A 55000-nucleotide genomic window follows, 5' to 3' on the forward strand; every position below is an offset into this window, starting at 1 on the left:
AGTCCATTCATCTGCCCCTCGTGTTCTGTCCCCAGCATGCTGGGAGAACCACAGTTCCATTCCGCTTGGCATTTCCCAGAGCAAGGCCCTGTCAGCGACGTGGCCCCTGGAGAAATGCCAAAGGTGCATGGGTTGTGTGTCACAGACCTTTCAGTTCAGATTTTGTGGAGAAACCTGTATTCACAAAGGCGTGGGTTAGATAGGTTCTTGGCATTTCTCCATGGCCACACCATTACCAAAAAGACAAGAACCTCTGTAATGTCTCAAACATTATGTCTTCATTTACTGTGTGCTTAGTTTTATTGCATTGATCGAAACAAAACGTAAATAGGAAGTTGTAACATTAGGTAGCAATAACATTGAATCAAAGCAATAAACAATAAACCATATTGTCTCTGATAGTGATCACCCCGATACATTTTAAAATCTGACTGCGATACATAATCTTGACTAAGGCCTCTCTGTATTTAGCAGTCACGATTGAGTGTGAAGCAGCAGCCTGAAGCCAGAGAGAGCTGCTAACTGTGAACAGCACGCTACAGCCCCTCCTAAAGCCAAATGGAGATGGAGTGTCTGGACGATTAGCCTTGTCTTTCAAACCCAACTGTGAGTCACAGGATTGAAATGCTGCTTTGAACCTTGTGGACTTTCCTCCCTCCACAGACAGGCCTGTATTTAAACGCTTGCCACACTTCCACGCATCCTTGCTAAATGCCTTGCTTTCCACATTTAGCCACGCTCACCGCTAGCACTGTTCAACTTGAACGTCCTTTGAGTCGCATGGTAGTGTGAGACCACTTTTCCCCCTCTCGTTTTTTCTCTCTGTTGGTGGCTCAGGCCTTTACGTGTGTATATCATGTGAATTTTCCTCAGTACAGTCAGCATTGCGTGACTTTCCGATCATGCGACTGTTGACTTGACAAGGAGATCCGCAGGTTAACAACAAATGTGGAGATCTTAGCAGCGCAGCTTTTAGAAAAGGCCACTATTAACACTTTCTGACGATGTTGAATATGCACTTGATTGGCAGCTAGAGTAGCCTAAGAGTCACCTTCTGAGAATAATTGAAGCCATATGAAGGAGCATTTCTCAAAGATGTTAGCATTTGAAGAAGAGAACTTCAAAGACACGAGTCACCATAAAGCCTCTTATTTACTGCTATGGATGGAATGCTATTTCCACTTTGTTGCAGCTATTCAAAAGAAGGCATAAAACAGTAATTATCTTTGAGCACTCAGTGCATTTCAGTGATCGCTGCATCTGTATAGTTACCTCTATAAATATCTCATAATGACGGGATTGTGAGGGTGATGCTGAATTCATGCGTGCTTTGGTTTCCATAGGACTTTGACCAAGCACTGGCAGCAGAGTCAGAGTCTGCCCCGGCCATGTTTCTGTACCACTATTAATTTATTAACTTTACTATGGATTTTATGATCAATGTGTACTTGCTGTAACACAATTAATTAATACACAGGACAAGATGTTACTATCCCTTGTGCCACAATCCGAGGAAAAACACATTTAGAAGCCCAATCCAGAATAAAACAAGCTAACAGGCTAACAAACTAATAAACAAGACACAAATCACCAGTTACCTACCCTAGCCAACAGCAGTATGAAGCATGTCATTGGGGTTTTCAAGTGGGCACCTTCCTTCACCGATGTTTCGTTAAGTTAGGCCATGACACCTCAAGAAGGCTTAACATCCAGCGTCCTGGAAACACCCCCCTCCGCTACCACCGCACAACTGCATATTACCTCACTATCTAAGCCTAAGCAAAAGAAAGATCTGAACTAAATCCTGGACTGGCTGAGAGGTTAAAAAGGAGGTCACATGTTTGTTTATTTATTTATTTATTTATTTATTTTTATTTATTTATTTATTTATTTATTTATTTATTTATTTATTTATTTATTTATTTATTTATTTATTTATTTATTTATTTATTCAATCTACTCTATTTTGGATAGTCCAGTGTTGATACTCATCTGTCATGTGACAAAAGCTGTTAAGAAAGTGTAATTTGCCTAAGATTCAAGATTCACTTTAATAGCCACAGTAAGTGAGCACTGATCAGATTACAAACAAGGAATTTGATAAAGTCCTTATTTGTGGGGACTTTCGAGTCTCGTTGAAGAGGCGGATGGGAAGAAACTGTCCCTGTGACTAGAGGTTCTGGTACTGCCAGACATCAGTCTTCTGCCAAGGGGGAGAGACTTCAAAAGTTTAGGACTTCGGTGGGAGTGGTCGGCCATGATTTTCTGAGACCGCTTCAGCGTCCTGGCGGTCTCAGAGTGTAGGTCCTGAAGGGATGGCATGAACCACCTTCTCAGCACAGCGGATGATGCACTGCAGACTACTGATGTGCTTGAAGGCAGCAGCAGCATACCAGACGGTGATAGAGGATGTAGAAATTTACCCTAACCTGATCCTAATTCTAACATTACCCCTAAGATTAACCCTAGCATCTGGGCTATCTTGGCTATAGGGACTTCTTTTCACATCATCATGAGTTTCAATCACTTGAAACGTTTTGACACGTCATAGTCACTTGACAGTTGAGTATCAACACTGAACTATCCAAATAGAGTGGAGTACACACCCACACCACGGTGACCCTCAACTACTGTACACACCCACACCAGGGTGACCCTCAACTACTGTACACACCCACACCACGGTGACCCTCAACTACTGTACACACCCACACCACGGTGACCCTCAACTACTGTACACACCCACACCACGGTGACCCTCAACTACTGTACACACCCACACCACGGTGACCCTCAACTACTGTACACACCCACACCACGGTGACCCGTAGCCAGGGTTTGTGAAATACCGAGGTCATTTTAGCGCGGCGTGGGGGGTGCAGGGGGGCTGTGACCCCCGGTTCGAAAATTTTGTCCATTTTAAAGTAAAATGCTTCAATCTGGTGCACTTTGAGCGCAAAATTAAGAGGCTAGATCTATAAAGAACTACAGACATGTTAGATTAATATCCTCTTTACTGTGCTGTTGCTTTAAAATGATACAAACAATAAATGTCTCCCCATATAATTTATATTCTGCATACAGGTCACATGGGAGGAGAATACTGCTCAATTAAATACAATGGCCCATCTACACAAACATCACTTACAGGGGAGTTACTTACCCATTCACTTCAATAGAACTGTCCCCAAAGTCTAGCCCCAATCTAGCCCCAATGCAGAATTTGAACGTTGTGGTGAGTTATGTCTCTTCCTTCTATAGCACACAGAGAAGAAGCAAATTGTTGCATTTCTGATCAACTGTCATATATCATGTTATTTATGAGGGCTTTAAAACATCAATGACAGATGAATAGATCTGGGGGCCGGGGCTATTTTTCTAAGAAAAGAAAAAAGAAATAGAAAAAATGAAAATACCGAGGTGATGACCTCGGTGTCCTCAATGGTAGCTACGGCCTACGGGCCTGCACCAGGGTGACCCTCAACTACTGTACACACCCACACCAGAGAGCTGCGCAATCAGGTTTTTACTGTCATCCACTGGGCAGCTCCATTAGATTGCGGATTAAGTGCCTTGCCCAAGAGCACCTAGCCTGGATTAGAAGTCACAAGCTCACTTAATTTCTTTCTAATTTGCCTATAGTATATGATGGGGTCATTATATAATCAAACTCATAACACCCTGACAAAAGTCCAGTGTTTTGGAGCTTGACCAAAACACTGCACAAAGCACAGCATTTTTTTTTCAGACTCCTCCCCCCCTTTCTTCTTCTCAGCCTTATCTTCTCCATTTGTCAGGAGAAAGCTGCCCACACACACACGACCATGTGATGTTTTCAGTAAAGAAGTCAGCGGGATATTGCTCCATTTCAAGTCACATTCCCTATTGACATCACAGAGGAGGGTTCTGCTGGTTCTTATTAAGGCTGAAAAAGAATCTGTTGCGGCCATGTGTTGCTCACACATAATATTGGCACTGTAATGCTCATCCACAGCAGTGTGACGCAGACATGACGCGTTCATCAGTGTCACTCCAATTCAGCACATTTTCCCCATCCATTAAGTTCATTTTATTTATTCAATAAAATCACTCTAAAATAACTCTTTGAGCTTTAAGCAAATCGCCTACATAACATGTGCATGTAAGCTATATATGCCAGTGTCTTCATTGGACAGAACAAATAATGCAACACAGGCAGCAAATTTGCAACATTTGATTTCTAATAAAAATACAGAGGACGTTTCAAGAGAGAAGTACCACACTGCACATGTAGGTAGTCTAGACAAGTGATCCTCAGAGGGATCCAGGGGATCGCAAAACCATTTTAGGGGCTCACAAGATGATTTATAGGATAGGGGGGGGGGGGGGATTAGATTTTTCCTCACATTTTTGCTCTTTCCTTGTGAACCACTGAATAATCTTCGGCCTCTATGCCTCCTCTGTTCTCATTTGATTATCATTCTTCTTGTTTCGGTTCACCACGCACTCTGCAGCCTGTGATGTGAAGGAGGTATTGCTTCGTATTAAGGTGGTCACGCGAAACGTTTGAGAACCACTGGTCTACACAACTCATGGGGAGTGCATTGGATGAATATGGTCACAAACAAATTATATAAGCCTACAGTATTCTGGATTTTGATATTTCTCTGGCTACAAGGGCTTGGATTCATATTGTCTCTTTTCCCTACTCCTTCCTGCTGAATTGGTAGTCAGCGTTGCTGGACTTATATTCCATGAATAAACCAAAAGCTAGAGCCACGGGAAAGGTTGTATTTTCACAGAGGAAGTGCAGACTGCTTTCAACCTTTTAAGAGACATATTGATTGTAGAAACTTACAGAAATCAGACGAGGGCACGTTAACGTCCCCATTGAGTGGCCCCCGCGTCTCATGTAATGATTTCTCTAAATTAGAGAGGAATACGAAGAAATCAAATGTGCACAGAAGCAAACACACAGGCGCACACGCGCACACACACACACACACACACGCACACACACACACACACACACACACACACACACACACACACACACACACACACACACACACACACACACACACACACACACACACACACTTGCAGTTGGCCACACACACACACACACACACACACACACACACACACACACACACACACACACACACACACACTGACTGGTAACTATTTCATTAAGTTGGTTTGACTGCAGTGCATTGCTCATCCCTCGTGCGGTGGATGATTACATGGTTGGCTCCAGCAGAAAGAGAGAGCGAGCCGGGTGAGACTCATCCCTCTCCATCTGTTTTGCTCCACACAGTAGGAGGCGGCGCTCTGACATTTGGTATGCAAAAGCCTTCTAATCCCCCGAGTGCATCCCAGTGTGTGCAAATATCAAAGAGGACTTTTTTAGTGCTGAATGTGCCTTTTAACGCTGCACTGACTCACTGTTGTGCCTGTGGAGAGAACTTTATGATGGAAGTGGAGGTAGGAAGAGCCACGTTGTGTCACTGTAGGCTCATTCCAGAGCTAAGCTGCCTGCATGCACTCACAAGGCTTTCCCCACCCTCAACGTGATGTGAAATAACACAGAGGCAGCTTTGTGCGGTTGATGGCCTACTGCACGCCAGCTGTGTTAAAGTGATGAAAGAAAAAATCCAATCAGTGACATTAGTGTGTGTGTGTGTGTGTGTGTGTGTGTGTGTGTGTGTGTGTGTGTGTGTGTGTGTGTGTGTGTGTGTGCGTGCGTGTGTGTGTGTGTGTGTGTGTGTGTGTGCGCGTGTGTGTGTGTGTGTGTGTGTGTGTGCGTGCGTGCGTGTGTGCGTGCGTGCGTGCGTGCGTGCGTGCGTGCGTGCGTGTATACATATATATATATATATATATATATATATATATATGAGGTTGAATTGGTTTATGTTATGTTATGTTATGTTATGTTATGTTATGTTATGTTATGTTATGTTATGTTATGTTATGTTAAAGTAGTTAAGTCACACATACACACAGTGACTTGAGACTTGACTTGAAACTCGTCCTCAAAAGATTTGAGACTCGACTTGGAGTCGAGATTTGGGAATGGTGAACAATCTTTATTATTATTATTATTATTATTATTATTATTATTATTATTATTATTATTATTATTATTATTATTATTATTATGCATTTAACATTGAGGAAATGTATACTAATAATGCCAACTAACCAATGCTTATACAAGATACAAGATCATTTTAATAGCCATAGTGAGTAATCATATAACAAATGAGGAATTTGTCTTTGTGCAGTATGCAGCACAGTGATCACAGCAATAGCAAAAGATGGAGCAAACAGAAAAACAATCTCCAAATGATAAATTGCATAGTAAAAGTCTTTGAAAGTGACATATAGTCCATGTAAATGTCCAGTCAGTCCTTAAGTGAGGATCATACTGTACATGCTTTGAATTCCTTAGCTATGCAGTGTTCTAAGCAGACTGGATGGCATCCAGCAGATGATAGAATGCACACATCCATAAGAGACTTTAGACATGACTTTGACTCTAGCTCAAAGACTTGAAACTTGACTTTGACTTGCCTCTCAAAGACTTGAGACTTGACTTTGACTCTAGCTCAAAGACTTTAGACTTGACTTTGACTCTAGCTCAAAGACTTGATACTTGACTTTGACTCTAGCTCAAAGACTTGAGACTTGACTTTGACTCTAGCTCAAAGACTTGAGACTTGAGACTTGACTCTAGCTCAAAGACTTGAAACTTGACTTTGACTTGCCCCTCAAAGACTTGAGACTTGACTTTGACTCTAGCTCAAAGACTTGATACTTGACTTTGACTCTAGCTCAAAGACTTGAGACTTGAGACTTGACTCTAGCTCAAAGACTTGAAACTTGACTTTGACTTGCCCCTCAAAGACTTGATACTTGACTTTGACTCTAGCTCAAAGACTTGAAACTTGACTTTGACTTGCCCCTCAAAGACTTGAGACTTGACTTTGACTCTAGCTCAAAGACTTGAGACTTGACTGGGACTTGAAAAAAATTACTTGTGAGCATCTCTGGCAGAGAACTGTTTTCACTCACTGATTCATATCTAAAGCATTTGTTCCCAAAATCTCTTAATGGAGCTGGGTTTTGCTCCTGCATGCTTGAAGACAGATGGTTTTTATCAGTTTGGTTCAACACAATACCTTCCATCTGATGATGATGTTGCACTGTCCTGTTTAGATGTTAGGAAACAGGTGTAAAATGTCCCATGTAGGCGGGAACATGTCACGTCAAACACTGGATTCTATTTCTGTATGTCTGACAGAAGCATCCACTCTGGAGGCCATTATTGTCAAACTGCACGAATGAGACGTGGAGGTGGTGTCATGAATAAATCATGTGCATTCCTCTTGTAGGCTACTTCCGTTCTGTGTCTTTCTGTGTGGGTATGTTTATGCATGAGCCATTCATTATTGAACTCCAAGAGCACAGATATTCTGAACATCTAAACAGATGACTCAAACACCCATGTTCAACTTCCCTCCTCCTTATATAAGGACAGGTGTTAAGACACACAGCCAAACAGATCAAATGGCCCACTCATCTGGAAAAGAACACCACGTATGTGTATTACAAATGCCAGTGCAACTCGTGAAACGAAGTAGCAAAAAAAAAAAGTTAGATTTCAGTCTAAATATCGCGAAGGTTTGTGTATTTCCTGATGCAGACTCAGAAAGGAGAAATCATGTCAGATCAGACGTGACGTCTTTAACACAGCCTTCATCGATTTCCGATTCTCACTGAATTGGTCAGCAGTTGCTTGTTTCCATGGTGACAGTTCATTCAAGGTAAAACGATCTCTAAGAATTATTCTTCAAAGCTCTGATGCAGTTGCTGCTACATGTCGAGGCATATGCAAGTCTGTTATTTAGTCCGCATGTTTCTATCTGACTCTGCTTGTCTGACTTTCTGACCTTGTTTCAGAACAATCAAGTCAGTCTAACTGTTGTATTGAGTGCTAAACAATATGTATGTGTAAATCAATAGCACCTTTCAAAATCAGGGTTACAAAGTGCTTCACAGAACAAAAGGAGCAGCAACAATAAAGCATAAAAAAGAAAAGAAAAACACCAGCAAGGCAAATAATACAATCTGAAAATAGACGTAAAGGAGAAAGAAAAACTTGAATGATTTATAGGTAATCAAGAGAATCTTAAATCAATTTGGAAATGAATTGGTAGACAATGCAGTGAGGCCAGTAGGCCTATAGGTGTAATGTCACATGAGCTCTGCATGGACTCTCTCACAGCTGCATTTTGGACCACTTTTCTGCGTCTGTTGACTTGACTGAGACGTGAACAAGGAATTAGCTACAATAATCAGGATGAGAGGAGATAAATGCATGAGCTAGTAGCCTAGCCTATGGCGTATTTAGCAATATTACGCGGTTGGAAACAAACGGGACAGCACAAGTTTCTTTAGGCTATGCATTTGTCAAATTTATAATTATGATCATAGATTACCATACCCCACATTTTTTGGAAGCTGACTTGCGATGTGAGGATTCAAAGGACCAAGGCACCATTTAATTGTTTTATTGTCGGAGGCCAATAACAAGAACCTCAGTGTTATCAGAGTTCAGTTGGAGAGAATTCAGTTGCAGCCACCCCGGCCGATAGGAACTTTCGCTTCATGTGTTCATTGTATTTTACAGATATATAAAGTTGCATATCATCTGCATAACAAGGAGGTGTTCCCCTGGTGGCCAAGGTGATGCATATCCAGAGAAAACAGAATAGACTCATCAATTGATCTTTGAGGCACTCCACACTGTTAGTGGAGAACACGTTGAGACATGGCCTTCAATTCAATTTGAATGTACTGTACAATGAGTGAAAGATGGGACTCATCCAGTGCGTTTGTGTGTGTGTGTGTGTGTGTGTGTGTGTGTGTGTGTGTGTGTGTGTGTGTGTGTGTGTGTGTGTGCGCGCACGTGCATAGATGTGTGTGTGTGTGTGTGTGTGTGTGTGTGTGTGTGTGTGTGTGTGTGTGTTCGTTCAACAAGGTCAGTCATAAATCAACTCAGTCAGTCACCTTTAACATCTTCCATTTACCACAGAGGAAGAAGCCTCAGCAGGGGAGGAGCCTCAGTAAGGGAGGAGCCAACAAAATAAACAACTTTAACAGAAACATGAGCTAAGTGGATGTTTCCTGTGACAAACAGAAGGGTTCCTCAAAGATAAAGACCTGCTTTGAATTGGACCAGTCCTCCATAGATTAAATTAGAGTAAATTATGTTTTATCCCAGTCTTAACACATTAGATGCCTTATAGTGTAATGTGTAAATGATGTAGGACTTTTAGAGACGTCTTTCTCATTTCCTCACATTAGTTAGCATCTAATTATCCAATTATTGTGCATGAAATGGATGGAATGACTTTGTAGTAGTGTAATTCTGTCATAGGAGCTGTTGAAATGCATTGTGGTGGTCTGGAAAATGTGAACACCAGAACATCAGTTATTTTTTACTGTACTTTATATGTCAATGTGTACAACCCAGAAAAAGAGTAAAAAGGTAAAATACCAGCAGTAGCTCAACTAACTCTAAATACAGAAGCTATTGTCAAAGCAGTGATGTCTTCGGTGAAACAGGCTCTTCATCGCTTGGAATAATAAAAGGGACAAAGCATTTAATGAGAAGAACAAATATTCAAGCATAGATTATTATAATTTTTTTAGAAAATGCTCTTTATTATTAAATAAATAAATACGGCACTTTGTACACAATAAGTTATTTTGGACATTTTCTACCCAGGTGAAAATGGCTCTGGAGGGATCCTTAGTGGATCTAGTACTATTTTTTATGTCACCCCCCCCCCCCCCCTTGGGATGAGGGAACTTCTCATTCCCTCATCCCATCTTTTCCCAGCTCAGTGGGCCGAATCCATCTGTCAGCAAAGCGAATGAATGAATCACAGTTTTAAAGTTGGTGTGATGTTACCCCCCCCCCCCCCCCCCCCACGGCAGCCCCACCCCGTCCCATCCACACCCGTACAGTAAGCAGCCTCTCTCTCTGCACTGCAGAGCTGGCTATGCACACAGTTTACATCATGTACAATATTCCACAGCCGAGCTCTGATTATATCCTGAGCACCAGCCCTTTATGGAGTAACTCTACAAATGACAATAAGATCAACAATGTTATCAACAAGTCAGCTGGTGCCAGCCCAGTGTTTCTGTTTACGTTCCAAGCATCCTTCTCTGCCCCAAACATAACGGAGTTCACATTCGTACCTACACACTCGCTCCAACACACCCCATCCTTTCTCTCCGCCCATGATCGACATACACATCAGCCCTTTTCCGTCCACCGTCATTGTGCTACACACATTTTCATTCTCCTGTCCATAGAATCTGTCCATATTCTTTTTATTTTTTTTCACCTGCACCCGTGCATGAGTCACGAAGGTGCAAAAAGGTGCAGGGATGATAGTCTGAAGTTGCTTTGCACGGGTCCGTCCTCGAAACCCGTCCCCTCTGCACGGTTCCTTCCAGTTCCTGGTTCCACTGCGGCACTGCAGTAACAAGGTGAATGGGTTTGTCTGTCTGTATGAAGTGTCCACCACACATGACTGTGGGTTTAGCTGCATCTCTGCAGCAGCATGTTGAGGGAGTATTCCATGCGTTGGCGCAGGTCTGTGGGGCAGCCTGATGTCAGCAGGGAGCTGAGCTTGAAGGTTTTGGAGACACGCTCTTCATTGATGTACGTCAGCATGTATTCTTCCCTTTGGCAACACAGGATGATCTTGGTGTGGTCGTGGTAAAAGTTGACCTTTGGGGTTAAAGAAATAGATTTTTTTTTTATTAGATTGGTTTGTATATTCATATTCTGGCATAAAGTAAGCATCAAAGCTAATTTACTAATCTGGAAAAAGATACAACTGAATTTTTCCCTAGAAAAGTATCATGTTTGCTTTACAATGTCCCTGCTTTTATTTAATTGGTCAGGTCTAACCCCCCTTCTCTTGGATAGGCTGAAAGCGCGTCATGTATTTCCCCTAAGCTCTGGGCTCTGCCCAGCAACAGTTGTGTTTTGAGTGATGAACCGGCGTGTTTATTTACCTGAAAGGTGCCGTCGTTAAAGAGCATCATGAGGGCGCGGTCAGACTTGAGCCACTGCAGCAGGTAGAGTCTGGGCATGTGTGTGTCTGTCATACTAACCACATCCCCACCCTGAGGAGGCAAGAGAACAACCACGTCACATTAGGTAAGCAAAGAAAAACAACAGTTCAAGGGATGGTATGTCAAAAGAAAGATAATTGCAAAGGAGGTATGGATTATGGGAATGAAAGAGAGGGGAAACATGGGACGGGGAGAAGAGGTGATTACTCACGTCCATAAGATTCTCCTCCATGTAGTGGGAAAAGTACTTGAGCACAGTCACCTGGCCCACAAAGTGTTCGGGAACCTCGCAGGTCGGGAACACAGAGCACTGGCCCAACTCAGCGTAGTAATGGATGGTCCTGGTGAAGAAAGAGGAAGGGGGGTTATGAAACCACACAGATAAACGCTTGACAACCAACCACAACAAACAAAAACAATACATAAAAAGAAGGGGATTTCTTGACACTTTGAATTTCAGTGCTTACTCGAACTAGCTGTATTTCTATTTGATTGTATATCATCATCACCGTTGGTATTCCCGATTGAAAATCGAAATAACGGCTGCAATAAAACAGTCTAGGCCTCAACAATAAGAGTAATTAAGGGCGCTACTTCTTGGTGAAATGAAGCGCCAATACTGATTTCTTTTCCCCACATTGTGAAGTGCCTAAGAAAGGTGACACACTAAAGCTTGAAATGCCAACGTATCCCCTTGGTTTGAAGCTAGTTTACACCACTAAAAGGTTTCCAGAATAATTACATTTCCCACATCATTCTTAAACATGCCGTCTCCACTACGTGTGGTGATAGTAACATGCAAATTGGAGAGCGAGTGTTGTGTGTGAATAGCACATACTTTCTGTCTGGCAGGAGGCTCATGTGAGTGCCGTTGTTGAAGAGAACGCCCACGGTGTGATCAGACAGCTGGTAGCCGAAGCCATACTTGTTGGAGTAGTCCACCCACTTGGTCACCCATTGAAGGTTACTGCTGCCGGAGCCTTTGGGGATGTCGTCCGCTTCAGGGTGAGAGAGCACAGATCACCAGGATTAGAATACAATCTCAATGAAGACCTGCCACAGCCCACCTCCGAGACAGACACATAGTAGACAAAGATAGTGTCATAGCATGTGTTAGTGAGGACCAATATGTCCTAAGTAATGTGTAAAAAGGGTGAAGTATTCCTTTAAGAAACAACAACCTGTACAGTGCTATGTGGCCTCCTTCCCTTTTAATTATTGTGGTTGTTTGTACATTTAAAGGTTTATGCATGGAACTTGCGTGTCTATTTGCAGTTGATGACCTCAAACTATAACAGTCGCACACCATAGACAGAAATACTTTTAAATCGCCGAAGACATTGCTCATCCAACTATTCTCATCTTACTGTAGATGTTTGTGTTTTAAAATATAGACGGTGAGCTTTGGTTGTATCGTGAAACTCCACTGCGTTGGTGTGCAACTAATAACAACATGCATGGTCGTGGCTCTGCAAGTCATTTCAACCGATCAAAGTGATTCTAGTAGACTCACCTTTAGGCATATTCTCGAGACATCCTCTGAAGACACTAGCGACCGTGTCGGCCACACTTCCTGTTGTGTTGTCTTCCAGGCCTAAGGAAACGGCAACAGAGGGTGATTTAGTCTTCACTAGTACAGTACAGGGAATTATTGTGCCACTCTAGTTGCCATAGCAAATCTCTGTACTATCAAAATGGCCAACATTCAACTCTCCACTTATACCCACTCTCTTTAGCACTGCAGTTTCCCTTCCAGTGGGACTTGCTGAACATCAACAGTTGAAACATGATATCGTGGGCGGGCAACGGATGTACAGTATGTCGGCTGGGTGGACTTACATTCACTGCTGCTGCTGCAGCTTCCCAGACTGCCCCTGACGATCAGACGGATGGTGTCTCGCGTCGCCGGGGTATGGCTCTCTGTTGCCGGGGCAACGGGGCTCTCGGCATTTGGCGGAAGCGGCGTTCCATTCTGAGGTGGGAAGCGATGATGACGGCATTTAGAAATATGGGAACTAACTTGAGACCGGCTCATCCTACTATGACTCAGCATTCACCCACAGACCGTGAGACGCACACAGCAGCTGCTCTAGAGAATGTTGAAAATAATTGCTTTTCACTCCCTCTGAAAATGTGCTTGTTATCAAGTTCGGCGCGGCATGCAGTGTAGCTCGCCGCTTTCGCTCACCATGAGAACTAAACTCTATCCATTAAATTCACTGGCTGCATAAATAATAGCCTATACTGTATGGCTATCCATTAAATTCACTGGCTGCATAAATAATAGCCTATACTGTATGTATGTGCAACATTCATCCACATTATCCTGTGTTATTATGCTGAATGATCCACCTCTTACCTCTGCCAGCTGTTTGCTCTGTTGTTGGCTGATGACAGTTCTCTTCAGGTCATGCTGCAGTTTGTAGATCTCCTCTTCCTCTTTGGTTAGCTTATCTAGTAAAGACAACAACGCCACATACAATCAGAGCATGGCCTCTACAACCTGCAGCCTCTCACTCACACTGACATTAGATCACTACGGGATGAAATCTGATGTGTTTGCAAAAAAAAAAAAAAATCAGTCATGTTTCTTTAGCAAGAGCAATTTTACAAGGTGAACGATAACTGGAAGGCTTTGACTAGAGAGGCATGTGGTCGAGGTATGTGGTAAATGTGCACTCGGTGGTTGGTGCGCTACTCACTGAGAGTCTCGTAGTATTTGACCTTGTCTCTCTTGCCACCAAAGAGTGCAGCGGCAGCCTTCTTGAAGAAGCTCTTGGCAGGACTGGAGACGTGGAAATCTGGTGCAGAATGGCAACAGCTAGCGGGCAGGCGCTCTGGACTGAAGCCCTGCAGAGGGAGAGAGAGAGAGAGAGGAAGTGGGGAGGGGAGGTCAGTGTTAGACTCCTACACAGTGACATTTAGAGAGAGAGAGACAAAGAGACAGACAGACAGACAGACAGAGTGAGAGAGAAGAGGGTCTAACCTGCTGTCTAACCTGTGTGAAGAAGTCGTGCCTCAGAATGTGGTCTAGGTGCGGCCTGTCCTCTGGGCTCTTGGCCAGCAGGGTGGTGATGAGCTGCTTGGCCGGTGGGGACAGGGAGGAGGGCATGGAGTAGCGCGCCTCTCTGATACACCTGTACGTCTCCTTCAGGTTGGTGGTCTCAAACGGCGGCCTGCCCAGCAGCATCGTGTACCTGCAGGGGGATAGAGCGGGTGAGCTGACAGCCATCATAACCAACTAACACACTTTATCACAGAAATGTCTGAGCTGTTGGAGGCGAGACGGATGCATCATATTCCCTGAAATAGCATTTTCAACGCAGCATCTATTATTCAGCATATCCATCCTTGAGATTGTGTTGCCTCAAGACAGAATGTTAAAGCTGACATCCAGTCAAAATAAAAAAAAAAATATTTTTTTTTACAGATTATCGAGTATGATGTCCCCAACGGTGACACAGTAAGCCTACTCACATGACACAGCCGAGGGCCCAGATATCTGATTCACAGCCGTGGCCCTGCTTGTTGAGCACCTCGGGGGACAGGTAGTTGGGAGTCCCGCATATCGTCTTCCTCCTGTTTCCCGCCGGCTCCAGCTTGGCAGCCAGACCAAAGTCCCCGACCTTCAGCTCCATAGACTCGCTCACAAAGAAGTTACCTGAAGGGGAGAAAGCGAATGAGATGATGAGCACTGATATTCAACCCAGGATCAAAGGCTAAATGATGCTGCTTAGATCAGCACATGAATCGATATGCTGGGATGTGACCAGGAAAGGACCAACAAAAAAAAAGGAGGGTGGGGTGGGTTCTTGTTAAAAAAAAAAAAAAATCATAATTTTTTTTCTTTAAGAAAATGACTTCCTGAATCAAAAGCCTTACAGTTGAGTGCTCAGGGCACTGTAGCATGTCGCTGCTGCTGAATGATTGCTTACCCAGCTTCAGGTCTCTGTGCAGGATATCTTGTTCGTGCAGGTACTTCAGCCCAGAGACAATCTGTCTGAGGTAATAACGAACCTCTGGCTCACTGAGCACTTTGCGTGCCTTCAGGATATGGGCTAATGACTGCAAAAAGACAAAAGGTGGTAAAGGGAACCATTAGAGGGCTGTTATCTGAAAGGTGGAACTTTCCTCATTAGCAAACCTTTGCTACCCTGATGAATAATCACTTATTCCCATAGGGATGTGTAGAGTATTGTGTCTATGGTACTCTTGACCTTATCAGACTTTACGGTATTCTTTATCTCATATGGTATCACAATTGGGTACTCTTCCAATAGGGACAAACAGTTTTCTGTGATATTTGTATTGTATCATTCTAAAAATGTATTAAGATGGCTATTCTTTGTCGTGGTGGCAGGCTTTTAATTCTGCCAATGTGATGGTAGATAATTTTGGGTGCAATGCAGGTGTCACCCAAACCACTTGAAAGAGTGCAGTGGTGTGAAAAGCACAGAGGTTAAAACTTCAATATGACAAAATAGCAGCACTCACTTTTCTACTGCAGTATTCCAACAGAATGTAAATGTTTTCCTTGTCCTCGAAATGGTGATAAAAGTGCACAATGTGTCTGTGATGCAGTGCTCTGTGCAGCTCAATTTCTCTGTCAATCTATGGGGAAAGAAATCAAATGGTCAGGATTATCACTGGAAGCAATATTGTGATACATCTTCTGTCCAATAGCCCCAGTGCGCACAAGCACCGGAGCTGCGCGCTTACCTTCTCCCGTTGGTGAGGCTTGGAGACGCGCGTATGTGGGATGATTTTGGCCGCGTAAACTTTGCTGGTGGAGAGGTCGGTCATCTCATAGCATTTAGCAAATCCTCCCTGGAAAGAGGGAAAAACGGTTAGCATGATGTGTCTTCAGGTTGCCTCGTAAATCCCAAAGCCAAATACCAATTTTACGGCTGAGCTACCTTTCCCAAAACTTTTCCACGGCAGTAGCACTTCCCCGTGGCAGGATCGGTGATTATTCTGGCCATCTCCGAAGGTGCGCTGCGGTCATCCGCTCTCTTCCTGCGAGGCTCGCAGGACCTCTGCGTCGACTCACACATGTTGCTGTTGCTCGGCTGTGGACAGATATTCCCTTGCTGTATTTCCATAGAGCGGCGACACTGTAGCTAATCTCGTCCCGTACTCAGAAGAATGCCGCCTAGAGAGCCTGTCTGTATGGCTTTATACTCTGGCGCCCACCCCACCCCTTTGTCTGCCAACCTCCCCCTGACGTAACGCTGTGAAATGGGAGCTTGAGGTTTGGATCGGTATATCAACTCACTTCAGTACAGTGAAGTACATTAGTGTCGATGATGACACGTCATGGTCGAAAAGAGCTATGAAATATATCTACTAATTATACCTACGAAAATAGCTATAATCCTATGGATTCCATTATGCTATATCATCATCATCATAATCACTACCACCACCAATCATCCATCACCATCGACAACTAACAGCAAAAACAACAAAACAATTATTTACAATATATTACTTTCTTCATCGTGACCACACCATCATCATGGCAGGCATATGGACAAATAGCTGCCTATACGTCCTCCTGCATCTTAATTAATCTGTTACTGGTGATTGTGAATGCACCTTTTACATTTTGGGGCACAATATTTGCAATGTATTAAGTCTATCATTCTACCTAGGCTCACACCTTTCACCCTGTGCTTTTGCAGACATCTCAATTTGGAGCACTAGCGCCATCAGGTGGAGATGCTGGATGCCATTATTCATGTTTTACACTCAAAATGCAAAATAAATAAATAAAGCTGAAAGTCAGGAATTAGTCAAAATGTCAAATTTAGGTTGTAAGTGTGGAGTTTTGTAGCATTTAACAAGGCACAGTGGCAAAAACAACCGTGAACTACAAGCAGGAATTATTTATTATTATTTCATCGTTTCAGTTCTAATTTCCAAAATAAATGGACAGAAATTAAACAGCTTCAGTGTTTGTTATCTCTTGCATCCAACATTAACATAAACTGAATTATATTTGACAACATTTGACAGCCATATACAGTACATGTACGAGTTAGGAGTGCATGATGGTATTTACAAAAATGTTATCAGTGAAATGATAAAGGCTCAGTCTATGGCAGTGCAAAATAACTGTGGCCTGAGTAATGTTGAAATCATACCAACATCTTGCTCATTCAAGGAGGCCCCACCCCAACAGCAAAAGACATCAAAGACAGATCAGTGCAATTTACTCACACCACTAATTTCTCACTAATCATCAATGCTAAAATATGCACTGAATATCCGGGTTAGTTTGAATGCCAGATTTACAATTGAGTTCAGATCTAGTAAGATAAATCAGAAAAGTGTCTTGAGGGTGTTAGTGCAGTTGATTGATTGATTGATTGATTGATTGATTGATTGACTTTATTTGGTGAATGTCAACAAAGAAAACAGGGAACACAAATACAGATACAGACAATCACCGAGGATAAAAACACAATAAAGCCGTAGCATAAAGCATAGGCTTGTTTCCATTGCGGTCCTCTTTGAGGATGATGGTGCTGGGAACAAAATAGCCGTTAGAGATGTGCCTTGTTATGCTGCTGTGGTCTTTACATTTGCCAGGCTTGAGCGTACGGTGCTGATGTCGTAGGCCCAGGTCTGGTCCAGACCACAGCCAACAGATGATTGGTGCGGCCAGTGGGGGAAGGGGAAGCGACAGGCGATGACACGCGCATCACCAGGAAGCTCTTTCAGCAGCTTCTCACCCAACACCTCCATCTGTTGACCAATCAGAAAAGGCTGCATCAGTCACTGACCAATCAAATGCTATCTTACCAAATACATTCATATATATAGACACATGGTGAATTTCTTCCTATATAACTAAAACAGCAGCATCCATATCAAGGAAAACAAGCAAATGTGAACTGCTCCATCATTTTGACTCACAATGAACCCTCAAACTATTGAGTTTAGTACACTACCGGAAAGAGGAGAATGTAAACTTTCTGGTGATATCAAAATTATCTTTGTAATCCAAAGATTGAGTGAGATGCACCCCTTTATGTCTTGACTGTTTCTAAACTATGTTTTTGAGAAAAAGGGCCTCAAAGTATGATAAAGTAAGCTCGTTTTGCTTGTCCCCCTACCTTTATGAGCTTCAAAACTATATGTAGCATTCAAAAATTCACAATAATCATTACACAGAGTGAATGTGAAGGCTTTATTTGTATTACAATCTGATGAAACCCCAAAACTGCAAAAACAAAAAACAAAAATCTACAGAAACACACCAGCGCGAGACTCATTTTGATGGAACGCATCACAAATAGTTGTGTGCGTTGTTGTCCTCCACCAGTGATGTAGTTCCACCCTTGGGTAAGTCCCATTCATTGTCAATGTCGCCCCCTATCGGCACAAAGTCAACATCACATGTGACTAACTAACAAACGGACAGATGGGCGGACAGAGGCTGATCCATAATCCCCCCTTTGGTGGGGGACAATAAATATTTCTGCATGTGAGGAAAACTCACCACTCCTGGAGCAAGAATAGCCATCACGTTGCTGTACATTGACAAATCCGTCTATAAGAAAAGAAAGACACAATGTGGTCAAGCAAAAATGTTGATAGCTCTTAAATCAAGCGATTATTTCAAAGTCCTGGCCACACCTTCCAGAAGTCTGTTTTAACAAAGGTTGCCTGGCTGGGAGGAACCCCTGTCCAGCGGGCCTTTCCCCTGGAATAGGCCACCAGTATGGAGTTGATCTCAAAGCCAGTGCACTGGAAACCAGCAGAAGAGGCTGCAAACACCTGAGGATGTGAAATACAACTGTTTGAAGCCTACTTAGAATAACAATACTACACACAACACACTCACAGTTAAACTCACTCTCACATTACAACTGCAACTGGGATTCATTCAAACTAGGCAGTCACCCTCCACTTACTTTACACTTGGACATAATATCCACTGATGGGATGATATATCGACGTTCAATATAACACAATACAAAAATGTGACAATACGTATTGTGGGGCAGGAAAACTAATCACAAATATGATGGCCTGCCCTCAATTCCACAAGCTTGCTAATCGGTGCCATTGCTAGACAGATTTGTGCCTAGGAAATCAACAGAATTGTGCACAGTCATACTTTGTTGACATTGAACTTTTATTTATTACATCGTATTGTGGTTGGATCAAATCGTGAACCTCATATTGCGTATCGAATCGTATTGTGAGAGATTGATATATTGTCCCATCCATAGTATCCACACATTGTTTTTTAAGACAGACACACCAGGTAAAGTGTAGCCCACTAACCAGTCTTCCATCTCCTGAGCCCAGATCTGCTAAGCGGCCTGTCCGTCCCTCCAGTAGCTTCATGATGTTCACAGTCTGATCTTTGCTGGAGGGTAAATAAGGAACCTGGGCCACAGTGAAGAAACAGGTCAAGATTGTCTGATGGGTACAATAACACTGTATTATTATTATAGCATAATAAAATTAACCTTATTAGGATCTTACACAGTCCAATATTTGTAAATATTAAGCACTCTCTCCAAACAAGCAATCAAGAAAGAAGGATTCATCATTAAGAGAAAAATAGCTTGTTTGTGCTTCACAGAAAAAATTGCTTTAGATTTCAGTGAACTTCTTTCATTCTAGTGCCAAGAAAAGCAAAACAAAATGATAATTAGAAGACGCAGCAATGTCTCACTTAAACCGTTCCACGATTTCTCTCTTGACGATCAAATCAACAGAGCCTCTGCCCTCTTGGTTTGGGGTGGACTGACTCTTTGAGAAGACAACTTAGGATTCCACTTATTAGAAACGTATTCAGCATAACACTGAGTCAGACAGCTAGCTGGATAAAGACTGCATCATGTCATGACACCATAAGACACAGATAAGAGATTCAGGACAAACATAATTAGATTTCTGTCGTTCCTTTTCAAAGAACTAGCATTGTGCTTCTATAACTATTTATTGGTATAATATCAAATCCCCAAAAATGCTAATTCTCCATGCAAATGACATGGCTTCATTATTACCCATTACCCATATTATTGATTATCTGCTCCTGATATGACGTTTTCTGTGTCCATCATGTACTGATGGTGAAGAAAAGTACAGTGCCATGATCCATTATGCAACAACATCAAAGGATCTTGGCACTGGATGCACTTCAGATCATAAGGCCATGAAAATAGCATCAAGCACGGTGCTTTCCTAATAAAACAGTCATTATAGACTTACCATAGACTTACTGCTTTCTCCTTTTCCCACATTTGCCGCTGGCCCAGGACTGTAAAAGTAGAAAGGGTAAATGTAATGTACCTTGAGGCTTCGAGGGATTCTTTTGCCTGGCAAGGCAAAGATGCTCCAGAGCCCATAGAGGCCAGTGAGCAGAGCCGCGGTGGAGGCAGTCAGGACGGGATGGTCTCTGCTGGGATTGGGAGGAAACAAATTGCCTTGGTCTTGGAGAATCACCTCGATCGAGTCCTCCATTGCAAACTGTCTGTTAGATGAATAAAAAAAATACAGTAAATTAAGTATAGAGAAGGCTGCATCCTAGGGCTGGGTGATATAGCGATCATGTAATATCGACCTTATCTGTGATTTTGGTTATCGTTGCATTGATCGATATCGAGGTATTCAGCCTGAAATACTGTACTACTATATTTGATTTTTTGATTTTGTATGTAATCATCAACACGCATGAGTGAGGGGTACTATTGTCATGGAAAAACAGCTCAAGGGGTACATGAGACAAAAAAGGTTGGGAACCACTGCCTTAGATGACTATCTGGTGCAAGGCTAGGGTCATTTAGTTTCTGCATAATATTGCCTTGTTAATCATTAGCCTACCAGAACATAATATTATCCGAGCATTGCCAAGGCAAATCTCACAAGACCTTTCCCCAAGTTAACAGCAGATGGTGCCACAGAGACTCATGCAGGCAGAGCACCTTCTAGAAAACTTTTGTTTACTACGCACCAGTCTGAGACAGAAACTATCAGGAATAACACTTCTGCTTCACTTCTACCAAATTGCCAAACTTCGGTGCCAATTGCAAAGCGGGGCTATAGCACATCCACACAGTCAGTCATAGATTTGATTTGGCATGCAGATTTTGATTGTGGACGATATAATCGTCCAGATTCGAGCGTCAATTACAGACAAGTGGATGGGTAACGTACACAAGTGCACAATTAATAAACGAGGTGTTTTTACAACTTAAGCAAATTTGTGAAGACAATAAAGGTGTGGAAAGACAAACATGTACGAGCTGCCTACCTGACTGACACGCCCCCGTGCCAACTGCGGTGCGCGCACACACCAGACAGACCAGTCAAAGCGCCCTCCGTTAAGGTTAAAACACTAGCGTCAAATGAGCAGGAATTTCTGAGCAGGAATTTCTTACTTCCGGTCAGGATTTTTCAGAATGAAAGCGATCATTCAAACTCGATAAAATACACAAATTGAAGTTATATCACACAAATTGAATAAAAATACTAGGGCTGTCAGCGTTAACGCGTTAATCGCGCGTTAACTATCGTTCCTATTAACGCCACAAATTTTTTTAACGCGCGATTAACGCATGCACGTTCTGTGATGTTTGAGCCTTGGTCCGCGCCGTAGTTTTGGAAATCAGGAAGCAGTAACGTTGATAGCAAGCAGAAAGAAAGCTCTGTGAGCAGAGAAGGAGGAATAAAATGGGTATATTGGCAAGTTCAGCTTCAAATTGAGAAAGCATTTTGGGTGAGAGAGAGGGAGCGCGTCTGTCTCGTCTCACCATGGCAGAGAGAGTGAGAGACAGACAGACGGAGAACGGGAGGGGGGGGGGGGGGGAGACAGAGAGGGAGAGAGAGAGGCAGAGAAAGCGAGACAGACAGACAGACAGACAGACAGGCAGTGAGAGAGGGACCGACGGAGAACGGGAACGCGAGAGAGAGAGATACCCAGAGAGAAAGAGAGGGGGGAGAGAGCATGCACGCAACCTCTCCTGTCTGTGGCTGGAGAGATGTAGAGGATCGCACCAATTAACTTCACACAGTGCAGCCTGAGATATGTGTATTCCCAATAACTAGTAGCAATAATAACAATATTACCAATGGCCAAATACTTACCCATACGAATGATAGCTACCCATATTAATACAACAGTGCATATTTGCACAAAGCTCTCAGGTTTAAAGTAGCCTACCTCGGTTTAAGGTAGATTTAGAACAGATTAAAAAAATGCGATTAATTTGCGATTAATCGTGAGTTAACTATGGAAATCATGCGATTAATCGCGATTAAATATTTTAATCGATTGACAGCCCTAAAAAATACACATGGAAAAGGTTATATTCCATTTAGATCTATATATCCTTTGGTATTGTAGTACTAACTACTTCTATATTATTATATTAAGCTTGCTCCAATCAGTCAGAACACCATGAAAACGGTCCGATTTCAAATAAAGATTAAAAATCTAAAGTCAATTGTTCCAGGTCAAACTCACTTGATCCATGTAGAGGCATAGTCCATCTATCATAGGGAAGTCATCTTGAGGCTGGATGGGTGTCAATTTTTGTGTTTTGGACATGTAGGTACAGTGTCAACTGTCAAGTGAGCAGGAATTTTCAAGCTGCCCGCTCCCATTCAGAACACCATGAAAACGCTCCGATTTCAAATAAAGATTAAAAATCTAAAGTCAATTGTAAATTGTCAATTGATTGATTGATTGATTGATTGATTGATTGATTTTTATTTAGTACAATAGTATTACATGAAGTATGTAACAAAAAGTAGTACAAGGATAAAAAACACAGACAGTTGTTCAACTGATTTCCACTGTGGTCCCAAGAAGGATACAAAGAACATTTAAGACATCTGTACAATATAAAAAGTACATATGAAGAGTCAGATGCACAAAGAGACAAAAGTACCTGTTCTTCAGGAAAGATGCAAAGCCCTCAAGGACACAATGGACACTAGATGGACTATGCCTCTACATGGATCAAGTGAGTTTGACGTGCAACAATTGACTTCAAGTAGGCTATGGACTTAGAATTATTTGCACACATCTGGCAAGTAGGCTACCTACTTCTCACAAGAGTCAAGACCACATTATCCATGCATTTGCATAATGGGTCACCTAGCCTAGCCTATAGCTTGATGATCTTTTCTCTTGATGTCTTCCCTATAGAGGCCATAATCAGGTGAGAGGTACCCTCTATTGACCAGTGTGAGCTAGAGACACACCCTGTGGCAAGCATTTCAAGAAATAACACACGGACACGGTCACCTTTGTATGTCTATTTTCATTCAAAAATTAAACTAGAGGTTTATCTTAGTGTTCGTATGTTCATTATGTTGGACATAGTTAGATTTCTACTTCAATTTTTATGGTTAAAAAAAACTTTATCATGCTTTTACTTTGAAGGCAAAATCACTAAACCCGAGTGAAATTCCTGCTGGCCGGAAGTGAAATTCCTGCTCATTTGACGCTCGTGTCAACAAGCCCTCCCTAAAAACATCACACAGCTCTTGCCATTGGGCACACTCACGCACGCACGCACGCACGCACGCACACACACACACACACACACACACACACACACACACACACACACACACACAGAGGCAGGCAGGCGTTACCATTTATCCACAGTAAAACGCTCAGAATTATTGCCACTTCACTAACATTACAATTTAACATTTTGTGAGCCGCTTTAAAGAGAGGCAGTGCTATTGTAATGGTAACGATTCCATTTAAACACTTCCACTAGGCCTCATCCTGCACTGCCTGGAGTGCCTGCCACTGAAAGGCCCATAGTAATATTCATCACGCCCCTCGTCTATTTGCTCAGCCGCTTGTTCGCTGGAGCGGAGCTTGATTCCTGGGCGGGGGATGATGGCAAGACCGAGAGTGACGCAAAACGAGAGGCCATTATTGCTCCACAAAAATAAATTAATTTCTGAGAGGTAGGCTACTGTAGGCTACCAAGTGGGAATTTATTTTAGGCTACAGGGAATGTGATTTTGAAACTGACCACTTTTGAGGAAAAAATTAGTTTATTGCACTGAGGAGCCCGAAATGGACTTGTATGGGAAGGTAAGGTACAGTTGCGTTTGCTGCCTACAGTAGCTATATAGGCTTATATAGCATATAGCTTTACAGCCTACATGGGGGGGGGGGGGGGGGGGGGGGGACATTTGTTTTATTAGGACTGCACAGCCACAGCGTGATAAATATAGTAGCCTAGGCTACATTATTTCAGTAGTGGGCAAATTTGTCCTGCTTTATTATGCCATTTATTGGAGTCAGTAATTCACGGGGAACGTCTGTAGGTGCTAATGAGTGTTTATTATGCTGGGTGAAAAACGGGGATTGGACTCTGTATTTCCCTAAGCGTCCAAAGTAAATCATCCAGCTGTTGGCAGTTGGACGCACTGCATGCAGAGTAATGTAGTCACAGTCCTTTCGCTGCCATCTTCCGTGTGCGCAGTGCTGCTATAGAAAACTACAACTCCCATCATCTTGTTCTCGGTGACGTCGGGGATACGCACATTACGCACTCTCGCTCGTACTCAGCCTCGTCACGGGCGCGTGCCAGATCCAACCGAAGGGGACAGCTCCCAGGTGCTGAAACTGGTCGGTGCTGCTGAAAAAAAAGGAAAGAAAAAAAGATCAGAAAAAACAACAACGCCTGCATTAGATAGGATAAAAACCGGAATTCTGCCAAGTGAGAGAGAAAGACACAGAGCCGAGGCCTTCCAAACAGGTTTGTCCACACAATGTCCTCCCTGCATTTTGATTGAGTTTAATGTATTAATAGTTATGTGGAAGAATTCCATCAATGGAAAAAATGACCTCATGACCAGAATTGCTTGTTAGCTAACGTTATGATGTTCGCACAAGCTGCCTGCTTTAACTAGGCTGTCGCGTTTCATAGGTCGATTGTAGGGTTTTATATTGTGGTATCTTTAAATAATGCGAGGATTTTGCACAAATATTTTGCAAGCAGTGTCCTTGCAAAATACAGATGCTATTTGTTCGACGGTGATTTTATACAAGGAAGCGAGCTGCGACCTATAGTGCATGATGTGCAGGATGGGGGTATTTTCTAGCTAGATATAGAGAGCTAGTAGCACATATTTGACAGAAGCATCCTTGCTTTGTCAAAACACTCACCTTGGAGCAAAGACTGTGCTCCAGTCATCTTGCTCCTGGTAGGCTACTATTCTTATCCTCTTGGGGCGTTGGACGCTGACACTATTGATAGCTATTGATAGAAATGCTCAGTGCATTAGAGGACCCATCTTTATTATTCTGCCTTTTAGCTCTTGTTATGACAGGAGGCTAGTATGTGAGTTTGCAAGAATATTTAATGTAGGCTTTGATACTGTACATGTGTTTTGGCGGTAGCCTAATTGAATTCAGCTGTTCTGATCTGGTAACAAGATATCAGACAGAACTGTTAGTAGCTAGAATGGAAAAATACTGTGCCCCAATGGAAACAACATTGAGCGAATTCTCTCACTCTAAAAATATAATGTGTCCACTTTGAAAATGTCACTTGATGTTCGTTGCCCACTATGTGGAAAAATACATCTGATTATATCATCAGAAATGTCACATTTGTAAGGAAATTGTTACTCTTTTAGGTAATAACTTTAATAATAACAACAGGGAGTTATACTTTCATCAGCATTCATTTGGCAAGAGTCTGAGTCATATTTTTAATTTGATGGATCTCATTTTGAAATTAAATGCCACCGTTTCCACCAAAGAAAGAATAGTGGTATAGGGAAGGTAAACTGCTGTGTTTGATGCTTGATTAACACTCATTGGTACAACTCTGTGCTGTGTTGTGCTGGTTAGCCTGACACAGCTGTCTGTCACCTCCGGTCTGTGACATGTATGAGAAGCTTGTATGTAGCCTACCTTTATGTGTGCATCTCTCTCTATCTATCTCTCTATCTCTAGCTCTTGCACACACACACACACACACACACACACACACACACACACACACACACACACACACACACACACACACACACACACACACACACACACACACACACACACACACACACCTACACACAAATAGAGGCTGGGTTACAGAATTGTGGAAGGTCACCCAGCAAAAAAAAATCTGCTACGTACAATATAAGATACCAGACTGCCATTGCTCTGTCAACACAGTGAAAAACTAATATTAACTCAGAGGTGAAGCTCTCAGCACACTGACTTCATCACGCTGTAGGACATGACCCTTACAGGAGATGGTCTCCCCTGGTGTCTCTGCAGATGGCTGCCACTCAGGATGTGAAAGGGAAGGGAGAGGGAGGCGACCAGAACTTTGACTACATGTTCAAGCTGCTGATCATCGGCAACAGCAGCGTGGGCAAAACCTCCTTCCTCTTCCGCTATGCCGACGACGCCTTCACCTCGGCCTTCGTCAGCACGGTGGGCATCGACTTCAAAGTGAAGACCGTCTACAAGAATGACAAGAGGATCAAACTCCAGATCTGGGTATGTGCAGCCACTGGGGGAGTGGTTCAGACAGAATCGCTTAACGGGTTAGAAGAATAGAAAAATATAGATTTTACACTGGCAGTTGCCTCGGGGGAGAAATATTAACATAGAAGCATTAAACATTTAGTATGCTGCAAAATATCTGAGTCCTGATGAAAATAGTCATGTAGCAGCAGATGAAACAGATGTAGCCATGTCAGTTGTAAGTTTTCTGGTACAGCAATCAAGACTATAATAATTTTTGCTTATCCTTCACTCTTTTACCGGCCAATACTTACTGTGCTATTTGCATCTCAACAATGTGTTGTAACTCCATATGCCGCATCTCTCATTTCAATCTATTTTTGACATAACCAGTACATTGCTGCTAACGCTTGAAGAGCCTCTGAATCCATTAAATCAAGTGGAACTGCAATTTACAGAGCATATGTAGACCGAGTTACTTATACATATCTATAGATATGATTTCTTTTGTCAATGAATGGTAATCCAGGAAAGAATAATTTGCTCATCGGGCTGATACTGATATATAAAAAAATGACTAACATCACCTGATAACGATATGGCTGCCGATATATCATGCATACAGGCCACAGAGTACTCCACCCATTTCACTAATGTCCTGCTTCTACCTCTCCATGCGAATCATGCATTCCCATTCATACTCTATGGAATAGAGATCACATTTGCACATTTGAATATAATCAATGTATGGAAGAAATGTACTTCCTATTGTCTTCCAAGGTTTCCTGGAGGACTAACTGTATCTATGCTATAAGGGGGAGGGAGGCTCTTTTGAGATGCCCTGCCCCCTCTTTGCCCTCCTTCTCTCAGTCATTGCGTTCCTGTAGAGTGATCCATGTATGTAAAACACATTATGCTGTCAATTTATGTCCAGACCCCTGATCTGTCTGCCCTGCACTCCATCTGTACATCTCTCATTTGATCAATACACGTATGTCAGCCCATCAAGGCCCGAGACAGGTTGTGACTTGATGGTTGTAGCCCGCATGCTTGGACAACCTGCCACAGGATTTTTGATGCCACACTTTTAACATCAGTTAGCTTGGACAAGAATTAAGAATAGCTATAGCAACTATAGCATGTGTCTTTTGCCCCTATCTATATTCCAAATCTACATAGAATACCCTTTGACTTCCAAATCTGCATAGAATAACCTTTGACCAGATTTGATCTCAATGAAGCCATTCTACAGCATATTTAAAGTTAAATCCTACAATTGATGCATCAGATTTCACAACAGAAAAATGGCGTTCAGTAGGCTACCGTGTCCGTTCATTTTGAATCCATTTGGCTGCCGCATTGGCTTTGAGGTTAATTAATTGAAGAAATCTTCAAAAAATATTGTAGTGTTTTTCCACAGCTTGACACTCTCTAATACTGTGGAAAAGGCGGAGACAGATGGAAGCTTCAACAATACTGACAGGAAGTGTTGGTTTGGCACACGGCAGGGAAGAGCACAGAAGCAACACTTCTGAATGTGTCTGTACGGCTGTGTGAAACTGCAAAATGTCTGAGGCTGTTTAATTATGAGTTCATATGTGTTATTCAAGGAGGTTGTCTCATAATACCTCTGAGATCCGATAGCCTTGGGAAAATTCTCTTTCGTCTCTCTTTGTCTTTTTCCATACTACACTAAATGCCCACCCTCCTATATTTCTTTTGTTCTGTCATAATAGCTGTCTTTTGCAGCAGTTAGCTACCCCTGGCATTTTGTGTCTGATAATGGAAGAGACAAACAACAAGCACTTAAACAGCATGTAAAAACTGTCTGTTAATGGAAGAGACAAACAACAAGCACTTAAACAGCATGTAAAAACTGTGTCTGTTAATGGAAGAGACAAACAACAAGCACGTAAACAGCATGTAAAAATGGTGTCTGATAATGGAAGAGACAAACAAGCATGTAAACAGCATGTAAACAGCATGTAAAAACTGTCTGATAATGGAAGAGACAAACAGCAAGCACTTAAACAGCATGTAAAAACTGTCTAATGGAAGAGACAAACAACAAGCACTTAAACAGCATGTAAAAAATGTGTCTGATAATGGAAGAGACAAACAACAAGCACTCAAACAGCATGTAAAAACTGTCTAATGGAAGAGACAAACAACAAGCACTTAAACAGCATGTAAAAACTGTCTAATGGAAGAGACAAACAACAAGCACTTAAACAGCATGTAAAAAATGTGTCTGATAATGGAAGAGACAAACAACAAGCACTCAAACAGCATGTAAAAAATGTGTCTGATAATGGAAGAGACAAACAACAAGCACTTAAACAGCATGTAAAAAATGTGTCTGATAATGGAAGAGACAAACAACAAGCACTCAAACAGCATGTAAAAACTGTCTAATGGAAGAGACAAACAACAAGCACTTAAACAGCATGTAAAAAATGTGTCTGATAATGGAAGAGACAAACAACAAGCACTCAAACAGCATGTAAAAACTGAGGTTGAAGGTAAACAGTCAAATGAGAGGCTAATCGAGGGTGATGTGTTTTTGTCATTAGCATATTCAGAGATAAAGACGATCACCCGTGCATCCACTTAATTGGCCTGTCTTTTTTAATTGGGCTCAGACAGAACTGAGACTTGGCCTGCCGTAAGTGGCCATTTAAGGTGATGGCTATTGGCAAATGCCATTGTGGCCGTTGCACAATTAAATCTGTGGGGAGATAAAGGTGTCATAGCCATGCATCGTACACTGGTCCCTGTTAGAGTCTGAGGCTGGACAAATGTGTCGGGTGTTTGCCAAGATGAAACTCAAGATTGTCAAAGAGTCAACTTATACTGAGTGACGTGGACTATTGTCAGCCTCCAGATACTCACCCTCCAGCAGTCAGCGTCTTGGATTGATTTGTGGTGAGCTGCAGGCCTGACTACAGGCGAAGCTTCTCAAACAGCTCCAATTCACTGGACTCGGCAGTTTATTTTTCTGTCTTGCTCTGTCGTTTTAACCGAGAACAAGCAAATCTGCTCACCAAAATAGCCCGGAAATGCAAAGGTCATTGTCAAGCACTTGGCCAAGAATCGATATAAGCTAATGAAATGTGTGGGATGCCTCGAAGTCTCTTTAGAATTCAGACAGGAGGAAGAACAGAGGTCAAAGCATCGTTCAGGAGATGAGAACTACAATGGCCTTACAAATGAACTGTCTGCCTAAGAAGCATAGAGAAGCCTAGTGCTTATAGTAGAGAAAATAAATCACCTGTGTTTTCATGTGACGTCCCTTGTTCTCAATGCATGTTTGTTACATCATGATAGTATATAAAACAAGAATCTGACATTGAAAATATGCGTATCTTAATACATGCACGCATGCACGAGCGCACGCACATTCATCCATTTGTGTTGTTACAAATCGACAGAATGTCCCAGTCAGCCGTGGTGTACGGTAGCTAGGCAGGCTATGAGCTGTGTCTCTGTGGAGTGAAGGTCAGAGATGTCCTCTGGCTATAACAGGCTGACTGTTACAGCCATGTTCACACTGACAGAGAGCAAACACAGCCCAGTGCTGCCAGTCGTCCCTCCTCCTGCACCTCTCCTGCTTTCCCACTGCAGGACTTTCCAAACTACTCTTCCTATTCATAGTATTCCCGTGATGCCACATGCATTTCCTACCAGTATGGCGCTTTACAATACACACAGCTCATTGGCTATTTTTGTCATTTGACTGTACACCTGTTCATTGATTACAATCACCTTGTTATTGTCCTGCCAAGATTGCCGTGTGAAGACCATGAATAGGTGGAGCAAAGCTGCAGAGGGACATTATTGTATTTACTTTTTTTTAATCAAATTCTTTTGGCCTGCCCCCCCGGCGTTTTGTAGCATTTCACATGCTTCCTCCGATACATGTGCAATCGCTAGCCGCTTCTTTTCACCCTCCCCCCTCCTCCCCCCTCCCACTAACTCTAGAGGAGAGGGCAAGCTCTTCTCCTTTGAGACTGTGGATGAGAGTGGGGAGATCAGGAGCACAGCCTTCAACAAGGAGATGGACACGTTTTTCCCTTCAGTGGAGCAAGGCAAGGTGAAGCTGGCCAACAAGGTGTACATGACGCTGAAGAACGATTACGAGATGACGCTCCATGCTAATACTGTAGCTCTATCGTGCCCTGCGGTGACAGCCAGGGCATTCCCACCATGCAGTGCAACTTTGTGCCCATCGCCAAGCTGGAGAACAGAGACAAGGATCATCGTCATTGATGTGATTGGAGTGTGTAAGAGTGCAGGGTTACCCGCATCACCACGAAGACCAGCAGAGAAGTTTCCAAGAGAGGCCTCCACTTAATGGACACCACTGGCAAAGTGGTGACAGCCACACTGTGGGGAGAGGAGGCGGAGAAGTTTGATGGCTCTAATCTGCCAGTGGTCGCCATCAAAGGAGCTCGCCTGTCTGATTTTGGGGGCAGATCTCTCTCTGCTTTGTTCGGCTCGTCATGGTCAACCCAGACATACCTGAGGCCTTTTGACTGAGGGCCTCGTATGACCAGGCTCTAAACAGCCAATCCCAGACAGAGACGAGGTCAGCGGGCAGCGGAGCACGTCATGTCACAGCCACTGATGATGTGGATGACATGGCATGAGTTGACATGAGTTTGCTCACAAAAAGTGCACCCATGGCGCATCGTCTCCACAGTCTCCACCCTAGAAATTGAGCGCGCACAGCGTGCACGTTTTCTAGTTGTAACAATTCAGCGTGACCAACTTGGAAAAAGGCTAACCAAATATAATGAATGTAGACACACTTGACAACAACAACTTGTAAAGACAGTACAATTTGTTTTCTAAACAAAGTTACACCATGCTCATTTTAATAAAGTAGAAACAAATTAGACAATATCAAAATAAATCTCCAGAGATGCAGATGAAAATCATAGGCAGTTGCTCTCAAAACTGCCCAAATGCATTTGTCTTCCTTCACCATGTAGCTGTAATCTACTTAAATCTAACTGTATTCAGAGGCATTAGCGTTTTCATTGACATCTCTTAGCAAGCTTCAGCGGCTGCTGTCGGGGCTTGTTTCCAAGGTAATGTGTGCTGTGCACCATGTAGCTATTACTACTCCTCAAATGCTCTGTAATCAGCTGCTGCCTTTGAGCCATTTGTTTAATCATGAGCAGTCTGCACTTTGCCAATCTTAAAATCATTTTACTCCAATTTTGTCCCTTTTTTTAATAAGAACCGCACATCACAGACTGAGCTCTGAATATGTGCTGTGTGGTCTATATGAACACAAGTGAATGATTGTTTTATTGAGGGAGAGGCCAGAGTCAACCAGATCAGCCCAAACTCAATCCTTATTATCGACATCTTATCAATGCAAGGGCAGCCAAGCAATTAGGCCAATGCTTGTTCCCACATCATGAACACAATAAATGTTGCGATAAGTAAATGTAGATTTGCTGAAAGGGAATGACAAATATATAAAAGAAGAATTTAGAGGGATAGCACGGGCCTTACATTTAAAAATGTTTGTAATGTTTAAAATAGAGGAATCACTACAGTAATGTCTGTGTAAAGTACTGTAGAAACACGGGCAAATCATTCTGCACACTGCAAATAAAAGGCTGGGGCAAAAAGTCACACACTTGTGCAATAAATTAGTTTATCAATTTTACTATCTTACAATAATTTGCTTCTTGCACCTGAATTACAATTGACTCATCTGAGAGCAATGTCTTTGTATACTCATTTACCATCAATATGAACAATTCAATACATTTTTAAGCCCATCCGTGACAGTGTCATCTAGCCAGCTAACAGCCATGCTAAATGCGCGCACCATGTTTTGTGTGTGTAGGACACAGCGGGCCAGGAGCGCTACAGAACCATCACCACTGCCTACTACCGCGGAGCCATGGGCTTCATCCTTATGTATGACATCACCAACGAGGAGTCCTTCGGTGCTGTGCAAGACTGGTGAGTCATGCTGGGTTCAACCTGGGCCATCAGTTGATATGAACCTGATTGATTTTCATTGATTGTTTCATATTAGCTTAATAGACTGATTGAGTTTATTTGTCAATTAAAAAAATGTTTTAGGCTATGTAGAAAAAGGAAGCAATGGTCATCACATACACATCTTCCAATTAAGGTACCATTGATAACACAATGGAGCTTGAATGCCTTATTTCCATTGTGGTCCTTTAAGGTTTCATCTCTCAGCCTTTTTGTATTCAGTGTATGGATTACAGGCCATTCTAAGCATTTCCGTCCTCATTGTTACTGTACGTGCATCAGATGAACATCTCAAAAGAGCTTCCTGTTTCTTGCCATAATCTAATCAGGTGGCATCCTGCCCACTATCTATTGGATGGTTTCTCCTTCTGAAGAAACACATCCAAACTGTTCGCCTTCCACTCCATCTAAATTATATTTACTCGCCTAACAGTATCAATATTTGAAATAGGTCAGCTTAATTTCTCTCTCTCTCTCTTCCTATGTCTATCTCCCTATCTCTCTCTCTTCCTGTCTCTCTCCCTATCTCTATCTCTCTCTCCCTCCCTCCCCTCCCCCACAGCCTTCTGTCACCTCTTGTCTTTGACATGTAAGAGCCTTGTATGTACAGTATGCGTGCATCTTTCTCTGAGTAGGCGATCTAGGGGAAACTTGTCAAGGACATAGCTCTCATCCATTCATGAGTCACACAAACGTCTGTGCCGGCCGAACAGTAAACTCTGTGCCGAGCCAAATGTCTGTGATTGATGATACAGTCATGTCTAAAATAAGAAGTGGAAGGCTACATTAAATCAGCTGCAGAAAGCAGGTTTCTGGGTTAAGATTCTTGCTCTAGAAAAAAACACATTCTCATGAGCGCAAACAACAAAATACACTAGGAGGAAAGCGTTGTGAAACACAGGATATTTTAGCTCCTGTCGTTTGAAATGAACTTGTGTTCTGATTTGCATTTTGCTGATTTTCTCCTTGCCCCTGCAGCCTCTCCACAGGTGTTGTAGCGAGGAAACTGTCCCTTTCCATTTTCTCTAGTCTATTTGCACCCCACTGTTCTGCAGTTATCTCTCTCTGCCAGCCCACAGCCATTATATATTTGGAAGGAAAGATTTACAAGTCATCACGGTAGCATTCTCACGATGTTAATTTTGCATCAGCTGCTTACTTGATACAGAGATATTGATACGATTCTACCTGATAGGGATGTTGTGGTGTTTTTGTAGTTGATATTCTACCTGCGTGCGATGTGGCTTGCACCCATTGTGAGACTGTGACGATCACTATTAAGGCCAGTGTCCACTGGCTATCTATCCTTTACCTAGCAGCATTTGACAGCTGCTTGGGAAAGCATTTGTCACCGGTGCATTTGACACTATTGAACGCCCGTTTGATGCTCGGTGTTCTTTTGCTACTATAGCAAATAGTGAATGTATATAGGAGCGCTGCACCAAGCATGATTGGGATTAAAGGGATAGTTCGGATTTCTTGAGGTGGGGTTGTATGAGGTACTTGCTGACAGTCAGTGTACTACATGCAGTAGAATGCAGCCAGCGTGCTCAAAGTTTGGAGAAATGGAGACCAGCCGCGTCAGGCATGTAGTGCTGTCTGCTGAGTGTGAATAGGGTCATGACCAAAAAAAACAAGCCAGTGGACATCTGCACTGTAGCCACATTGCTCACTTCTTGCAGCACATGTGAAGATTTCAGCCAAAAACAGAAGGGAAGCATCTTATGTCTCTCTCACACACACACACACACACACACACACACACGTTCGTGTTGTTGTTGTTATTGTTGTTGTTGTTGTTGTTGTTGTTTTTACGGTTTTGCTCGTTACCCTGTTCACACTCAGCTGACAGCTCTACTTGCCTCCATTTCTCCAAACTGGGACCGCACCGGCTACATTCTACTGCATGTAGTATTATGCAAGTACCTCATACAACCCCACATTAAAAAAAAATCCTGAACTATCCCTTTAACAGTATGCATTTCTTTCCACTGTATACAACAAGACGGATAAGGCGGTGCTGTAAAGAGAGATTGAGGTATACACACCTCTTTATTCTTTCATAGGTTCGACAACATTTTGACAAAGAACTGCATTATGAGTCTGAATACTGTCTGTGATTGATAATTTAAATCAACCAACCAGTAGATTTGAGTGTGCCACTAGCAGTCCTTATCCTGGAGTTACTTGGGAGCTTGCACCAGACCGTGCATGAATCAAACAATTAGCCTCTTTGCGAAGAGTCTCTCTCTCTCTCTCTCTCTCTCTCTCTCCCTCCCTCCGTCTGCATAACCACAATCTTTCTTTTGCCTTTGCCACAGGCTTCCACTTTCTCTTTTCCTTGTTCCTTGTGACAAGGTTGCAGAAAAAAGCATTTCCATGGCAACAGCTCCTTCCCTGGTTGTGCCTGAATTAAGCTTATGACATGCTCATTTCCAGTCTGTGACAAAGACAGAAAACAGGGAAATATTGTAATGCTAACACCAAATGTAAAATAGTTAAAAGAAAAACGATTTTAATGGGAATTAATGGAAATAATTTGCAGATACAGACCTAAAGACTATGTAACACTGCAAGATACAGACACAGCTCAGGGCAACGATGTCTTTCAACTTGGTTTTCTGTCAGAGCTAATATTATCAGCATTTGGATTTGAAATGACCCACATCTGAACCCATATAACAAGCCAGAGCTGGACAGAGGGAGAAGGCGTGCCAACATCACACTGCCCTCTCTTTCCCTCTCTCTCTCTCTCTCTCTCTCTCTCTCTCTCTCTCTCTCTCTCTCTCTCTCCCCCCTCTCTCTCACCCCCTCTCTCCCTCTCTCTCTCTCTCTCTCTCTCCCCCCTCTCTCAATCTCTTTCTCTTTCCCTCTCCCTCTCTCTCCCCCCTCTCCCCTCTCTCTCTCTCCCCCCCTCTCTCTCTCCCCTCTCTCTCCCCCTCTCTCACTCTCTCTCTCCCCCCTCTCTCTCAATCACTTTCTCTCTCAGTCTCGCTCTCGTTCTTGTGTTCAGCGGGTGGTGTGTTAGGTGCCCTAGTTTCAGTCAAACTGCACCACCACAGGAGAGATTTGTTCCTTAAATCCTTTCCCAAATTGTGTTCAGAGGAGCAACGTCAATGACTTCAGTTTCTCATAAATCTGAACGTTGAAATTGTTTGCTTGTTTCAGACTTTGTCATGCTGCTGGAAGGGTTACATGCACCACACTATAAAGAAACATGTCTCATACTTGTAATCAGGGATGTAGTGGAGGATAAACCTGCCTGAACACAGCCTATCCACTCCCCCACGCCCCCTGAATTTCCTCCCATTTTCTCCTCAATTGTACTTGGCCAATCTTCCCCCTGCTGCCCCGTTCGCTGCTCCACCCTCTCCCGATCTGGGGAGAGCCATAGACTAGCACCATGCTTCCTCCGACACGCTTCTTTTCACCCGACATATTCCCATCAGTTCCCTTCCGCCCTGAACAGACTGACCAGAGCAGGCGCTAGTGCAGCAACCAGGACACATTCCCCTAATCCGGCTTCCCACCCGCAGACACAAACCAATCGTGCCTGTTTATGGACGCCCGACCAAGCCGGAGGTAACACGGGGCGCGAACCTGTGACCCTCGTGTTGGTAGGCAGGGACACTTTTTATATCTGGAGTTTACCCACCGTTTTTAGGCCTGGCATAAATCTGTATTATGTGAATTCATAGTAGACAGAAAGTAGTATCAAATTGATATAGGATAGGATATGATAGAATACATTATATCACTTTCAAGTTTACATGAACATCAGTTTGTAGCACATTTTAGAAACCCTGACTAGCTTCATAACAGCTACATGACAGCATTCATTAGGGCATCATGTAATAAATGTCCTCCTGCCATGTGCCATTTTCAGTTCACAATGGCAGCTGCTAGAGGGCTTTTATTTTGAACTCAGTAAAATGACACACTCTCTTGTCACCAATTATTACATAAATGCCGAATGAAAGATGGAATAAGGATTGAATCACTGTGAGTGAGCAGAAGCGGCGCACAACCTTTGCTCCAAGTCATTCTGTCTCCCGTGTCTCATAATCATGTCCAACAAACAATGTATTAGCACAATATAATTGTAACCAAAATTTGACATAGCTGCGGCATCGATTTGATTGTGTTGCATTGGCTTCTGTCTCTACTGTATGTTATCTCATGCAGGTCGACCCAGATAAAAACCTACTCCTGGGACAATGCCCAGGTGGTGCTGGCTGGCAATAAGTGTGATATGGAAGAGGAGAGAGTGGTCTCTGTGGATAGTGGAAGGCTGCTAGCAGAACAGCTGGGTAAGCAGAATTCACCCTATTGTTTCAAATTTAAAATTGGGTGCATCGTGACATTGCTGCTATCACAGTAAAACGTGACATTTTGGTGTTTAACCCCCCCCGCCCCCCTTACTTGCCACTTAGCACTAGCAGTGGTAGAAAGAGTAGGCCTACTAAAGTCCTGCTCCAGTAGAAGTACTGTTACTTGGCTCATATTTTAGTTGAAGTGAAATGACTGCTGTAGAAATGTGCTTACTGTAGGCAAAAGTAAAAAGTAGCTCATTGAAAATACACGTAGAAAATAGAACATTGTTAGATGTGATCTTTCCGCTGTGATTGTACTCTAAGAGCACGAGAGGACAGAGTTCAAAGTAGATTCTTTGAAATGGAAACTGGGAAAACTGGAAACCAGTGATGTCATTCATGCACAAATGACATCATTGGTCCACAACTTTGCTCAAATCAACTCAACTCATAACTGTAAAACTAAATGAATGACTGCAAAACTGTTACAAGTTGTTACTGATACAAAGGTGGATGAAAATCGGTGGTGTCCCTTTAAGGAGAGTCTACAAGTGTACTCTGATATGGATGTGATTTGAAATGTAGCAAAGTACAATACGTCAGACAAAATTTAAAATAGTGACTACAAGTACCCAAAACCGCTCTCAATTTGAGTAACGGGAGTAAATGTAATTAGTTACTTCCACCCCTGATACATAAATTACCTGTTTGAAATTAAACTAAGGAGCAATACTGCTCAGTCGAAGCAGCTTTTTTGCATCCTCTGTCCAGGGGCAGCAGACCACAATAACTCTCTCTCTCTCTCTCTCTCTCTCTCTCTCTCTCTTTCTCTCTCTCTCTCTCTCTCTCTCTCTCTCTCTCTTAATGTCTCCTCTCGCCAAGGCTTCGAGTTCTTCGAGACGAGTGCCAAGGACAACATCAACGTGAAGCAGACCTTTGAGCGCCTCGTCGACCTCATTTGCGACAAGATGTCGGAGAGCTTGGACACAGACCCGGCCGTCACCACGGGCGCCCCCACTGCCAAGCTCACAGACAGCGCCCCGCCCCTCCAGCAGCCCGGCTGCAATTGTTAGTGGGCAGCTCCCATGCCGTAGGGGGTGCTAGAGTTTTGTTCTTGGTCAGCATTATCCCTCCTGCTATAGGGCTGCTTTCTCTGGACTAGAATTCACACCTTGTTTAGTAGTAGACTTACAAAATTCAGATGTATTATCTCACAACTTTTATCACCATAATATATCAAGCAAATAATCAGACAAACGGACATACAGACACGGCTATTGTAAAATGTGTAGTATTACAGGATATATCTAGGATACACGACAGTCAGCTCATTCCTCCGCTAGTTATATGCTTGTAAACCAAGTATCTTTGATAATGCTGGATAAGACTTCATTTTAGTACATAGTCCATAGTCATGCTGTACAGTTAATCTTAAAGAACTTTAAAACCTTTAAGTCTTACAATAATAATACAAATGAGGGATAGAGTGAGTCAATCAGTGCTTTAGTTTCATAAATCAGTTATCTCTTTCAATTTTGTTTGTACACTACGTGTTTTCCCTTTATACGTCTATTTTATCTCCTAAAAGCTGCCAAATCTATGATTTAGTGCACTGTATATTCACCTTATGTAGAAGAGAGTCTGGCTTTGAGACACTAACAGGAAGTGTAAACACAATCGGAAGTTCTGATTGTGTTCACACTTCCTGTGACTCATAAACCCTAGTCTGACTCATATGTGATTCAAACTATAGGTTTGACCAGGTGAGTCAGACTAGTTTGAGCCGCTAAAACAGCCGACGTTTTGAACAGGAAGTCGTGACACAATTAGGTCAAGTGGGCGGGTCTACATAAGGTGAATAGGCTGTAGCGGCTTTCTTTTGTGTGGTTGTGTATTGAATGTGAGGCTAGAGTGTGGCGTGGCTGTACAGTGAGCGTGGGTTTGCATGAGTGTGAGTATTCTGTTTGAGTCATAGATAGATGTGTGCATTTTTGTTAACTAAAAATCATCTACCTTGGATAAAAAAAGTGGCCTTTTAGCATCTTCAACACGGCCTCTGTAAGTTCCCTCGTCTTGCTTCCTCTTCGGAATGAATCCAGTGTGTATAATGTTGATGTGAGTATTGACACACATTTTACTGTCTGTAGTACGAGTCGGAGTATATCTGTCAATCTTAAACGCGACTAGTTATTTGTGCTTAGCCTCTAAGATGACCCTTTATAGTGCGATTCGATGAGCATGCTGCCAAAAAAGTCAATCATTTTTGCTTTTATTTTTTTAAACCAGGGCCTCTAGTACTAAGCCTTACCCATCACTTTTACTGTAACCCCCAGCCACCCCCACCCCATTATGATAGCACTGATCCAACATCTCCAGTAAATACAGTACAGTGTATGATTTAGAGCAGAATACTAATGATCAGCTGTGGCATGGAATAAACAGCCATATATTAAGATATTGTTTGTTTGAGTCAGCATGCCAATATTTCATGTTCCTCCTGGTATCAAATTAAGTCCCTCTTAAAAACCCCCCCCCCCCCCCCCTCCCCACCTCACTGAGCAGGCATTGTGGTCATAATGATAACTTAAGTCCATATACAGTACTATATTAAAAAAATAAGCCTATTTTAAAATCCAGAAAGCCAGTGCGTTCCCTGGAGCACCTGCATTTCATATAACATGGTTGTGCCAAAAAAAATATCAATCTTTTTGCATTGTTAGTTCTTTCTTTTTTTTTGTGCACAGCTAAATGAAAAAAAAATGCATGAAGTCAATACTGACGTATCTCTATGTAGATTTATATTCTAAGATTGTGTATATATCACTCTGTGTTACAGATTTAGGAGCATTGTCATAGCACTTGCTGTGAGATGCAATGGGCCAATAAGTGCAATATTTTATTAATTAATCCCTGTACATAGTTTCTCCTACCCCCAAGTACAATAATTATATCTGCAGTATGTGAGTGACAGTTTGGCCAAATGCTGACGTTGGGCAGAATGGCACTGTACAATGTACAATCTCTCTAAAGAAAAAAAGGGGAGTGTGTGCCTCATTTCAGTAACTGCAGCCACCGAGTGCGTGTGATTTAGTGTTAGTGTGCGTGCGTGTTTGTGTGTGTGTGTGTGTGTGTGTGTGTGTGTGTGTGTGTGTGTGTGTGTGTGTGTGTGTGTGTGTGTGTGCCATGGTGATCACAGAAAGTACATAGTGTATTGTTTGTGTATAACTTTTGTACAAATGTATTCGCGTACTGTATGCCGTTCCTGCTAACTGTTGGTTGTTGATTGAACTTTATGTATTATCATGTCAAAATGCAGTGTTGTGAAAGATAGTCAGGGAAATAACTTAGTCCATGCCATATGCTGTAGGCCTATACTGATATTATTCAAAGTAAAGGATACACAAAACTATTTCAAAGACCCTTGTGTGTGCGCATAGGCTATGTGTGTACACGTGCTTCGTGCGTGTGCATCTGTGTATGTGTGTGATATTATTATTTTATGCTAATAGCCATGAAATAAATTATTGTATTGATCTCAAGTCAAGATTTTTGGAGCAGCATTTATGAGAAGAAAAATAAATAGCGTGGCTATTCAGAGGACGAAACAGCTGCTCTGGTCAAATCTCATTTTAGAAAACTTATGACTTGACATACTGTAGGACTGAATATATTTGTTTCTTGGAGTGCAAGCAAAGTAAAAAGTATGTTTTTGAGATTATAGGAAATAAAACAAATTCTATCAGTGTGTCTCTGTTTTGTGTTTGGCATCTTCTTGTGCATCTTCTGCCTGCCTCAGTCTAACCCCGGCCTGCTGTCTGGTTAGCATGGCTCTGTGTTGATGATGCTGTTCAGGCCTAGTTCCATTTCCTGAGCATGTGCACCACCTGCTGAACAGACTGAGTAATGTTGCATTATGTCTCACAACTATGACTGTATCACAACAGGGATGCTGTGACTTGCCGAAAATGTATAAAACCTTACATTTTAGTAGGTAAGATTTACACCAAAAGTGTAATAACCTAATACTATACTGTTGTGAATATGGCAACATAAAGGCAAAAGAGAGAAAAATTATTTGAGTTAACGACAGTATTATTATTGTGCACCATATTTCTATATATCTTTCTATTCTATTGCACCCTCTACCTACATCCACTACTGGCAATGACACCATGACAAACGAAGGTGATGTGGCAAATAAATTCAGATCACAGCCATAGTGTAGTCTTACCACTGACTTGACTGTATATAATAAGGTCCCTATCGTTGCATCGGCGCTGTTTCTAGGCCGAACGCCTGGCGCAGCTCAAATCAGTGGGCGTGGACCAGCGCACTTGATATCGTCGTGCTGGCGCTAGACGCAGCCTCAACCATTACAACCACGCCTTTTAAGCGTAAAATTATGCACCGTCATGCTCATTGGATAACTGCAATAAACGAATCGCACGCTTGCCTTTTTAGCTCCAATTCCAGTGATCCCGCAAAACCAGACGAAAGCCAAACGCTCTGCCCCCCCCCCCTCCCTTCATCCAGTCTGTCTGTCTGACTGCATTATAGGCTATTATTCCATATTATTATGCTTCTCAAACCAATCTAACTGCAGTTTCAATACTGCAAGCATGTAAATACGCTACACTATAGCAAGATCAAAGTGAAAATAATGTACTAAACGCATCAGCTAGAAAAATATAGCCTATTAGATTGGTGAAAGTTTGTCCAGAAAGATATCGTTTTCTCTCCCCTGCTGCAGGTAGAATGATCGATGCACATAAATATACCCTACATTATGTAAAGTCATTGCATAAATGTGTTTTTATTGTAAAACTAAATGTCAAGTAGGGCCAAGTTATTGGAGCGGACATCACAGTATAGCACATCACAGAAGCGCGTTCCGCTGTCACTTATCTAAATCACGTTAAACCCACAAGGGGTATGTTTCACATAGGGTGGTGTTTCATTTCGATGTTTTATTTGGTCCAATATTGAAATGTTCGACAATTGCAGGTTGTCTTACCATTACACATTATTTTAGATCTACCTTTTATATCTATTTCGGCTCATTTGGTTGCTATTTAGTAGCGAAATGGAGGACCCAATTGCATGCTGGGAGTGGACATTCACAGGCAGTAAACTTACAACTGCTATTTCCTATGGGAAGCTGGGTGCTGCTATGTGTTGTGTCTGTTTGAGCGAGGGAGTCAGAGAGAGAGAGAGAAGGGTGACTCAGAGGCAGAAGAGCACTGGCGCACTGAATAGGCCTGGTTTCAGAGAGAGACAGAGAAGGGTGACAGGGGAGAGGCACAAGTGCACTGGCGCACTGAATAGGCCTGGTTTTCAAAGGCGCAAAGCGCTAAATGTAGGCCAGGTGCGAAGATAGCACTACGCCGGTAGTTAGCGCCAACACGCCCACTTTGGCCCATTCTGGGACTGCGCCACGCCCATTCGGCCTAAAGCGCATTTGGCAGCCTAAAGCCATATTGATATCGTCCCAAAACAGGCGCAAGGCACGTTTTTTTGCGTTTAAGGCCCGTTTTAGCGCCGAAGGCTTGTGGGAGAATAGGGCCCCATGTCTTTGACAATACTAAACTGTTGACTGAGCTGAACAGAAGATGGCGCTGTTGAGTTAGAATGGAGTACAAGGCCACAAGGCTGTCATCTGCATTCATTTCCCATTGCAACTTGTCCTTATGTCTACATGTGGTGTTATATTACAGTTTTACAATTTAGGCGGTAACACTTTACAATAACGTACTTACTTATTACCTGACCATTAGTTATTCTTTTTGTGTACCCTAATATAAAGTGATGCATCATACGGTAACACTTTACAATAACGTACACAAATACTATAGTAGTTACTAGTAAACTAACCATTAACTAATAGCCAGTTAATGAGTAGCTAATGAAAAATTTGGCATTAGTCAATCACTAGTTAATCATAGTTAATGAGTAGGTAGTCATTAGTTAATGATTAGTATCTAATTTCCTGAGTAGAGTAGTTAATCATTACCTAATGATTACTAAATGTCAGCTCGTGAATAGAGTAGTTAATCATTACTTAATGATTCCAAAATGTCAGTGCGTGAATGTATTAGTTCATCATTAGTTCATCATTAGTTAAGGTCACATTGTGAGTATAGTAGTTAATCATTAGTTCATGATTAGTTGTTAGTTCCTTAGTAGAGTAATTACTCATTAGTTAATGGTTAGTCAATGGTCAGTTTGGGAGTATATATTTAATTGTTAGTTATTCATTACTTAATTACTTAATTATTACCTGTCCATTAGTTACTCTTTTTGTGTACCCTATTGTAAAGTGGTGCATCATACTCAGTAGTTTATGAATACTGAATCATTACTTAATTATTATCTGTCTATTAGTCTTTTTGTGTACCCTATTGTAAAGTGGTGCATCATACTCAGTAGTTTATGAATACTGAATCATTACTTAATTATTACCTGTCCATTAGTTACTCTTTTCGTGTACCCTATTGTAAAGTTGTGCATCATACTCTGTAGTTTATGAGTACTGAATCATTACCTGTCCATTTGTTACTCTTTTCGCACCCTAATATAAAGTGAAAGATATCCTTATCAAATAAACACTCCCTCCAGGTGAGATTCAAACCCTGAACCCCAAGATTGTTAAATTGTAAGTCTGGTTCTCTACCATCTGAGCTAACCAGCCTGTTATTTGGTAGAGCCATACTATAGGTCTGTAGAGTCAGAGACTAAGTATTATGTCCTATCCACATACTACTTTCTGTTCAAGTACTTATAGTTTTTAAGATATATTCCACCCAAATACTACCTTCTCTCCAAATACTTATAGTTTTAAAGGTATATTCCATCCTAATACTACTTCATGTCCAAGTACTTAGGTATGTTTCAGCCAAATACTACTTATGTCTAAGTACTTGTAAGTACTTGGACAGAAAGTAGTATTTGGGTGGAATATACCTTTGTTTAAACTATAATACTTGGTCTCCGGCTCTACATTCGATAGTATGGCTCTAACAAGCAACAGGCTGGTTAGCTCAGATGGTAGAGAATGAGACTTACAATTTAACAATCTTGAGGTTCAGGGTTTGAATCTCACCTGGAGGGAGTGTTTATTTGATAAGGATATCTATCACTTTATATTAGGGCGCAAAAAGAGTAACAAATGGACAGGTAATGATTCAGTACCATTGACAGTACATAATATCTGGACCACCTTAGCTATATGATTTTGACATGGCAAAATGAAGCTCACTTCCCGATATTGTTTGATTTCGTTTGATTGGATGAATGGATTTTCCTGTTGCATTGTGGGAAATCTGTTCAAACCTGGAGCCGGGAAAACAGGAAAGGGCGTGAGCGTGGACGGGACTCGGGGGAGGGTTTCCTCCGCCACGGCATCCATCTTGTTCATGTTATTTTCCCTGCTAGCCGTTAGCTTGGCTAACAAATGTTGCTAACGTTAGTTGCTATTGCTAGCCTTGCTCCATTGCTCTCACATTGAATACAATAGCCCGAAGAAAAACCAGAGTATTATTTCCTCCAGACCTCGCGCGGCGTCACCAGCCTGCCGCTTGCATCTTCCACAAAATCGAGGTAATCTTATTTTCTAACGTAACGCTAATTACATAGCATGACATTAACGCTAGCTACGTTAGACTAGAGTAGCATAAGTTAACGTTATACAACGTTAAACAGTATTGCATGCTGCACAGATTCGGACGTAGACAGAAAACAAACGCAGTTCTGTTTACCTAGGTTACCTCTTTGAGATGAGGCAGACTCAAAGCATACTCATGATCTACCAGCTATAGCGTTATATATCTAGCTAATGTTAGATCAACTATCAATCAATGAGAGGGAACAAGGGGGTTAAACTCCTCTGGATAGTTTATCCACCTCTGCATTTACAGTATTTACCAATTGCACGTAGTGTTGGGTAAGCAAACGTTAACGTTATACAGTGATTAACAGTGTCTAGTATTGCATGCTGCACAGATTCGGACGTAGACAGAAAACAAACGCAGTTCTGTTTACCTAGGTTACCTCTTTGAGATGAGGCAGACTCAAAGCATACTCATATGATCTACCAGCTATAGCGTTATATATCTAGCTAACGTTAGATCAACTATCAATCAATGAGGGGGAACAAGGGGGTTAAACTCCTCTGGATACTTTATCCACCTCTGCATTTACAGTATTTACCAATCGCACGTAGTGTTGGGTAAGCAGACATTAACGTTATACAGTGATTAACAGTGTCTAATTCGTTTCTTCCAGGGGTAGGCGCCGTCCAGTACCGATGGGACACACAACAGAGGATTATGATTTGTGACGATCAAAGCTATAATATTCTGTTCTCCTGAGATTAACGCTAAACTACATGTTACTGCTGATCAGTTGTTTCAACATAGGAAATTGCCATAACACACAAGCCAAATGCTGACATGAGAGATTTGCTTTGAACAAGTTGTAGCCTAGCTAGTATCTGCCAGTGACCGGAGAATATTGTTATATTTGCTTGTTTTAATGCTTTTGTCAATAAACATTGTCAACAAAGATAGCCTTGTTGTATCATGTATCTGAATGTCGCAAATATGATCGCGCAGAACGATCCATTAGTTGTCTGGTCAGAGGCAGGTTGGATAAAATGATCAGATGTGATATAAAGATTGTTGATGTCGAGTGAACACGAACTACGAACCGAAGATTGGACCATGAGGACATGACGACGGAGAAACAAGCGATCAGCAGTCTGCTTCAATCAACGAATGCTTTATATTTATTGAAATGAAATATGGTGATATCTGGTGGTCTGAAATTACTCTCTCTAGCTAGGCTAACTGGCTCATATTATGTCATATTATTGTAACGTCTGAATCAGCGTTTCATAACTTTATAATAGCCTAACGTTACTGTATAGCCTGGATGACAAATGCTACCCATCCTTCCATTGGTGTATGCTGCCTTTAGCTTGTGGTATTATGGTACAGTAATATTGTCTAGCTACTAGACAGACAAGTTTATCTGAAATCAGGGTGACAAGATCCCTGCTGCTAGCTCGTCTGCCTTTCTGTGTCACAGAGTATCTAGCATGTTTACAGTATCTTAACAGACTGCATTACATGCTACACCATGCAAATATATTTCGATATAATTCAAACAATGGTTCCAATCCTTAACCATACCATGGTGGGCTGGACTGTGTATTGCTGTGAAAAAGTTAAATTTGATTGTTTCAAGTGTTACACGTGGTTACACGTTATATTTTTAATTGAGCTTTGCGGAATACCTCAACACAATTGTGTATCAGCTTTAAATGTCCAATATATACAGCATTAAACAAACGACCAGCAGCATTCAAATGTGCAAAAACGTTATATTTATTGAAATGTGGTGATCATGTCACAAGTCACATTACATAACGATATAGCGTTAGGTGTTCTTTTGATCAACAGACCTCGGGGGCTCTATACTGTTGCTACGTTGCTAGCTAGCTAGCCGCAGATCAGCTCTGAAGCCCCAACTTCAGAGCTGCCCGTCCACTAAAACCCGATTTCGATATAGCGTTTTAGGTGTTCTTTTGATCAACATACCTCATAACGGGGATCTATACTATTACGTGTGTCTACTAACATCATTAAAATATCATAAGGGTAACGCTGTTTCTGTTATTTTACTTTTAATCTCTGGCTACGTTGCTAGCTAGCTAGCTAGCCTGCCTTGGCAACTGGTTGGAATCATCTGGTTTCCTGTGGCTGGTGTAAATCAAAGAAAATCCCGCCCCCAAAGTTATAATTTTTATCGGCTCTTTTACTCGAAATGGGACCATAATTTAGAAAACGGAGCCCAGGAGAGCATGAAAAAGACTTGAAATTGTTTATTCAGACCATAAGCTCATTCGGAAAATGTTTATTTAAGACACAGAACGAGAGAGAAGTCGGCTCATTTTTACATTGGAGCCAATGTACGTGTCGTCACTTCCGGACCTGACGTGCGCCCCCCTGCGGACTTTTCGAATTAATGGAATTTCACGACTGGCTTCATACATTCCCTAATTCTGTTGCCCACTGTTCAGTACTCATAAACTACAGAGTATGATGCACCACTTTACAATAGGGTACACAAAAAGAGTAACTAATGGACAGGTAATAATTAAGTAATGATTCAGTATTCATAAACTACTGAGTATGATGCACCACTTTACAATAGGGTACACAAAAAGACTAACTAATAGACAGATAATAATTAAGTAATGATTCAGTATTCATAAACTACTGAGTATGATGCACCACTTTACAATAGGGTACACAAAAAGAGTAACTAATGGACAGGTAATAATTAAGTAATTAAGTAATGAATAACTAACAATTAACTATATACTCCCAAACTGACCATTGACTAACCATTAACTAATGAGTAATTACTCTACTAAGGAACTAACAACTAATCATGAACTAATGATTAACTATACTCACAATGTGACCTTAACTAATGATTAACTAATACATTCACGCACTGACATTTTGGAATCATTAAGTAATGATTAACTACTCTATTCACGAGCTGACATTTAGTAATCATTAGGTAATGATTAACTACTCTACTCAGGAATTTAGATACTAATTATTAACTAATGACTACCTACTCATTAACTATGATTAACTAGTGATTGACTAATGCCAAATTTTTCATTAGCTACTCATTAACTGGCTATTAGTTAATGGTTAGTTTACTAGTAACTACTATAGTATTTGTGTACGTTATTGTAAAGTGTTACCCATTTTGGTGTAGTTTAACTACTCAGACTACAAACTACAATTTTGGGCAATAAAATGAAAGGAACAGGCACGGCTCCAGGATTTTTTCTAAGGGGGGGATTGGGGGAGGCTAGACCAATCTGTGGGGGTGCTAAGAAAATAGTTGATTTTCATGACTTCAAAGTGACTTTGTAATGAACCCCCCCCCCCCCCAAATAAAACAAAATATGACACATTAGTCGTCATTCAAAATAAATGTAGTTTTTAAATTAATTTGGCCAAAGAATATAAAAAATATATAGCTATAATACTACAAGTGACCACAAGGCAATGGCCGAAACCTTCACATGCAAAGGTTTAGTCATGAGGAGTGATTGGTTAGGTTTAGGCATGATGAGTGATGATTGGTAGGGGTTTAGGCATGAGGAGTGATGATTTGTTAGGTTAATATCAGGATAAGAAGAAGTCCACAATTGAAATAAGCCTTTTGATTGATTGATTGAATTTATACAACTGCCCAGGAATACATACATCGAGGTTGAGAACACAATAAAACATCATGGACCATGTTGGAAATAAGTGTTACAGTGTTTTATCTTTTGTTGTCTCTATATACCATGAATAAAGTCAATCAAAAGGTTTATTTTCATTGTGGACTTTTTAAAGATTTAAAGCCCTGAGAAAACCTACCTGCAGAAGTCTGGCCTGCTGGCACAGAGAGTTGGCTTGCTGCCTAGTTTTATTGAGACCTCAGTCACATTTGAAGTCGTGGGTTCGATCCTCGGTCAACCTCAAAAGCCATTGAGTGCTCAATACTGCTGGGCAGCAAGCTAGCCCACTGTGCCACCAGGTCAGACCTCTTACGACTGGTTTTCTCAGTGGTTTTCACTCTTTCCTCTGGCTGTTGCCATTCAAAAGTGACTGAGGGGTGGGCTGACTGTCTGTAGGAGGTGCTCTGTCAGCCAGTGTGTTTCCAGCCATGTTAAAGAGATGGGAGACCGGTTTACGGAACAACATTTCTCCTCCATCGGGAACCGACACTCAGCCCTTCATGCAGAGACAGAGAAACAACTGCTCATCCCGCAGAGCTGTTCCTCAGTGTGGGTGTTAGCATCTGATTTCTCCAAGTTTTCATACTGTTAAAAAACTCAATTAAGAGGCATATTTTAGCTGGCATTGTGCTTTTTTGTAGGCTATTATATTTTATTTCATATATCATACATGTACATTGTCAATTTAATGCTTTATTTTACAAAGTAGTTTGAACTACTTTTTCTGCGTAGCTTGTAGTTTCCTAAACTACATTTCTCCCAACGTACAGTAATCATGGGAAACGTAGGTCCAGGAATAAGGTGAATACAACCCTGATTTTGTCCAACCCCTCAATTGTGTTTTTTTAATCCTGTGAAATAAGACAAGAGATGATGAACCCAGTGAGTAGGCAGAATCAACCCATGCTTTTATTTAATCCATTGCATATAAAAACATTTTTTCATTTGTTTTATTTGTTTTTTACATAAAGTTGTATGATCTACAGTGCTATCCAATAGACTGCAATTAACAAGGAATCCGTTAAAATAACCTTTTAATTGTCCTGTGAAACGTCCAGACAAGTTGGCATTCTAAAGACATAACCCAAAAAATAATTGTCCTTTTTAAAGTTACAGTTTGTGTATTCCTTTCATACCATAAAAAAATAGAACACATAATGAGAAAAGAACCCACTGTTTCCATTGGTCCAGGGCTGTTTAGAATCTACAGTATGTGTGTCAAAATAAGAGTCCCCCATCATGGGACAATGATGCACACACCCCAAACCCCCCCGACCCCCACCCCTACTTCCCCCTCACTATATAAATACTAACCCTCTCCTGTACAGGCAGAAAGATGTCAGTGGTTTTGGATATTGCAAAGTGATATGAGTGGAAGTGTGGGCCAAGCATAGATAGGCGACACACCGTCAGTGTTCCAGCCGTAATTAATGCAGCAGTGGCCGAACATGCAGATGTGTCTCTAAGCCTCGGTGCTTGATAGGCCGCGGTCGAGAAAGCAACTTAACGCTCCTGTGACGCCCCTTCAGTGTGTCGAGCTGATACAATCGAGACGACGGACGACGCCGCAGCAGCTCCGCCTCGACACAGGAGAGCTGCCGCCACGTCGCTTAGTTACGCCTGCCGGGTTGTTTCATATCTGAGCGGTAGTGGTACAGCGTCAGGGAGGTGCGAGCTGGTCAGACCCAGGACCACAGCCAATACAACTGTCAGCTATAGGCCACACAGCACTCAAGTAGTAAATCTTTGACTTGCGGTTGACCTGAATCTCTACAAACGGCACCTCTGCATTGACAATAGGGTTTTTTTTTATACCGAGAGCCACATTTTTTGAGAACTCACAAAAGAAACTTGTGTTTGGCTGTGAAAGTAAAAAAAGAAAAAGGCATCATTTTCAAATTCCTAGTAGTTCCTCTCCTCCCCCTGCCAACAGCAGATCAGGACAACCCAAGTCAACAGATTCCCTAATGCAGCAAAAGAGGAGAATTAGAAAATAAAGGAGAGGCAACAAAAAAGTCTAAATTATATGACATGCGTTGAATTTAAGGCACAGCCCATGGCCCAAGGAACAGCTTCTTTTTAAAAAACAATTTGGCTTCCCCCTCTCTTCACTGAGCTAGTTCTCAGATAAGCAAACATATCCATGGATAATTTTTACACTGAAGAAGCCTGTGTAATCAACATTCTCTCAACAAGAGGTACATAATACAGCCACACCATCACCAAAAGGGATGATAAGAATCAATCATTTACAACAAACGGCATTATGATGATAATAATAATAACAACAATAATAATTATATAGTATATACAGCACAATAAATATATGTTTGTAAACAGCGATAAAACCAGAAAATTGTATTACAGGTAAGGGCATTGGGTGAGGATGAAAAATAGGAAACAAAATCTTGGCACAAAATCAAAGATTAAATAAAAATCAAAAGATTAAATAAAAGTTTTGAAATGACACATCGTTAAAACAAGCACTCTTAAAAAAGCCATGTTCAGTATTTCAAGTTTTTTTTTTACATTTGTTGTTTTTCTATATTATATGTACATAGAGAGGAAAAAAGCATATTTGGGTATTGTAACCGGTAAGCCTGTACTGCGGTCTATGCTACAGTGAAATATTTACTGTACCACCTTTTATATCGCAAAAAAGACACAACGAATAGAAAAATATACCAATAAATAATAGCATCAGTTGTAATGAGGAAAAATGTGAAAACGTGGAAAAAGGAAGGGACTCTTGACTGAGCTGTAAGACAGCATTGTTCAATCCTAAATATGCATGAGTGTTTTGGTGAGTTAAAGTAAAAATAGTAAAGTGGTAATATACGAATATATCAGTGCATTAGAGTATCTACGTATAGGTTAGTCTTTCTCAGACGACTACGCAACCGAGCTGATTGTCTTGTCAAAAACAAAGACAGCAATTGGGTTTAGTGTTAGGATGGCAAAAACAAACATGGTTTTGATGGGCGGGGGGCAGTAACAACATTAATTCATATAGCACAACTGAAACTGTGGCTGGAGATATGGAGATATAAAGAGAAGGTATACAGTTGTTATGTGCATGTCACACAAGAAGGGCACCTGCTAGAAAGACCAAAAAAAAGAAAGAAAAAAAAAACGTTTCGTAACGTTGGTATAAAAATTCCCCAGTGATTTTCTTTTTTAACATCATTACTATCTCTGTCCACTCGGAGCACTACCAAACATCTCTAACAAAAGGTGCTCTTTTTTTTAATCAACTAAAGAATTGCATTGTCTCAGGATGTGTTCAAAAGAACTGCAGGCAACGATAATAGAACTTAAAGGCTTCATCCACATCAGTAAGAAGCGATTTCTCTGAAGGGAAAGCAGAAGACGACAGGTTTCAGCTTTCTCTCCAGTGAAAACCCCCACTGAAGTAATAGTTATGATGAGTCAATTCATAGGACTAACTAAATGTGAGTATATTGGCATGGGAATAGTAGTATAAATGCTATTGGAGAAAGTGCAAACACCTCTACACGCTCCTAATGCGATCCAGCTGTGAAGAAACTGAAACACTGACAATCGGTGACACATTTCTATCCAATGGTTTCATGATTCCCGAAAGGTTGTCGTTAAGTCGCTTCTCTCATCCCTTTGCTAACAAAACACAGCCTAGGATAGCAAAAGTAAAATCTAGAAAATATCTCCATCTTACAGTACAATACAACCATTAAAAGAGGTCTAGGACTGTTAAGATTTGAGCCTTGTTTCAGTCAGGTTTTCAAGGAAGACTTCCACATCAAGAAATGTGTCTCAAAAAAGTCCCACCATGCATTGCTCCCCGGTGTGCTGCAGCTTCCATCTCTGTGGCGTTTCCCCCGCCAGGTTTTCCCTGGGAAACGACGGCATCGACACGTCTCCTAATTCGCTGTGGGGAGGAAATGACATAACCGGGATACCGATTCCCCTTGATCACGACGATAACCACTTCTGTAGAATGGGCACTTGATAAAACACAGAAAAAACACAGAAAAAACTTCAGGCAAGGTTGAGACGAAGCAGGAGGGAAGGAAAAGTATCACATATATTATATAGTATAAACAGCATCGTGTAGAATCTGAACTGCTCATCCAAGTCCTAACGTACTGCTCATCCAAGTCCTAACGTACTGCTCATCCAAGTCCTAACGTAAGCTTGCAAAAGAGGTGTCAAAGTGAATTAAACACACACCACTTCAGTACAAACGGGAATGGAAAGGAGTTTTTCCTGAGTGCAAAAAAATGTGTATAAGTACCGGTGGGCGTGTCTGAACGAAGCTGACCGATTTCGATGGGGGGGGGGGGGGGGGGGGGGGGGCTGAGGGGTGGCCAAGGTGGAGAGCAGCGAACGCTTTGGAACCATAAAACATAGATGTATAAAAAACACAGACTCCACAAAAAAACCCAAAAAATATTCTATAAATAATCATCTGTCATTACTAAGAAGAACAGTTCATCTGGTGCTGTCCGTACGCTGCTATGTATCGGGAGATGTCTCTTTTTCCTCTTCCTCTTCCGTTACCTCCTCCTCCACGACGCAGGGTTGTGAGCAGGGCGAGTCCCCCTCTTCCGCCTCCGCCTCCTCCTCCTCCTCCTCCTCCTCGCCCACCTGTTCGTCCAGAGGAACCTCTGTGCTCTCAGAGTCCTGTGTGCAGAGCGTTTTACAGTCACTACAGCTGGTCTCCTCCTCGCCCACCTGTTCGTCCAGAGGAACCTCTGTGCTCTCAGAGTCCTGTGTGCAGAGCGTTTTACAGTCACTACAACTGGTCTCCTCCTCGCCCACCTGTTCATCCAGAGGAACCTCTGTGCTCTCAGAGTCCTGTGTGCAGAGCGTTTTACAGTCAATACAGCTGATCTCCTCCTCCTCCTCTTCCTCCTCTTCCTCCGGCTGGCTGCCGCTGTCCTTCTCCGTGTCCGACTCTCCGTCCTCCTCCAGGGTGAGCTCGAACTGGAACTTGTCCCCCCCGGGCCGGCTGCCGTCCTCCGCCTCGTCCAGGGCGGGGGAGGGGCTCTGGGGGATGGTGCTCTGGTACCACTCCCTGTTGTCCTCCAGCGTGTCCAGGATGTCCTGGGCGTCCGGGTGCACCAGGTCGGCCCACGTCTCCCACAGAGGGTGCACGATGTAGTCGATGAAGCCCACCTACAGGAAGGGTGGGAGACGAGAGGAAAGATCGTTAGTGTGTGCGTGTGTGCGTGCATGCGAGTGTGGTACCTGGCTCTTTTCTACGGAGGCGTTGTGTTTGTCATGTGTGTGCGTGCATGCGAGTGTGTTACCTGGCTCTTTTCTACGGAGGCGTTGTGTTTGTCATGTGTGTGCGTGCGTGTGAGTGTGTTACCTGGCTCTTTTCTACAGAGGCGTTGTGTTTGTCATGTGTGTGTGTGCGTGTGAGTGTGTTACCTGGCTCTTTTCTACAGAGGCGTTGTGTTTGTCATGTGTGTGCATGCGTGTGAGTGTGTTACCTGGCTCTTTTCTACGGAGGCGTTGTGTTTGTCATGTGTGTGCATGCGTGTGAGTGTGTTACCTGGCTCTTTTCTACAGAGGCGTTGTGTTTGTCATGTGCATGTGAGTGTGTTACCTGGCTCTTTTCTACAGAGGCGTTGTGTTTGTCATGTGTGTGCATGCGTGTGAGTGTGTTACCTGGCTCTTTTCTATGGAGGCGTTGTGTTTGTCATGTGTGTGCATGCGTGTGAGTGTGTTACCTGGCTCTTTTCTACAGAGGCGTTGTGTTTGTCATGTGTGTGCATGCGTGTGAGTGTGTTACCTGGCTCTTTTCTATGGAGGCGTTGTGTTTGTCATGTGTGTGAGTGTGTTACCTGGCTCTTTTCTACAGAGGCGTTGTGTTTGTCATGTGAGTGCGTGCATGCGAGTGTGTTACCTGGCTCTTTTCTATGGAGGCGTTGTGTTTGTCATGTGTGTGCGTGCGTGTGAGTGTGTTACCTGGCTCTTTTCTATGGAGGCGTTGTGTTTGGTAAAGTAAAGTAAAGTCCCACTGATTGTCACACAATGTGTGAAATTTGTTCTCTGCATTTGACCCATCCCCTGGGGGAGCAGTGAGCGGCAGCAGCGCTGCGCTCGGGAATCATATGGTGATTTAACCCCCCAATTCCAACCCTTTCATGCTGAGTGCCAAGCAGGGAGGCAATGGGTCCCATTTTTATAGTCTTTGGTATGACTCGGCCGGGGATCGAACTCACAACCTCCCAGTCTTAGGGCGGAAACTCAGACCACAAGGCCACTGAGCTGGTTTGTCATGTGCGTGCGTGCGAGTGTGTTACCTGGCTCTTTTCTACGGAGGCGTTGTGTTTGTCACACATGGGGCTGATCTCCATGCCCCTCTCCCTCTCCCGGTCCCCCTGGCTGAAGAACTCCTCCATGATGCGGTCCGTCCACTGCCGGTAGATCTGCAGGGGCTTGGTGGGGTTGCTCAGGTCCGCACAGTGCACCATGTTCTGGAGAACCTGCACACATCAGACAAAACAAACCACAAGATCTAAACCATAGTACTACATGTCCAGCTATCATAGACAGGCTTGTCAACTTCCAGTTTTGTTCTTCAGTTCTTGAAGTCTGAGGTTCCTTCTAGTGCAGGGGTTCCCAACCTTTTTTGTTTGTGACCACACTTTGATGTCACAAAGATCTAGGGGAATTTTGGTACAACACATGTAACAGTATGCTGACTTTTTTTCCTTTACAGAATTCTGACTTAATAAATAA

The 55000-nt window shown here is 42.3% G+C and overlaps 4 protein-coding genes across 5 annotated transcripts in view; 1 reads left to right on the top strand and 3 right to left on the bottom strand.

Annotated features, from left to right (window-relative positions):
* Positions 1 to 10004: 10004 nt before the first annotated feature.
* plk2b (polo-like kinase 2b) lies at positions 10005 to 16267 on the bottom strand. Of its 2 annotated transcripts, none has more exons than XM_083643827.1 (14): positions 16059 to 16267; positions 15862 to 15969; positions 15637 to 15753; positions 15078 to 15207; positions 14620 to 14803; positions 14141 to 14339; positions 13845 to 13992; positions 13502 to 13596; positions 12982 to 13114; positions 12656 to 12736; positions 11981 to 12140; positions 11354 to 11483; positions 11083 to 11193; positions 10005 to 10792 (listed from the first exon to the last, which is right to left on the bottom strand). In XM_083643827.1, exons 1-14 carry the CDS (start codon positions 16242 to 16244, stop codon positions 10601 to 10603), a joined length of 1974 nt encoding a protein of 657 aa, XP_083499953.1. In that variant the 5' UTR covers positions 16245 to 16267; the 3' UTR covers positions 10005 to 10600. The 2 variants fall into 2 exon arrangements, with proteins under 2 accessions (XP_083499953.1, XP_083499952.1); XM_083643826.1 differs by having other exon boundaries at positions 14129 to 14339.
* A 748-nt stretch (positions 16268 to 17015) lies between these two features.
* On the bottom strand, positions 17016 to 21495 carry LOC310783862 (ATP synthase subunit C lysine N-methyltransferase). The gene is made up of 6 exons (XM_083644769.1): positions 21419 to 21495; positions 20458 to 20638; positions 19441 to 19545; positions 18787 to 18927; positions 18650 to 18700; positions 17016 to 17892 (listed from the first exon to the last, which is right to left on the bottom strand). Exons 2-6 carry the CDS (start codon positions 20626 to 20628, stop codon positions 17707 to 17709), a joined length of 654 nt encoding a protein of 217 aa, XP_083500895.1. The 5' UTR covers positions 20629 to 20638; positions 21419 to 21495; the 3' UTR covers positions 17016 to 17706.
* A 2672-nt stretch (positions 21496 to 24167) lies between these two features.
* rab3c (RAB3C, member RAS oncogene family) lies at positions 24168 to 38030 on the top strand (the record flags this gene model as incomplete). Its single annotated transcript, XM_083645112.1, has 5 exons — positions 24168 to 24226; positions 26429 to 26653; positions 32487 to 32605; positions 36830 to 36954; positions 37840 to 38030. The coding sequence occupies exons 1-5, from the start codon at positions 24209 to 24211 to the stop codon at positions 38028 to 38030; spliced, it is 678 nt and encodes a 225-aa protein (XP_083501238.1). The 5' UTR covers positions 24168 to 24208.
* A 12739-nt stretch (positions 38031 to 50769) lies between these two features.
* Positions 50770 to 55000, bottom strand: part of pde4d (phosphodiesterase 4D, cAMP-specific) — a gene marked incomplete at its 5' end in the record, with an annotated part of 221962 nt that continues 217731 nt past the window's right edge. Inside the window, 2 exons of the mRNA XM_083645287.1 lie at positions 50770 to 53425; positions 54562 to 54744. Of these exons, the coding sequence (XP_083501413.1) occupies positions 52763 to 53425; positions 54562 to 54744 (846 nt within the window). The 3' untranslated portion in view covers positions 50770 to 52762. The remainder of the gene's footprint in view (positions 53426 to 54561; positions 54745 to 55000) is intronic.

Source organism: Poromitra crassiceps (genome assembly GCF_964638095.1).
Source record: "Poromitra crassiceps genome assembly, chromosome: 10".
Taxonomy (NCBI): Eukaryota; Metazoa; Chordata; class Actinopteri; order Beryciformes; family Melamphaidae; genus Poromitra; species Poromitra crassiceps.

Excerpts from the sequence above, each read along its gene's own strand:
- plk2b (XM_083643826.1), bottom strand. The coding sequence starts at position 16,244 with ATGGAAATACAGCAAGGGAATATCTGTCCACAGCCGAGCAACAGCAAC. Across the intron at positions 13,115-13,501 it reads AGAGCAAACAGCTGGCAGAG|AATGGAACGCCGCTTCCGCC; the intron begins GTAAGAGGTGGA and ends TTCCCACCTCAG. Across the intron at positions 10,793-11,082 it reads TTAACGACGGCACCTTTCAG|GTCAACTTTTACCACGACCA; the intron begins GTAAATAAACAC and ends TTAACCCCAAAG.
- LOC310783862 (XM_083644769.1), bottom strand. The coding sequence starts at position 20,628 with ATGGAGGACTCGATCGAGGTGATTCTCCAAGACCAAGGCAATTTGTTT. Across the intron at positions 19,546-20,457 it reads GAATCCCTCGAAGCCTCAAG|GTTCCTTATTTACCCTCCAG; the intron begins GTACATTACATT and ends ACTGTGGCCCAG. Across the intron at positions 18,928-19,440 it reads GCTCAGGAGATGGAAGACTG|GTGTTTGCAGCCTCTTCTGC; the intron begins GTTAGTGGGCTA and ends TCACATCCTCAG.